Below are 71263 nucleotides of genomic sequence, written 5' to 3' on the forward strand. Positions count from 1 at the left end.
CTCTGTGAATGCTGAAAGGTATATAAAGGTTTTAGAGCAACATATGCTTCCCTCCAAACAACGTCTATTTCAGGGAAGGCCTTGTTTATTTCAGCAGGACAATGCAAAACCACATACTGCAGCTATAACAACAGCATGGCTTCGTCGTAGAAGAGTCCGGGTGCTAACCTGGCCTGCCTGCAGTCCAGATCTTTCACCTATAGAGAACATTTGGCGCATCATTAAACGAAAAATACGTCAAAGACGACCACGAACTCTTCAGCAGCTGGAAATCTATATAAGGCAAGAATGGGACCAAATTCCAACAGCAAAACTCCAGCAACTCATAGCCTCAATGCCCAGACGTCTTCAAACTGTTTTGAAAAGAAAAGGAGATGCTACACCATGGTAAACATGCCCCGTCCCAACTATTTTGAGACCTGTAGCAGAAATCAAAATTGAAATGAGCTCATTTTGTGCATAAAATTGTAAACTTTCTCAGTTTAAACATTTGCTATGTTATCTATGTTCTATTGTGAATAAAATATTGGCTCATGTGATTTGAAAGTCATTTAGTTTTAATTTTATTAAAATTAAAAAAACGTCCAAACTTTTCCGGAATTCGGGTTGTAATTTAGATATATTTTTGAGATGGAAAAATGCAGTTTTACAAATGCTAGAAACGTGGCTTTCTAAGGAAAGATTGCGATCAAATAGCACACCTAGGTTCCTAACTGATGACGAAGAATTGACAGAGCAACCATCAAGTCTTAGACAGTGTTCTAGGTTATTACAAGTGGTGTTTTTAGGTCCTATAATTAACACCTCTGCTTTTTCAGAATTTAGCTGTAAGAAATTACTCGCCATCCAGTTTTTTATATCGACTATGCAATCCATTAGTTTTTCAAATTGGTGTGTTTCACCGGGCTGCGAAGAAATATAGAGCTGGGTATCATCAGCATAACAGTGAAAGCTAACACCATGTTTCCTGATGATATCTCCCAAGGGTAACATATAAAGCGTGAAGAGTAGCGGCCCTAGTACTGAGCCTTGAGGTACTCCATACTGCACTTGTGATCGATAGGATACATCTTCATTCACTGCTACGAACTGATGGCGGTCATATAAGTATAATTTTAACCATGCTAATGCACTTCCACTGATGCCAACAAAGTGTTCAAGTCTATGCAAAAGAATTTTGTGGTCAATTGTGTCAAACGCATCACTAAGATCCAATAAAACTAATAGAGAGATACACCCACGATCAGATGATAAGAGCAGATCATTTGTAACTCTAAGGAGAGCAGTCTCAGTACTATGATACGGTCTAAATCCTGACTGGAAATCCTCACATATACCATTTTTCTCTAAGAAGGAATATAATTGTGAGGATACCACCTTTTCTAGTATCTTGGACAGAAAATGGAGATTCGAGATTGGTCTATAAGTTCTTTCTAGTCTAGTTCTTTGGGGTCAAGTTGTGGTTTTTTGATGAGAGGCTTAATAACAGCCAGTTTGAAGGTTTTGGGGACATATCCTAATGACAATGAGGAATTAATAATAGTCAGAAGAGGATCTATGACTTCTGGAAGCACCTCTTTTAGGAGCTTAGATGGTATAGGGTCTAACATACATGTTGTTGGTTTAGATGATTTAACAAGTTTATACAATTCTTCCTCTCCTATAGTAGAGAATGAGTGGAACTGTTCCTCAGGGGGTCTATAGTGCACTGTCTGATGTGATACTGTAGCTGACGGCTGAATGGTTGCAATTTTATCTCTAATAGTATCAATTTTAGAAGTAAAGTAGTTCATAAAGTCATTACTGCTGTGGTGTTGGGAAATGTCAACACTTGTTGAGGCTTTATTTTTCGTTAATTTAGCCACTGTATTGAATAAATACCTGGGGTTATGTTTGTTTTCTTCTAAAAGAGAAGAAAAGTAATCAGATCTAGCAGTTTTTAATGCTTTTCTGTAGGATATGTTACTTTCCCGCCAAGCAATACTAAATACCTCTAGTTTTGTTTTCCTCCAGCTGTGCTCCATTTTTTGGGCTGCTCTCTTTAGGGTGCGAGTATGCTCATTATACCATGGTGTCAAACTGTTTTCCTTAACCTTCCTTAAGCGTAAAGGAGCAACTTTATTTAAAGTGCTAGAAAAGAGAGACTTTTATGTTAGAAGTGATGGTTAGAAAATCACCAAACTCTTTAATAAAGTCTGTATGGTGCCCTGGTGGCCTGTATACAGTAGCCAGTACAAACATAACAGGGGATTTATCATTTACATTTGTTTCTCTGGATAATGTTATATGAAGCACCATTACTTCTAACGAGTTATACTTGAAGCCTGCCCTCTGAGAAATCCTGAAAACGTTGTTATAAATTGAAGCAACACCTCCACCTTTGCCTTTTAGACGTGGCTCATGTTTATAACGGTAATCTTGGGGGGTGGACTCATTTAAAATAATGTAATCATCAGGTTTTAGCCAGGTTTCTGTCAAACAGAGTACATCTATATTATGATCAGTGATCATATTATTTACAAAAAGTGTTTTCGTAAAAAGGTATCTGATATTCAATAAGCCAAGCTTTATCATTTGTTTATCCATATTGCTTCTGTTTTTTTATTTGTTGAACCTCAATTAATTTGTTAATCTTAACTTGGTTTGGACGTTTTTTGTTTTTTCTAGTTCGGGGAACAGACACAGTCTCTATAGTGTGATATCTAGGTGAAAAAGTCTCTATGTGCTGAGAATTAACTGACCTCTGTGACGGGAGGCAGCTAGCAGACGGTCGGTTTAGCCAGTCTGTCTGCTTCCTGACCTGGGCCCCAGTTAGTCAAGTATAAACACTAAGACTATTTGCCATATTTCTAGAGAGAAGAGTGGCGCCACCCCAGGAGGGATGAAGACCATCTCTTTTCAACAGGTCAGGTCTGCCCCAAAAGCTCGGCCAATTGTCTATGAAACCTATGTTATTCTGTGGGCACCACTTAGACATCCAGCCATTGAGTGATGACAATCTGCTATGCATCTCATCACCACAGTAAGCAGGGAGGGGACCAGAGCATATTACAGTGTCTGACATCGTGCTTGCAAGTTCACACACCTCTTTAATGTTATTTTTAGTGATCTCCGACTGGCGAAGTCGAACATCATTAGCGCCGGCATGAATAACAATCTTACTGTATTTACGTTTAGCATTAGCCAGCACTTTTAAATTTGCCAAGATGTCAGGCGCTCTGGCTCCCGGTAAACATTTGACTATGGTGGCTGGTGTCTCTATATTCACGTTCCGTACAATAGAATCACCAATAACTAGAGCACTTTCATCAGGTTTCTCAGTGGGTGCATCACTGAGTGGGGAGAACCTGTTTAATGTTTTGATCGGAACAGAGGAGCGGTGTTTTGACCCACGACTACGCTGCCTCACCGTCACCCAGTTGCCCTGCTGCAGGGGCTCTGTTTCCGGAACTGAACAATGTACAGGAATCCCTGAGATAGACGCATCCAAAGCCGTATCTAGAGCCCTAACATTCTTACTGTCCTCAATTAAAGTTTGGATGCGTGTCTCTAATTCTGAAATCTTCTCTGTCAGCCTAACTATTTCCCTGCATTTATCACATGTGAATCCCTCATCAGCGACAGAGATAGATAAGCTGTACATGTGGCAAGAGGTGCAAGAAACAATGATAGGAGAAGCCATTACTCACCGTGCTTGATGAAAATTCTTACTGCGGTTGTTTGATGAACTTGTGAAAAACTGGAGCGAGAGGAGAAAAGAAAACAGCGATAGGTTTGAATGAAAACGCTAATGACAAGCTAACGAGTGCTAACGCTTTGCAGGTGTACTGCACTCACGGATATAAAATAAAAGTGAACGAATAAGTTAATCTGATAAGATTGATCGATAATATCAGAAATATGGTGTGAATTAAGTTATATTTTACCACTTTAAAAAACAGAGAGTGATAGTAAGATAAAGATTCTAGAGAAAAAAATAAAATAAAAACAGCTACACGGAGCTACGATTTGCTACAGAAGGCCAACAGGAAGTAGAGAAAACACTGTCCAACCGCGACACCCGCAGGAAACCAGTAAGACCTCCGTTTATCTTCAGAACACAGATTAAGATATTTTAGATTTACTCCGAGAGCTTTCTGTCCCTCCATTGAAACTGTGTGTACGGTATACTTTCCATGTCCAGAAAGGTAAGAAAAACATCTTCAAAGTAGTCCATGTGACATCAGAGGGTCAGTTAGAATCTTTTGAAGCGTCGAAAATACATTTTCAATGTTTTGTTCGTTATCTGGCTCGGCTCGGTGTTCATCTTCAGTTCTCTCTTCACAGCAGTTCAGTCAGTGTACTGTTTGAGTAAATGAATTACTCCAGAATATTGGTTTGTTTTAACTCAGAGGGAGTGTTAGCCACATTAAAAAAGTTAAAAGCTTAAGTCATTTGTTGATTAATGCATATTGGAGACGCGAACTGTTTTAAACGATTCGGTTCAATTTGGTGAACTGGTTCAAGAAGATCCTGTTACATCGAATGATTGGTTCGCGAACTGGATATCCAGACTGCTTTGTTTTGAACTCTCTCACAACAGACACAGAAGAGAAGACAATGCTGAATAAAGTCATAGTTTTTGCTATTTTTGGACCAAAATGTATTTTCGATGCTTCAAAAAATTCTAACTGACCCTCTGATGTCACATGGACTACTTTGAAGATGTTTTTATTACCTTTCTGGACATGGACAGTATACCGTACACACAGTTTCAATGGAGGGACTGAGAGCTCTCGGACTAAATCTAAAATATCTTAAACTGTGTTCAGAAGATAAACGGAGGTCTTATGGGTTTGGAACGACATGAGGGTAAGTTATTAATGACATAATTTTCCTTTTTCGGTGCACTAACCCTTTAAAGCAATGTTTGTTTATAGTTCTGTTGATTTGAGTTTTCAGAAACTGCAGCCATGATAACTGTGTTGTTAGCATATGTCAGTGTGACTTTGCTCTAAAACTTGCATTAATTTCATATACTTCATCGGCTTCACAGCTTCATTTTTTATAAACCTGACCAAATAATATTTATAAATATTTACACTAAGTCTAACTATTCAGTGTAAAATGTCATTTAAACAATAATATTGGCGATGGAAAAAGCAAATGTTACTCATCAAGTCCTCAACAAGTTACCGTACTTACAGCGGCCAATCAGAAATGGGAGCTTGGAGGCGGGGACTGACGTGTGTGGAAAAGGATTGTAGGATATGAACTACATTAACATAATAGGCCAAATATGCAAGTCTTCCCTTAAAATGAACTGTTTCAGTAGGGTTACATTTTAAGATGTTTCACCGATTTAACGACACTATACTGTATACTGATGAAAAATACAACAGCATTGGATGTGCTGGTGTACAAAGATTCAGGACATCTTATCTGAACGAATGGACCAAAACATTAAAAAAAAAAAGTTTTGTTGTTATTGTTTGTATGATTATTTGTTTTTACAGCCTGTGATTCTCAGGAGGTTTTTCCGTTTAAATAATTTCTTCTCATTCGTTGTGACAAACTCTCCTGATAGTACACATACACCACGGAGGCGTCTATTTGACGTCTGCACTACATCTGCAAGACCTATTTTATAGTGTTTGCCCATCTGCAGTATGACTATAAAACATTTCCCATCAGATGTCAAATAGATGTTTAGAAGATGTCTTTAAGATGTTTATGACTTAGAATTTACAGTATGTAAAACTAACATATTAAAGACGTATATCAGATGTTTGTACACAGCCGATGCTTTTCAGTTGAAGCAATATTTAACAGATATCGTGCAGACGTATGTGTGCTATCTGGGTACTTTGTAGTCACAACGAACTTTTACTTTTCTCTGTTTATGGATCTGATCATGACACGTACGCACGAACCAATGTCCAAGATAGCACACATACACTGTTGTGTACAAACATCTGATAAACGTCTTTACGATTTGTCATAGTTATATATGTGTCAGAATAGGTGTCATGGTGACACAATGACTTAAATTATAAACCAAGTATGAAAAAATACCACAGTTTTCATGTTATTACATGTTTAACAAAAAGCATCACAGGTGGGTTAAATGCCCCTGTTCTTACAAAGCAATTTGCTTCATACATTTACAGCAAAGTCAGAGTACATGCAGTTTAAGCTTCAAATTAAAAGTAATATAATCATCAATTACAAAATTATAATAGCCTGTTTAAAAAATATTAGCTGATTCTAACTGGCTAGCTAACTAGCTACATGATGCTAACTTGAGGTCATTTTTAAATATAGATAGAGTACATTTAATTGAAAAACAAAGGATTTGATGTTCAGGACAGAGTAACTACAGTAATAAAGTCATGCCGCCTCACAGATTTATCTACAGGTCTTACTGCTCTTTCATAATACATAACTGTGATGTTCTGCCAAACAACAAGCTTTAAAAAACACTTTTATTTCTTACTGGTGAAAATTTGATCACTGAAATCCTCCAGTAAATCACCAGTGGCGCCTAAACTCTGGAATAACCTACCTAACATTGTTCGGGAGGCAGACACACTCTTGCAGTTTAAATTTAGATTAAAGACCCATCTCTTTAACCTGGCTTACACATAACATACTAATATGCTTTTAATATCCAAATCCGTTAAAGGGTGTTTAGGCTGCATTAATTAGGTAAACCGGAACCGGAACCGGAAACACTTCCCATAACACCCTATGTACTTGCTACATCATTAGAAGAATGGCATCTACGCTAATATTTGTCTGTTTCTCTCTTGTTCCGAGGTCACCGTAGCCACCAGATCCAGTCTGTGTCCAGATCAGAGGGTCACTGCAGTCACCCGGATCCAGTACGTATCCAGACCAGATGGTGGATCAGCACCTAGAAAGGACCTCTACATCCCTGAAAGACAGCGGAGACCAGGACAACTAGAGCCCCAGATACAGATCCCCTGTAAAGACCTTGTCTAAGAGGACCACCAGGACAAGACCACAGGAAACAGATGATTCTTCTGCACAATCTGACTTTGCTGCAGCCTGGAATTGAACTACTGGTTTCGTCTGGTCAGAGGAGAACTGGCCCCCCAACTGAGCCTGGTTTCTCCCAAGGTTTTTTTCTCCATTCTGTCACCGATGGAGTTTCGGTTCCTTGCCGCTGTCGCCTCTGGCTTGCTTAGTTGGGGTCACTACATCTACAGCGATATCGTTGACTTGATTGCAAATAAATGCTATTTAACTGAACAGAGATGACATCACTGAATTCAATGATGAACTGCCTTTAAATATCATTTTGCATTATTGACACACTGTTTTCCTAATAAATGTTGTTCAGTTGCTTTTACGCAATGTATTTTGTTTAAAGCGCTATATAAATTAAGGTGACTTGACTTGACCAGTGCAAGCTTCTTGATCAATACTTCTACGTCACTCTTGTCAGAACAAAAAAAAGTACTTATATCTTTACTTTATCTAGTGGTTATTTAGGGATAACAGGAGGGAGCATTTTACCCCAAGAGGGCTTTCCCCCCAATCTACCTTACCATTGAAAAAGCATTGACAAAGAAGCAAGTTGTTATACTCTATGCAGTTCAGGATTTTTTCCCCATGGCAAGTGTTTCATAGTCACATGTAAAACTTGCACTTATCATAATCATTCCCTTGAATGTACATATCTTGTCAAGACCCAAAACTTCCATACTATAAATGATAACTTATGCATTACAATGAACACAATATCTAAGGTATGTCATGTCAGCCATATTTTAATTGTTTACTGAGATTTTAACTGTAAAGCATTATCCACACAATGTAAAACACACAATTAAATCTCTTGATTCATCTTCACAATGCACATGTATAGTCTCAGAGTTGTTCGTAACCTCGGCCACGGCGTTCTCGGACAAGCACATACGTCAGAATGGCAATGAGGCAAACTCCCGCAGCTACACCACCGAGAATAATGGGGATCATGCGCTTGCTGTAGTCCTCCCAGCACTCCACCTCTGAAATCAAGACATGAGAAATCATGTTATTCTGGGATAAACTGGTTGACAGAATATATATGTGTTCACATTTATATAGATAATGAAAAATAGCATGTCTACGGTGTACAATGTGAGATATATGTACCTTTTCCAAACGCTCCATTATCCAGATCAAAGGCTTGAATCTGCAGTGGCACCAGTTTGACTCTGAAGGAACTCGCCAGTATTAGAGTCATCTGAGACTTGCATTGGAAGCTTAGGCCATTTTTTGCTTTGAATAGCTTGTCGTTATTTATAACTCCTACGTAGGTTTTATCTGTGGATTAAATTTGAAAAAAAAAAAAAAAAAATACTTAGAGGGGAAGTTTTGTCAAATTACATTCTCTAAACCCAATTGTTCGTTAACTACTATACTGTAAGTATGACATCCATGGGTTAATCTCCTCCAAAAGTGTAAACAGTGAGCCTCTCAGTCATCATTTACATGTCAACTAAAAACAGTAGACTTTTTATGTATTTTGGACTTTTTATTTAAATGTCAGAATCATTTTGATGACCTGAAAATGCAACCCCTTTGAAAACTATGGAAGGCACACGGTGCCAAAACTTTATAAACTGAATGAATGAAATCTGACCGCATCAACACACACCGTCAATTTTGAATGTGTTTCTTTTGTATGTGTCACATGTTAATATTTTCTTTATTTCATTGCAGCATTGCTTTACTGATATCTACTGAGCTAGAGTAAATTAATTAAAGTTACAATATAAATTAAGACTTTTCTACCTGTGAAAGAATGTTGAACGAAATAACTAAATTTACAAATCTCAAACGTTCCTTTTAACGACTTTTGGACCCATCCAGTTGTGAAAATTAGGGATGCACCGATACCGATCGGTATCAGCCCCGATACTGAGCTCCTATACTCCTACTTGTTAAAATGCCCCAATAACAAATGCCGACATCACACAGCATATGATAAGTGCCATTTTCAGACAAAGAAACGCCACAACAGAACAACAGACAGCAGAATGGAGTTATTAGAGATTAAGGTCGTCTACATAGGCTATCTATGGGTGGCAGATTGGGTAAATTCCTGCCCCTGCATTTAAAATGACAGCCAATCAGAGCCAGGTATGTGTCACTGCTAGCTCCGCCCCTTGGGGCATGTTGGCTTCTGCTTAAAAGGTATGTTTTTAGCTGTTTGGCAAATGTGACCATGAACTCGTGCATATCAAATGTTATTTACTTATTGTAGTTGGAATCGGATCTTGTTCACGACTTTGCGATGGTGTGTAGGCTGTTATTATCCTCCCAGTCATTGAGTAAACTGCTAAGATTCATTCTGTGATCAGCCAAACAACTTGCTGACCAATTGTCGTTATGTATGATTCATTTATTTTCCAAATAAGTGATTCTATTTAAGTAAATTTTAATAGTTTGTTTTTAGCAGGACAAACAATGTTTATTGGGAGTGCTCCATCTTGTGGGGGTTGGGACGATCCTTTCCTACATGAAGCGGGATTAAGACAGTGCTGCTGTTTTGTTGCTTTGTTTTGTTGCTATTATGTGACAATTGTTTAGTTTTTTCAAAGGTCCCATTTTTTGCGCTTTTTTGAAGCTTTGATTGTGTTTACAGTGTGCAATATAACGTGTTCATGTTTCGCGTGTAAAAAACACTGTATTTTTCACACAATTCACCTATCTGTATACCGCTGTTTTCACTGTCATAAAAACGGGCTGATGACTTCTTTGTTCTATTAAGTCCCTACTTCAGAAATACGTAACGAGTTTTGATTGGGCCAGCTGTTCCTGTGTTGTGATTCGACACGAGCTTAGCTCACCCTGCCCTCCTGGAAACGCGATTGGGCTAGAATGCACATGCTGATGTACTTATAATCACAGGAGCGTTTTTACTGACGAGATGCGCATGAAAATCGCATTCGATTTTTTTGCACAGCCCTAACATCTAGTTAACAAAGCTAAACAGCGTTGCCCTTTGTGTAATAAGTTACAGAAACTGTTAAACGCACCAACTTAAATATTAAAATACACTTACCGGTTGTGGTCCATAAACAACGCCTTCTCCAGACAAAAGAGGGAACTGCTCCATTTTTCAAGAATAATCTTTGTAATAAAATATCTCGCTTGGCATTTAACTTTGAGCTTTAGAATTTTACAGATATTATTTATACTCTAACAAAAACATTACACACTAAATAAAGTTTAAAACATGGGATCACGAAGAAGGGGACCTTTAAGCATTGTGCATGTTTTATAAATTTGGTGTTTTGTGTGTTAGGCCCTGTGTCAGGAGGCTGGCTGTACTAGAACCTTGGTGGTGGTATTTGGAGCACTGAGATTGGATTGCCGCTTGTGATCACTTGCCTCGTGTGTGTGTGTGTGTGTGTGTGTGCGTGTGTGTGTGTGTGTGGTTTTAAGAATAATCACTTTACAGCTAGCCTACCTGGCCATGGGTAAGTTTTAGTCATTTTGTTTTGTGTGTGTGTTGTATTGAGTCGTAGTTGTTTAGCTCCATTGAGCTATATTTTCAGTCTTAAGTGTTCTGATTATTGTAAACCTAAATATTTGTACATTAATACCTTCTAGTCTCTGCCCTACCTGGTAACGAACCTGTGTGTCTAAAATCTGTTAAGTGGTTAGTTCCCCTCACTTTAAAGGGGTGGCGTAGTCAACATTAATGCATCACCTTAGGGTTTTGGTACTCCTAGGGTGCTATAATATTCTCCTCCCGCGCAGTGGCACAGATGTACGAGCTTGTCGGGTGAATATACATTTCATCACAGGAAAATTTGAAGTTCGCTTGGCTTTTGTCAAAAACAAGTAAGTAAAACAATACACAAGCTACTTAACAGGAGAGAGAGAGAGCACGCTCACGCACTCGCACTTCTGTTGTGTGATCTTTGATGTTCACTCACTTAGCACACGCATTTGGATGAAAACTAAATCATTAAAAAAGACAATTTATAAGGGCATCCACTATAAACATCATTTATTTTCAACCTTAGGCATACATGACTTTCTGGTGAAAGTGAATCTAGCAGCCTTTGTGTAATGCACTCAGCAGTACGTTACTACCGTCCCTCTCGTTCTGCAACAGTACAAACACATGCACGCATTACGTGTGTTTTGCTGGCTTGAGTGTTTCTGCATTATATGAGTGGCTTTGGAATATAAATCACAGCACTTTTTTTAGATAAAAATAAATAAAAAAGACTTCTATTAGTGAAAAATATCACAGGAGATTTATAATGAGTGGTTCCCTGCATTATTACAGCAAAGCGCGTCATTACAGTACAAAGTCATTGCAATGGAGCAGTTCTTATGCTATTAAATAACAAATGAACCATAGAGCCAAAAAATTAACAAAGAAAGTTACAAAATCTTGTACAACCCGAATTCCGGAAAAGTTGGGCCGTTTTTTAAATTGTAATAAAATGAAAACTAAAGGAATTTCAAATCACATGAGCCAATATTTTATTCACAGTAGAACATAGATAACGTAGCAAATGTTTAAACTGAGCAATTTTACACTTTTATCCACTTAATTAGCTCATTTAAAATTTAATGCCTGCTACAGGTCTCAAAAAAGTTGGCACGGGGGCAACAAATGGCTAAAAAAGCAAGCAGTTTTGAAAAGATTCAGCTGGTAGAACATCTAGTGATTAATTAAGTTAATTGATATCAGGTCTGTAACATGATTAGCTATAAAAGCTTTGTCTTAGAGAAGCAGAGTCTCTCAGAAGTAAAGATGGGCAGAGGCTCTCCAATCTGTGAAAGACTGCGTAAAAAAATTGTGGAAAACTTTAAAAACAATGTTCCTCAACGTCAAATTGCAAAGGCATTGCAAATCTCATCATCTACAGTGCATAACATCATCAAAAGATTCAGAGAAACTGGAGAAATCTCTGTGCGTAAGGGACAAGGCCGGAGACCTTTATTGGATGCCCGTGGTCTTCGGGCTCTCAGACGACACTGCATCACTCATCGGCATGATTGTGTCAATGACATTACTAAGTGGGCCCAGGAATACTTTCAGAAACCACTGTCGGTAAACACAATCCGCCGCGCCATCAGCAGATGCCAACTAAAGCTCTATCATGCAAAAAGGAAGCCATATGTGAACATGGTCCAGAAGCGCCGTCGTGTCCTGTGGGCCAAGGCTCATTTAAAATGGACTATTTCAAAGTGGAATAGTGTTTTATGGTCAGACGAGTCCAAATATGACATTCTTGTTGGAAATCATGGACGCCGTGTCCTCCGGGCTAAAGAGGAGGGAGACCTTCCAGCATGTTATCAGCGTTCAGTTCAAAAGCCAGCATCTCTGATGGTATGGGGGTGCATAAGTGCATACGGTATGGGCAGCTTGCATGTTTTGGAAGACTCTGTGAATGCTGAAAGGTATATAAAGGTTTTAGAGCAACATATGCTTCCCTCCAAACAACGTCTATTTCAGGGAAGGCCTTGTTTATTTCAGCAGGACAATGCAAAACCACATACTGCAGCTATAACAACAGCATGGCTTCGTCGTAGAAGAGTCCGGGTGCTAACCTGGCCTGCCTGCAGTCCAGATCTTTCACCTATAGAGAACATTTGGCGCATCATTAAACGAAAAATACGTCAAAGACGACCACGAACTCTTCAGCAGCTGGAAATCTATATAAGGCAAGAATGGGACCAAATTCCAACAGCAAAACTTCAGCAACTCATAGCCTCAATGCCCAGACGTCTTCAAACTGTTTTGAAAAGAAAAGGAGATGCTACACCATGGTAAACATGCCCCGTCCCAACTATTTTGAGACCTGTAGCAGAAATCAAAATTAAAATGAGCTCATTTTGTGCATAAAATTGTAAACTTTCTCAGTTTAAACATTTGCTATGTTATCTATGTTCTATTGTGAATAAAATATTGGCTCATGTGATTTGAAAGTCTTTTAGTTTTAATTTTATTAAAATTAAAAAAACGTCCCAACTTTTCCGGAATTCGGGTTGTAAAATATATTTTAATGGGCATTATTAAGTGTGAAAACCGAAGGATATAACAAAATTATTCAGAGACCAGATGAATAGTGGGTGCAGGACACTATAGTTAATTTATGTAAGTGAGGATAGCAAAATAAAATACACTTTGACAAAAGATACCCATAAATTCTTCAAACAGAGGACTACCAGTAAAATGATACAAATTTGGGACCAACATTTTTTCAGACCAAGTCTGTGGGAAAAAAAAAGTTTAGGTTTGCATGAACCTGGATGACAGCATGCCCAGGAGACTACAGGCAAAAAAAATTTTTTTTTTTTTTAAAAACTGTAAAAAAAAAAAAAAAAAAAAAAAAAGTTGCGTCAAGTTAAAAAAATAAGGCAACTCATCGCAAGTGCTTTTTTGAATAAACTTAACAAATGGGGACTAAAGTCCACCCAACTTAAAATAATAACTTAATATCACAAGTTGTCACAACATAAATAGTCATGTTAACCTAAAAAATATCAGAATAAAATATTTTTTGTTTACTGAACACAAGGCCTATTATCTATAAGCTTACACAATTTTAAAGTGAAAAGTGACATGGTGACCCATACTCAGAATTCGTGCTCTGCATTTAACCCATCCAAAGTGCACACACACAGAGCAGTGAACACACACACACACACCGTGAACACACAGCCAGAGCAGTGTTCATCATTTATGCTGTGTTGCCCAGGGAGCAGTTGGGGGTTCGGTGCCTTGCTCAAGGGCACCTAAGTCGTGGTATTGCCGAACCCACAACCCTAGGGTTAGGAGTCAAACTCTCTAACCACTAGGCCACGAATTTATATTATTCAAATAGTCTAAATAAATAAAAGACCATAACACGGGTCAAATAACTTTTTTTATTATTGAAAGTTTGTGTCTAAAGCACAAGGACATACCAAGTCTTGTATATTAACTTTTTTACTCAATGCATTTTACACTGAACTCAACACATGGTACATAATGCATGTTAAATAAATCTAGTGTTAATTATACATTAATACGTTAGCAGTCTTGTGGCATGAAGTAACATGTATTTAACATTTTTTTTTTTTTTTTAAAGGAACTATTACGTGAAAATGACTATATTGCGTATTTTAACATCAGCCTAATCCACTGGGCAAAGTTACATCCAGTGGACGTCTTTTTATGTCTTTGCAGGCGTTGAAAAGACGTCCACTGAGGAGACAGACTGTTTTTATGACGTCTTTTTTTTTAAATGTTTTTTATGTCTTCTGTACGTCCGATATAGACGTTCACAGATCCTCCTTACAAGGTTCTGTGACTTTATTTCTGTCAGACATCTAGAGAAGCTCTTATTGAGAAGTAACAGAGGTTTAAATGTTGATATTTTATTCATTTGAAGTCACCGTTGTGGTGATCAGTGTTTGATTTAGTTGGGATCTTGGTCCAGATACTTCTCATGTTGGCTTGTCTCTAGATGCTGTAATAGTGTATTTTAAAACGCTGTTTTTGTGGCGAAGAAAGACTAAATTTAAGAGAGCTCAGTTGTTATCAGCTCTTTGTTGTTGATGAAAAAGTCATCACATAAGAAGTATTTGAGATCATAAAATAAGTTTTTTTATATTTTTAACAGGCACCAGGAGCAAAATACTTATTTTGAAGATGGACAAAATGAATACGTTTGAGTAAAAGGATCAAATACTCACACACACAGACTTCTAGATTTAGCATATGCATCACAACAACGGTGACAAACAAAAGAGCTCCATAGCACAAACTCATCTTTATTTTCCAGCCTTTTTTGTTCTGATTGTCCCATTGATGTGATGCATATCCAAAATCTTGATGTCTGTTTGTGACGACATGATCAGTTTTCTAAAAGTAAGTACATTATTTTTTTCTACAAGGTTTCTATCCATAAAAATAAATCCATAGTCACTATTACACAATTACACAAGCCTCGTTGGCGCAGTTAGGCAGCATGGAAGTCGTGGCCTAATGGTTTAAGAGTCGGACTCCCAATCGAAAGGTTGTGAGTTCGAGTCCCGGGCCGGCAGGAATTGTGGGTGGGGGGAGTGCATGTACAGTTCTCTCTCCACCTTCAATACCACGACTTAGGTGCCCTTGAGCAAGGCATCGAACCCCCAACTGCTCCCCGGGCGCCGCAGCATAAATGGCTGCCCACTGCTCCGGGTGTGTGTTCACAGTGTGTGTGTGTGTTCACTGCTCTGTGTGTGTGCATTTTGGATGGGTTAAATGCAGAGCACAAATTCTGAGTATGGGTCACCATACTTGGCTGAATGTCACTTCACTTTCACAATTAACATCTATTATACATTAACATCTTATTTTGCTATAATTCGTCACCATTACAAGCAAGATGTGTAGTGTACGCTTGATCTCAACTCTCTCTGCCATAATAAGAGTATTTTATAACACACAGTTTCAGCAGCAAGAGACAAGCTAACAAAAGAAGTAACTGGATCAAGATCCCAACTAAGCAAAACACTTTCCACCACAACGGTGACTTCAAATGAATAAAATATCAACATTTAAACCTCTGTTAATTCTCAATAAGAGCTTCTCTAGATGTCTGACAGAAATAAAGTCACAGAACCTTGTAAGGAGGATCTGTGAACGTCTATATCGGACGTACAGAAGACACAAAAAACATTTTTAAAAAGACGTCTTAAAAACATTCTGTCTCCTCAGTGGGCGTCTTTTCAACATCTGCAAAGACATAAAAAGACGTCCACTGGACGTAACTTTGCCCAGTGGATTAGGCTGATGTTAAAATACGCAATATAGTAATTTTCACGTAATAGTTCCTTTAAAAAAAAAAAATGTTAAATACATGTGACTTCATGCCACAAGACTGCTAACGTATTAATGTATAATTAACAATAGATTTATTTAACATGCATTATGTACCATGTGTTGAGTTCAGTGTAAAATGCATTGAGTAAAGAAGTTAATATATAAGACTTGGTATGTCCTTGTGCTTTGGACACAAACTTTCAATAATAAAAAAAAAGTTATTTGACCCGTGTTGTGGTCTTTTTTATTTATTTATACTATTTAAATAATAAGTCATGGCCCAGTGGTTAGAGAGTTTGACTCCTAATCCAAGGGAGTTTGGGTTCGAAACTCTGGCTGGCAACACCACGACTTTTTGTTCTGATATTTTTTAGGTTAACATGACTATTTATGTTGTGACAACTTTTGATATTAAGTTATTATTTTAAGTTGGGTGGACTTTAGTCCCCATTTGTTAAGTTTACTCAAAAAAGCGCTTGCGATAAGTTGCCTTATTTTTTTTTAAGTTGACGGCACTTTTTTTTTTTTTTTACAGTGCAGTCATTAAGGCTAAGAGTTGCCCTAAGTATTGATAGTTGTGTAAATACTGTCATACAGCTGTCTGAATAATTTTTGGTTGATTGTAATTCATTACATACCTTTCTATCAAAGTTATCTAACATTATCAAGATGAATTTGTTCTGACACAGTTTAATTATGAGTTCTTGTCATATTTTTATTACCATCTTCTAAACTATAGAGAATAAACTGATAATGTGAAATGTTGAAGGTGTCTGAATGGTTTGACTGTATCTATTTAAGAAATTAAGTTAACCAGCTAACATTATAAATACTGTTTTGGTTTCTGTAACCAATATTTTTAAAATGTATAAATGCAATAAAAATATTGTTATCTGTACTTGGTATCGGCAAGTACCAAAAATAAAAGTATCGGTGCATCCCTAGTGAAAATGGTGATGTCATGAACATGCATATTACATATTCTGTTTATAGCTATGTGCGCAGACAAGTAGTGTTTCTTTACAAAGTGACATCGCCACCTATTGGCCTGGCATGAAAAATAAAGCATCTTTGTCATATTTGTGGATCCTATAAATGGGAATTGTTTTTGACAACGTTGTCATCTCCATGTAAAAACTTCAGTTTTTAGTACATTGTTGTCATATTAATGTACCATTAGAGCATTATTCTCAAATCTGTCAATCTCTTTTCAGCTCAGCCAATAGTGAGAGATTGGGGCGTGGCTACTGTAGCAGGCTGAGCCAGAAACTGTTTTTTGCAAATGTGGCTGATGTTATACATGGGAAAAATACATCTGAAGACTTGCCAAAATACACAGAAGCAGACAACGGTGTATAACAAGGACAAACACTGGCTGTGTTGAAGGAACTTGAGGGAATATTTGGGTTTCAATCGAGATGCAGATTTTATGAAGTTTTTTCTCGACAGGTAGGTGAAAATCATGATTTTCCATATTTTAACTTTTTATTGTCAAGCCCTAGATAAAATAGTAAGATAATTTAAGGATAAGAATAATCGTGACAGCGTGATGAGTGTATTTGCAAAGTTGTAGTGTAATTTATACTTACCCTGGCAATTTTTACAAAGAGGAGCAGGTCTCAGAAGACCTTTGATAGTGCTCACATAGGAGAGATTGCCTTCCTGTGAGTGTAAAGAAATATTGCATAGTATGTTAGACTGCTTGTTTTATACATGTTTAACCCCAGAGAGAAAACTTATCATAGAGATAAAAACTACTGTAGGTACCTTGACGAAAGTGAACTCCAGATGACCACCATCAAAGTCCAGGGAGAGATTAGCCTTTTGGTTCCCACAGAATCCCGTGGCTCGTGTTGAGCTGGGATTCATGTTGAAATAATAGTTCTTCTGGAATACAAGTTAAGCAGTGTGATTACTGGACCAACATCATATTATATGGAAATCCTGTCAAATTGACAATATAAAACCCATCGTTGATCTAAGCTGCACAGAATTTGTAGGCGTAGCCTATGACATTGTACCCTTTGAGTGTACTGAATGAATGCACACAGTGAAAGAAGATACAGTAATCATAGAAAACTGGGGGCGTTTTGATGCACTGGCTGTGCTAGAGATTATGAGAGGACAGTTTTGACAAACACCACATGAACATTAAGGTGTCTATATTATGAAAAAGACATATAGCATACTTTTTAAATATGCATATTATATAAATAAACTTTATATTTAAGTGCAACTTAATGTAATGTTTTCAGATACTTAAGTGCATGTTAATTGCAATTAAATGAACATTTGTTATAGTTTAATTTATATTAAATTAGTTTAGCCAAACATGTAGGTGTTTTTGTCTTACCCACTTAAGTATGACTTAAGTGCATTTTATGTAATAAACTTCACTGTCAGTTCTATTGAAACTTGCATGTAATGTAGTTAAATATCCATAAAGATACAAGTTCCAAAGGTGTTTTTCTGACTGTGCAGTGAGTCGCTGGCAATGTTGGTGGTAAACCAAGTGAGTTCTCACCCCCTGCTAGAACATGCTGAGAAGTTGAAGAAAAATGCTGAGAAAATAATAAGCTTACATTGTTCTCTCTCACCACATACTCAACTCCTAGATTGGCCCGCACACACACTTTGCCCTGAGGGTTTCTCAAGGTGCACGGAAACTGAAGTGGTGCGGTTTCTTTGGGCTGAAGAACAGGTCTCTGAGACAGATTAGTAATAGGAGGATCACTTTTGATGATGGCAGGAACTTCATCTGCTGAAGCTGAAAGGTGAAGAGGCTTTGAGGCTAGAGAGCTTCCTGTAAGCACAAAACAGTGGGGGGCTTTAGCACCATTTCCTGAAGTGTTAAACAATACAGAGCTACCAGGACCAATTATGGATGTTGTTAAATCGACGCAGTGTTGCATTGTTCTGGGTTCTCAGAAATTACGCCTACTAGAACTTTCTAAGTTATTAAAAACACATTTATAAATCTACATTTCTAATTATAAAACTCATTATCAATCATCATATTAGAATATGTGCGAAGTTTGTAGGATTTTTTACCATTAAAATCACTATTTTGACTTATATAAAAAGGCAAATCAGCTCACCTAGCGAATGCATGGAGGACAGCAAGAGAAGCAGAGCAATGTGGCGACTTGTGCGAGTCATTTTAAGAAAGTGGCTCTTGTGTTTCAATTCAGTTGCTCTTATGGTATCAGCTCTGAAGCTGTGGTAAAATAATGCACATGTGGTTGTGAAGGAGGACAGTTATGCTTTGATCTTGTCAGCAGTTGTCTTACATCAGGAAGCATCTTTAGCCAAGCCCATGATTAGCAAACCAAGTAATGATACAAGTATGATAACTATACAATGGTATAGATCATATTTCAGATCAAGAGTTGTATTTCTAAATTGAATTTCTAAGCAATCTAGACAGCTCTTCAATTAAAAAGAAGTTGCATGATGGTAGACTTGGGTCTGGACATTCATGGTGCCAGGTTGGGCTCTTGCCCAAAATGTAGTGTCACCAACAGGTCAGTTGTCACTAATAATTTCACCCTTTTTCGTTAGAGCAAAATGAATTCAATGCCTCAAAGGGTTCGATGTCACAGCAAGCACCGCTCATGTTAGATAATTAAAAACTATTAACTATAACTTGAATAAATTACATTTTCGTATAGATTCGGTATGTGCGCATTTCAAATCTTCCACATTCATCACAATTATCAGCAACTTTAGTCACTGTTTCATCATGTGTCTTGAAAAAAACAAAAAATGTAAGATAATTGATTAAAAACAGCACTTTAGGACACAATGGCATAAAAACTTTTGTTTTCATTTGTTACACACTTTTTCGCTTTGTGTGTGTAATTATTATTATTATTTTTTTTTGCATTTTGAAAGGTGTGAACATTACAGATCACCAAAAACACGTCTGTTCACACTTTGTGTGCTCTGTCCACTTTCTTTCTTTCTTACTTGGATCTTCACTCTGCCAAAGGACAGTATCACCACTCTTTCACTTATCATTCACGGTTGCCACTTCAGTTTGACTCACCTGTGTTCACTATTCCCTCTGCTTGTGTCAATAAACAACCTTACCTGTGATCTCCCGTCTCCGACCAGTTTGTATTGTAACAAAAGATGGGACCAAAACCAGCTGACACAAGTATGAGCCATCTACTGAAGTGGCCCGGTGAAACACACCAATTTGAAAAACTAATGGAATGCATAGTCGATATAAAAAAACTGGATGACAAATAATTTCTTACTGATAAATTCTGAAAAAACAGAGGTGTTAATTATAGGACCTAAAAACTTTGCATGTAATAACCTAGAACAAGGTCTAAGACTTGATGGTTGCTCTGTCAATTATTCATCATCAGTTAGGAACCTAGGTGTGCTATTTGATAGCAATCTTTCCTTAGAAAGCCACGTTTCTAGCATTTGTAAAACTGCATTTTTCCATCTCAAAAATATATCTAAATTACAGCCTATGCTCTACAAGTCAAATGCAGAAATGTTAATCCATGCATTTATGACCTCAAGGTTAGATTATTGTAATGCTTTATTGGGTGGTTGTTCTGCACACTTAGTAAACAAACTACAGCTAGTCCAAAATGCAGCAGCAAGAGTTCTTACTAGAACCAGGAAGTATGACCATATTAGCCTGGTCCTGTCAACACTGCACTGGCTCCCTATCAAACATAGTATAGATTTTAAAATATTGCATATTACTTATAAAGCCCTGAATGGCTTAGCACCTCAGTATTTGAATGAGCTCTTATTACATTATAATCCTCCACATCCGCTACGTTTTCAAAAATCAGGCAATTTGATAATACCTAGAATGTCAAAATCAACTGCGGGCGGCAGATCCTTTTCCTATTTGGTGCCTAAACTCTGGAATAACCTACCTAACATTGTTCGGGAGGCAGACACAATCTTGCCGTTTAAATCTAGATTAAAGACCCATCTCTTTAACCTGGCATACACATAACATACTAATATACTTTTAATATCCAAATCCGTTAAAGGATTTTTAGGCTGCATTAATTAGGTAAACCGGAACCGGAAACACTTCCCATAACACCCTATGTACTTGCTACATCATTAGAAGAATGGCATCTACGCTAATATTAATCTGTTTCTCTCTCTTATTCCGAGGTCACCGTAGCCACCAGATCCAGTCTGTATCCAGATCAGAGGGTCACTGCAGTCACCCGGATCCAGTACGTATCCAGACCAGATGGTGGATCAGCACCTAGAAAGGACCTTTACAGTCCTGAAAGACAGCGGAGACCAGGACAACTAGAGCCCCAGATACAGATCCCCTGTAAAGACCTTGTCTCAGACGACCAACAGGACGAGAACTCAGGAAACAGATGATTCTTCTGCACAATCTGAGTTTGTTGCAGCCTGGAATTGAACTACTGGTTTCGTCTGGTGAGAGGAGAACTGGCCCCCTAACTGAGCCTGGTTTTTTTCACCATTCTGTCACCGATGGAGTTTTGGTTCCTTGGCGCTGTCGCCTCTGGCTTGCTAAATAGGGGTCACTTAATCTACAGCGATATCGTTGACTTGATTGCAAATGAATGCACAGACACTATTTAAACTGAACAGAGATGACATCACTGAATTCAATGATGAACTGCCTTTAACTGTCATTTTGCATTATTGACACACTGTTTCCCTAATGAATGTTGTTCAGTTGCTTTGACGCAATGCATTTTGTTTAAAGCGCTATATAAATAAAGGTGACTTGACTTGACTTGACTGACCACATAAACCTGGAGTATCTGTGAGTGGCTAAGAGACTTAATCCCAGACAAGCCCATTGGGCTTTATTCTTTACCCGCTTTAATTTCACGATTTCCTATCGACCCGGATCCAAAAATGTCAAGGCAGACACGTGATCACATTGTTACACACCTGAGGAAAAGCTCTGGAGAGCCTGAAGCTGTACTCCCAGAGAAACTCAACATCAGCCCAATCACCTGGTCAACGGAGACCATACTCTTCACCAATAACTCCACCAATACACCAGGACACAACGCTCTCCATTCATTCACTCTGCTCACACCTCATTAGGCACTGGCCACCCGGGGGTCAATGAAACCCTCTCAATGCTAAAGGAACGCTTCTGGTGGCCCAACATGGCATCTGATGTCAGAAAGTACGTGCAAGGATGTAAGGAATGCGCAAACTTGAAGAGTCCACATCATCTACCATCTGGTAAACTCCTTCCCCTGCCCCAACCGACCATTGTCACACCTAGGGGTGGATTTCATCACAGACCTACCAGCTTCGAAAGACTGAATCTTTGTGGTTGTTGATAGATTTTCTAAATCCTGTCATTTGATTCCTTAAAAGGGACTGCCTACAGTCATGGAGACTGCGGAGCTCATGTTCAACCACATATTCCGGTACTTTGGCATCCCAGGGGACATCGTATCAGACAGAGGACCGCAATTTATCTCTCGAGAGCCTTGCTCTCAATCCTAAGTGTGACTGTCAGCCTATCATCGGGATACCAGCTGCAGTTGAACGCGCAGATGGAGAGGAAGATCCAAGAGATCGGTTGCTTCCTCAATACCTTCTGTCATGGCCACCAGGACTCTTGGAACCAGTACCTGGGGTGGGCCGAGTATGCACAAAACTCCCTGCACCAACCATCTACCGGACTCACTCCATTCCAGTGCGTACTCGGTTACCAACCTCCACTATCCTTGGTCAGGGGAACCCTCGGACGTACCATCTGTCGACTACTAGTTCCAAGAGAGCGAGAGGGTCTGGGACTCAGCCCACCACCAACTACAATGTGCTCTATGTAGATGCAGGATAACAGAAGACCTTCACCACTCTGAAGCTCCAGCCTATCAACCAGGACAGAAAGTCGTGCTATCAACCAGAGACATCTGACTGCGTCTACAATGTCGTAAGCTGAGTCCCAGGTTCATTGGCCCATTCACCATCACGGAGCAGATCAACCCAGTCACTTACAAGCCTCAACTCCCTCCTGAGTATCGCATTCAGCCTACATTCCATGTGTCACTCCTGAAACCTCACCATCCTTCTGTTCCTCTCTCCACTGAGCCTGACATAGCTGCAGCCGAAACCTCCCTTCCACTCATCCTGGACAACAGTGCTGCCTACGAGGTTCATGAAATTTTGGATTCCCTGTGCCGTGGTGGGCAGCTCGAGTACCTTGTGGACTGGGAAGGTTATGGCCCCGTGGAAGGCTCATGGGTTTCACGCAATGACATACTCGACATGAACCTGCTGGACACCTTCTATGCTGCTCATACCAACAGACCTGCCCCCCAGGGAAGAGGAAGACCACCACGACGTCGGGAGCGGGATGGGGAGAGGGGTACTGTCACAGACACGCCAGGCTCCAACACTATCCAATCACAGCGCACTGACCTGAATACTGAGCTTACAAACCTGCACCTCATCAGCACCTTAATTAACTGGCACATAAAAGACACTCACACACACACAGCCACTGTCCGGTCTTGTTCGCAACTAGGACTTACCTACATGCTTACTTCAAGGACTACCAGTGTTATACTTAACTCTCTCCAGCGATCCCAAGTTACCTCCTGTGTTCTTTGTGTGTGTGTATGTGTTGTCATCCTCCTACATCTCAACTTCTCCACTGCCACTTGGATCTTCACTCTGCCAAAAGACAAAGGACATCACCACTCTTTCACTAACCCTTCATGATTGCCACTTCATTTTGACTCACCTGTATTTGACCAGTCTGTATTGTAATAATATGCTAATGTAAAGTTTACTGTAGCATTTTCCATAGTTTTTCTTTAAAATTACAAAATTTTCAAAATGAACTGTTTATAAGTAAATTTGTAAAATCAGTATGTTTAAATACTAACTCTGTATTTGGTGTGAGATAGTGTTTTTAATTCTATGAGTGGAAAACACACAGCACAGGTCAAAGGTAGAGGGGACAAAGTATGGCCTTAAATACACACTGCTGTTTTTGTCAACTTACCCAATTTTTCAACTTCTATTCTAACACTGATGAATGCTGTGTGTTTGTCTCTGTTTTGAAGCACTGGACTGCTCTTAAAAAAAAAACTTTAACTTCAATAATATGAAAAGTTGAGATAAAACAGTAAAATAAATCCAAAAACCAATTAACACCATAATCAATAATCTATTTGTAGATAAACAGACTTGCAAACACATTTCTTTTTTTTTTTGGCCTGATAGCCAGTGTTTGTCAGAAACGCTTTGGACTGATCTTTTGGAACCGATTTTCTTCCAAAATTAAAAAAATGTCTCTCAATGTCAGTTTGTGCACCATCATCTAAAGGTCTCAGTGAGGGTCTCTTATCATTGTTTTGCAGCGGTGATTCAGAGAACTGTGTGTTGTGGAGAGCATCTCAGATGAGTAAACATTTGCATTACATCTGCTGAATACCGCCGCACCATATTTGGACAGCTGGAGATAGAGACACAGAACAGAGCTTTCTAACAGTGAGTAAATCATTACAGGGGCGGATAGAGTCCAGCGCGGACACTTCTGAACCCTCTCACTCCACTGTTGGGTTTTCAGAATGATGCGGGACAAGATATTGGCACTTTTTGCGCTAGCTTGGCTTTATTCTTCTGGAGGACATGGGCAAACTGACATTAAAATTCCCTGTGATGATAAACGTGTGGAGGATGTTGTGAATTTAACTCTTTCCACACATAATAAGATATTAACTGAAGGTGCTCAACTTGCTCTCTATGAAATCCTGGAGGCTATAAAGGTAGGATGTAGTTTTGCTCTTTGCATTATACAATATTTCAGCTCTAAGCGACTGTAGGTTCTCCTCCACTCTTAAAAATAAAGACTCTTTATTGGAAATGGTGGTTCATGGTTGAATTTTAACATCAGTGGAACATTATCAATGCACAAAAGGTTCTTTAGATTGTGCAAATGTTCTTCATGGTAAGACAAAATGGCTCTTTTAAGAACTGAAAGGGTTCTTTAGGGAAACAAAAATAGTTCTTCTTTGGCATCACTGTGGAAACCTTGATTTTTTAGAAAGTGTAGAGTGTAGCAATGCAACAGAAGAGTCATTTCTGGTTCCCCAAAGAACCTTTCAGTGACCAGCTCTTAAAATAACCATTTTCTTCTTAGTATGAGGAATATTTTAATAATTAAAATAACCTTTTCCCACTATTAACTTTACTGGTTACATGGATGTTAAAGGTTCTTCATGGAACCATCAATGCCAATAAAGAGCCTTTATTGTTTAGAGTGTAGCATAATACGGCAGTTTTTACAGGCTCAGAATGAATCGGCAGAAGTTGTGTTCGTACGGTTCACAAGCAGAGAGACAGATTGTCCAGCAGGAGGAGACAAGGTTTGGCAAGAATGTGACTATCTGCAACAAGCAGATAAGGTAAGATCTTTTTTAGATCTTTTTTTTTGTTGTTGTTTTCTAATAACAAAAAAATCCATAAGTTACCACATATTTGGCACCTGTCAAGCTTTTCATACCAAAAGTGAAATAATTAAGTCTCTGGCAGCAGGAAGCGCCTCTACTTTTGCACTCATGCTGATTTATCTCAACACGGGTACAGGAGCGAAGTCAGTCAATTTGAACACAAAATAATGTGCATTACTCTCTCTCTCTATATATATATACTCAATATTTTCTTGTAAATTTAAAAGTAATGCGCAACTTTACTAGTTACTTGAAAAAGTAATCTGATTACATTGCTTGAGTTATTTGTAATGCATTACCCCAACACAAGTAATTAGTGTCTAACAGCAGCCTTTGGCCATGATTGTAGTCCATGTATATTTTGTGGTTCCTCAGGCACTCAGAAACTGTCATGCGAAAGTCCTGTTCACAGAAGCAGATCAAGAGTTACTGTCACATGACTGTTCAGGTATGTCGCATGTTATATTATGACTGTTTAATCCCTTTTATACTTTACCGTTATAGGTGCACTTAGCCATTTTTTCCATAGTAAAAGTTCTTAAAAAGAAAGTAATGGCACTTTTCTGCCTATAGAAATTCAAACCGCTGTAACTACGAAATATATTGATCAGTGACAGGATTCAGATTCCCTCAGATTCAGGATAACCTTGAACCCCTTTTTTCATTTCTAGTATTGCCGTCATTACATGAAACATAGTTTAAATTTGTGATTTCCATCTCCAACACTGACTACTACGATTGGTGGATCTCCCTTTTGAACTGTTCTTCACCAGGAATTTGTCAGTTATTTGTTTTGAAAGCTAAAGGCTGGCCTCTATCGAAGTATATATCAGATTTGACTCACTCTCTTTCCTAAACGTTCTCCAACAGCTGAGCCACCTGTTTCCTCTGAAGTCGCCCCTTGTCTGGGCTGCCCTGAAAAGATCGATTTACATCTCGAGGAACTGAGGGGACCGCTCATTCATTCTTTGTCGAAAGCCAACGGCCTGATCAATCACATGCATTTCTTCATCTTTAAGGACTTGACGTCAGCAACAAAACAGGTAAATGATTCCTTTTCATGATCCTGCCGCTCAGCTGAATGATTCCCAGGGAACGTGTTCACTGGTAAAACCAGGCGTTTTCCAAATGGACAAAAATTATGTAAAATCACCTCATTTAATCCACTGGGCTGATTTTTTGTCGGATTGGGCTGTTGGCTGTGGCTGGTTGACCTCAGGACCATCGAGGGTAATGTTGTGGTGTTGTGAATCTTCTCTGTGTGTAGGTCGTTGCTGGATTCAGGTATAAATTGCAGTTTGAGGTTGAGAAGAGCAACTGCACCAGACCAGAAATCAAAGTAGTAACTGAGGAGTGCCACCCAATGCAGGAAAATACGGTACTGTCCAAAAGCAGTAAAAAAATGTTTTCTCTATTAGCAAATGAACTGATTTGATTAAAGGTGCTGTGTGTAGGATTGACACCGAGTGGTTAAACTAGGTATTGCAGTCTAAATTCAAAATATTGGCGAGGGTTTTTCACCCGGCCCCTCCTCATCAGACTTGACACACAGGCAGGTTGCCAGATTGACGACACCAACAGGAATGAGTGAACTTGATGATGATTGAATTGAAATATGCTTTGTTTTCCACCAACTGGCAACCTGGGGTGCTGAAATACAATTGGGTAAACTGACCAAACCAAAACAAACACGACATTCTGGGCCAGAACACACGTTTTCAAAGAAGAATAACTGACTGTAGCATTGTTTTTCAGATAAACAAGTGTTTACTTACCATGTTTCTTAAATATCTGCAAACATATTATGGTATTTTTATGCTTTAGGAGAGTCAAAAATGTACATACAGCACCTTGAATTAAAATATTAATTACAAATATACATGTGCAATTTTATAATTCCTCGTGCTGTTCTAAAGGCTTGGCTGTATCCCAAAATATACTATCATTCAAAACGTTAGAGTTTCTGAATGATATTTTTAAATGTTTTTGGAAGAAGTCTCTTCTGCTCACCGAGACTGCATTTATTTGGTCAAAAATACAGTTAAAACAGTAATATTAGGAAATAGTATTACAATTTAAATAGCTGTAATATTATAATATACTGATTTACTGCTCAAGGAACATTTCTGATTATTATCAATGTTGAAAACAGTTTGCTTCTTCATATTTTTTTGAAATCGTAATACATTCTTATATAGAAAGATACAAATATATACTGTATATATTTGTGTAAAAAAGTGGATGTGTACTTGTAGCCTCTCACATCAGGCTGTTGTTTAGGAGGTCTTGCAGTGTAACTCGACTGTGGATGTGGCTCCTTGGAGGCACGAGGACCCAGAAGTGCATGTTGAATGTCAGGCAGCGTTTGTTAAGGTGAACCACCCCATCAATTATTTTACATCTCGCTTATTTTTATTGAACGATATTGATCATTTTCACATCATTGCTAGAGATTTTCAGTAAACCCATTCATGCCCTTCATCCTGTCTTCAGAGTGTCGCTAGATTTAAACGTCCCCCAGGCTGGTCTCCTCTTAGGATCAAGCCTGACGAACAACCGAGTCCACAGAAGCAAGTCAAAGAATCCTCCAAGGAATCCAAGGAGAGCATCGGCATGAGCAAAAACTCAACCATCAACTGTCCCACCAAACCCTGGAAAGAGTTCAAGCCTCTCGCTGTCAGCATCGCTCCTCCCAACACTACAGAGTCTCCACAGCCGGACACGACTGCAGCAGTGAGCTGAGCGCGTGTGTGAGTGTTTAAACCATCACCTGAAGAAGAACCAAAGGAAAATCAACTTTTGTTTTTCATTCATTTGTTTGTGTATTCTACAATAATTCACAGTACACTGTCTCATATTAAACAATAAAGACCAAGATACTGGTGGAACTGTGTTGCTTGTCTATATACAGTAAATGGAGGATTTGGCCCTCTGGTGGTCAAGACATAAACTGTGAGTTGTAGATCGATCACATTGTTGACTGAATTCCTGCTGAAATTTCCTTCGGCTCAGATCTGGCCCAAATCAACAGCTAAAGTGTCTTTAGCCAGAACTGAACCCAAACCTGAAGTGAGCCAAATCATAAAACAGGCTGATTTATGAACCTTATATTGTATTATATTCTTGTATCATCTTAAACACAAAGATGTAATCACATAATTTATTTTAGTAACAGAAGTACAATACAGAAGAGTGCTGTGTTGTCAATGTCAGATGAGTGAATGAATGTACAATAATTGATACTATTAGTAAATCTCGCCAGTCTTTCTCACTCACAGGCTGCCAGGAAATGAAGAGAGAAATTAGTTACATTAATATATCATAATTAGTAAGTATCATGTATTATTTGAATACTAAGACAAGCACATATAATTAATGACTGCACACATTCTCTTCTTCTGACATGAGTGCTGCTCTCTAGCTCTTTTTAATTGAGGAAAACTAGCTACTCTAATAACAAGACATAATACTTAATAATATACAGAATATTAATGAAAACATAAGATGCATAAGATGATAGTTCAGTGCCTCCATTTTGAAATTGGATACATGTTTGGTACAGCAGGGCGAACAAACATAAAATTGCTACTTTTTATATTTTTACTGAACAATGGCTTACAGAACGATTTTCTGGCTCTGGCTTTAAATAAATTCAATTATAATTACAATCTTCCTAAGGATAAAAAATCTACCTCAGCTAATGCTATAAAAGAGGAAGCCCTATTACACTAAAAAAATAAATAAATAAACTAACAAATAAATAAATATATTATGACGAATATCGGTTAATAATGTTTTTTGAGCAGTGTCTTTGACTGGAATTTTTATTTATTAAAATAATTGCTTTAATATAATTATAAACTATAATTATAAATTCTTTCACCTTTAAATGTTGTTGTTGGAGGCCTTTAATGCAGAAATAAGTGGTTTTCTACATTTTTGACTGTTTAGTCTGTTTTTAGGGAAATGTTGTAATACGTTGGGCTTTTGGGGAGCAGATTTCCAGTGTTTTTATTCACTGTCAGGGTTCACCTGCAGTCCCATAACAGTGACATATATGGATATATACACTAATAATCACATATGATCAATTAAATCATATTTTTATGAACAAATATTTATTATAAAAATACGTCCAGATTATATTTAGAAAACCTGATGAACTACGTTAAACGTGAATCGTTTTAACAGGTGTGGAACCATCAGAGAAATGTATTAAAGTCACGGTGATCTAATTGTTCACTTATTATAGTTATTTGTTCATGCTGAGGTGTTTACATCATTTAGTCTTTAGCACTGTGACATGCATGTTTCATTTTCACTCTTAACCCACATGACACACAAAACCCAAATAGATTTGCTAAAGGAATCGTTTGCAGCTGGTTCTCTTGTGATGAAATGATCTTCTCCGGAAATCGAGAAGACTGGTGATTGTAGTCAAAGATGAGGTTAGGTGTACATCAGTGGTGTGATGTTTGAGGTTCATGGGTCAGGCGTATGAATCATCATGCTGACGCTCTCAGCTGGACGGTGGGGTCATGACCCTGTGACATCTACAGCATCTCCTTCTGATGCATCTAGAATGGATTTGTGTCATTGCACAGTGAGCTTATAAGAGCTTGAGATGGTCCTTCTTCTGTTACTCGAGAAGACGTCTGTCTCAGATCAAGTCCTGTTCCTCGACACGATGGTCAGTGATCGGATCTTTCTTCTAACCCTAACCTGCTCCGTCTTAATGCTACTAGTTAGTTGTGATGACTTCCTACAGATCCGCTCCCCAGACGATGACATGAAGGCTCAGGAGGAGAAAGAGCTGGTAAGAATTGGCTTCAGATACTAGAAATCAGTCCAAAATTACAGCACTGACAGATGAATTCATTAGGAACAAACCATATTTTATAGATTGAAGCTCTTCAGGAAGTTCTCATAAAACTGAGGAACAAACAGATTCCCACTGCAGAGAAGAGGTTTGGCTGGGTCTCCTCGGTAAGTCACAGATTTTACACATAAATATAATACACTTGTAACTAGGTCACTGATATTCTGCAGGACGTTTTGAACTCTGGATATGAACTTTGTATCAGCGAAATCATGCTTTGGTTGAAATACTTTGTTCAGAGAAAGGACAAAAGGATACTGTGATTATATGTCAAAAAATATTGCTTAATAGATACATTTATAACCATTTGTCACATATTTCTGCAGTGTTTAGCAAATACACAGCAAAATCCCCTCAAAATAAAACTGGACTAAATCAAATTTAGCTATATGTTAACTTAATACTAATATGTATTCCATTTTTTAAAGATGCAAGTGTAATATTTTATCCAATATTAAAGAGTTAGGTCACCCGAAGATGCTAAATCTGTCATCAGTTACTCAGCCTCATGTTTTTCCAAACCTATACGTCTTTCATTCATCTCCGGCACACAGATTTAGATATTTGTAATATTCTTTCATCATTTGTGTCCATCTTTTGAAAGTCTAGTGACTCGACATGATCGTTTGAGTTTCCGTTCACTATATTTAATGAGCTCTACGTATGTGTTGATCAGTGTGAATACAAGTCTCTATTATAATCAGTTCATGATCTTTAGAAGACTTGGATTAAATTGCTCGATTACTTGTATGATCATGTCCTTTCTGATGTTTGTTGATTGCCTTTCAACGGATGGACAAAAATGATGAGTGAATCTTAAGAATATCCTCATTCTAGTTCCAGAGATAAACAGTTTTTGGGGGGGTTTGGGTGAGTAAACGAAGACAGGGTTTAATTTTGGGATGAAGAATGACCCAGTGTGCTCCACAGACTACTGACACATTGAGTTGTTGGGGTTGTGCTTCCTAATGTAATTATGTGAGATGAAAACTGTCCATTAAAGAAGCGATGCACTGGTGTGTTTAGTGTGGTGCGGGTGAGCAGTGTGCGGTTCGTAAAGGCGCTCGCTTCGGGAAGCTGTGCAGCTGTCCAGGAGGAACCAGCTGCAGCTTCTCCATCCTCCAGTGTCTGTGAAAACATGCCTCAGTGTCACAGTGCTGCCTTTTACTCTACCTACTGATGCTTGTTGTTTCCTCATCACTGCTGTAACATGTTTTATGAATGCAAACTGACACATCAAATAAATGCATGCATTTTTCTACACATCTCTATTTTTTATTCAAAGCCTGATTGCACTATGAAACGATGTGGTACAAATATGTTTCATGTTATTCTAAACTGACTGTTAAAATCTTGTAATGTCGTGTTCATGCACTAGGAGGTGCAAAGCTTATTCAATCAATAACAGCCCCTGAAAATGAAACTTTAATGAACAAGGGACTGCTGTCATATCAGAGCTATCCGATTAGTCTAACTAGACTAGTAAAAGTTAAACTGATGGATTAGTTTATTCAAATATATTCAAATGTATTTTCATAAAAAGACAGGACTCATGTGTTTGACATGACAGTGGAATGCTATCAGTATCATTTTTCATTATTTGGCATGCACCCTGTACCTCATAATAACTAGTTAGGAGTCTACATGAAATATCTGTACTTTCTAAAATTATTTGCCACACTGCAGCAAACTACCATTCATTAAAAGCAAACATTAAAAAAAGAAAGAAAGAAATTGTGACCAGCAATAAAACATTCATCACATATTCCTTGAATTTTGCATGTAGAGCACATTTAGTACATTTTTTCATATGTCAGCTCCTTTTTCTTTTTAGTTCCAAAATGTTTGTGCATAAAAAGTCATTTATTAAATGTAGAAGCTTTGTTTGTGAAGAGCCGACTTCTCTAGCATTTCCCTAATAAAATAGACGTCATTGTGAAAACAAAAAAACACATCCAACACACCAATTTCTATCCTAGACCCAGTTTTCTGTTTCTAAAATCTTTTCAAAATGCCAATTTGCGATCTCTTTATCAACTGATTGGACGCAGATGACGTCACCCACCATTCCCCGCCCCTTGTATATAAACTGTGGGTGTTTCCCTGAGCTGGGATGTCCAGTTCATTTGAGGTGGTCGGTTCGTTCGAACGATACATTTCAGTGAACCGAATCGAGTCTAAATTGTTTGCCAGAAGTCCACGAGCAGCATTTTGCGTTTCATTGTTTTTGGACCTACATTTAATGTTTGGCTGTTATCACCATGTTTTCGATTTAATTATTATCGATATGGATACGCTAATATATTCGCTCGTATTCTGTACCCTGAAATGTACGCGTACAAGATTAATTCGCTCTATCAATGTTTAACATCCCTACATCTTTAATAATAATAATAATGTGTCAAATATTTATGTTGTTCACTGAGATCAGTGATGTTGCTCCATTTTCTCCCTCACGTCACTTCATGCTCTCTGTAAAAGATCCATAGAGAATCGGTTCGACCGAATCGTCACAGAGAACCGAGTCAAACGAACCATCCGCCTGCGACTCGGTGTAAACTTTGCATCATGGCGTCGGAGCACAGCGGCGAGTTGGCAAGCATGAGGAGCTCAAGCCGAGGCGCTCGAGCCGGCTTCTGCAGCGACAAGTACTCTCTGCTGGTCGTTGTGGGACAGCCCGGTCCGGCCGGGTTTGTGGATTTACTGGTGTCAGAGATTGACAGAGGTAAAGTCTTATTGTAGGACGATGATTGAGCGCGCTCTCGCCCATCACGCTCCGAGCTGACGTCACGAAGAGAATAACCGCGTGAAACAATGTAACAAAGTCATTCGATAAATGACGACAGTCTCTTTTGGTCGCTCATGTGGCTAGAGCTTTATTATTATTGTTGTTGTTATTATTAATAGTGTTTTTATTGTTTGTACAGATATGTTTAAATATAAAGAATAAGAGCCATAGTTTTCTAGTTTAAAGTGTAGGCTAAATTTACTAGTTTAGACGTATTTTAACTTTAAGGAGTGTATTGCTTATTGTCAGACATTAAAGCCTGAGTGATGTTGATGAGTAGATGAGTTGTCGAATTACCATTGAAAGTCTCTTGAAAGCTGTCACATGGCACGAATGTAACCAAATATCAACTCCAGGGAGTCACTTTTTTGTTCATGTGACCTTGACCTCGTTTTCATTTTGTGAGCTGAGTAGGAACTAGAATGAGATGAATGCTCACAGAGGGCTCATGCACATATTAACTGTTGAGCAGGGCTCTCAGCTTCCAGGCAAGGCATTAAACCAGAGTAGGCTCATAAATCAGCACGAGAAGTTTGACTCTGAAGGTAGTCAGTGCCAGAGAGACGACAGAGTCTACCGTCCGTGTCCGTTCAGAGCTTCTGTTTACAAAGAGAGATGTTTCCTGTAATCTCTGAGGTGCAAATGATGTTATTGTTTTTCAGTGTTTCATGGTTTTTGTGTGAATTGTTTCTGTAAAAAGTGTTCCTGTAGCTCAAGTGGTAGAGCATTGCGCAAGGTTGGGGGTTGCATTCCCCGGGAACACATGATAGGTAAAAATTGATAGCCTAAATGCACTGTAAGTCGCTTTGGATAAAAGCGTCTGCTAAATGCATAAATTTAATTACAATTCTGTGAGAGATTCTTGGCCCCTGGATCCCAAAGCACACAAACAGACCCAGCCTGCTCAGCAGATCATCAATAATGCAGCTCATTTACTTCAGCATGGTTGAGCCAACGTGACTTCCCTGTTCAGACGGTCTGCTCGCAATCCTCCAATCTGAACACTCCCTCTTATGAAAGAAAGATAAGCACATTCATATAGCAGCTGGTGTGCGTCACTGGCTTGTTTTCTCTGTTGAATGTCCCTGAAAAGTGAAGCAGCTCTTTTGCAGTTATATATAGCCAGTCTTGTGTTTGCAGACTGTCCTTCCTCATTGTGCTGGATGGTTCAAAGTGCATCTTTAAAATGTGTGTGGTACATCTAATTGCCTGGTCTTCCACCCCTGTTGGCTTTTAGAGGGGGTTTATAGACTTTTAGACCGTCAGACTTGAGACCAGGCTGGATAGAGATGATTGTTTGTGTGCTGCTGGGATTACTGTAGTTATTTTTCTCTTATCATCCGCTTTATCATCAGTCTCTTTCTCTGTGGTTATAGACAAGTGTCGTGTGACTGACACACACACACACACACACATCCTCTTTGTGACTGTGGCCAGTGTTTCCTTCTCTTCCAGGTCAGACGCTGCAGCTTCCACATCACTAGTTTGAGAGGAAGAAGCTTTCTTCTTTAAATGTTGTCAGCAACTTTAAATAGGAAGGAATTCTTGTTGTTTTTCATCATTTCGGCCCTTGTTGAGCCCTACTGAAAGTGTGACCACAATTGGTTTGTAAATCACGAAAACTGTCTGCACCACATTCCTTAAAACGCGATCAGCTCCCACACTTCTTTATCCTTCTAAAACACACCACAGTGTGCAAACTTAAGTGTGCAACGCTTGTTCAGCAGGCATGAATGACGAAGTGTGTTGTGTGGCTTCTTGAGAAGCACCCTACCAATATGCTAGCAACCACAGAAAAAAAAGCTACTTAGAAACAGGCTACTTTGTAATTTGAAGTTGTTAAGATGCGCTCACGTTCACCATTGTTTGGCATATTTTCACAGCGAATTCCAGTTATTTCAGTAGGAATCCATGCGATTGGGAATTTCACATTGATTGCGAAATATTTACCCACACGGGGTTGAGTTGGTCAAATGAATTCACCATGTTGACCAACAGAAAGCTGTTTGGTTTGAAAGTGCATGAGAACAGACAATGGACCTTTTTTGGAAAAAGTACTTGTCTATCCAAGTAGCTACTAAGGGTACGTTTACTCGACAACAATTGTACTAGAAACAGAAATGGGTTTTATTCAAATTTATCTCAAAATTTGTGTACAGATGAGAACATTGTTAAAGCGATTCCCTTTCGCATGGATCTGTGAAAACAACTAAAAACGCTGTATTATTCATGTCAGACCAGTAGGTGGCGATGTCACTATAGAGTAACACTATGCGCCTGCACACAAAGCTACAGAGTGAACACGAAATATGCATGGTTCACGTGTTTAACAAATTCACGTTTTTATAGTTTACATGGAGACGATAATGGTATAATTTTCAAAAACTCGCACTTTGAAACCCATTTAAACCCGTTAGCTAATTTACAGGGCAGTATATTTTAGCATATATTGGACTATACATTTTTTTTTTTAAATAAAAGGACTTGAGGCTGACATCATTACGCTTGAACAGATAACTTAAATAAATACTAAATACAACAATTCAACTAGAAAACACACAAAGTAAAAAAATCACAAAAAAATTTATAAATATTTCAATGGGGAAATCATGTCATGATCAAATCATGAATTCATGTGATCTTCTAAAATAAACTGAACTTCTGATTGCAACACCTGAGAGAGACATTCCATGAGACTGTGATCATTTCCTGAGCTTCCGTGGTTCACGTGTGTGTTTTGTCACACTATATCATTAGTCAGAGGCTTGTTAGTCAGCTGCACTACTGGAAAATACAAAGGCTACTGTCAAAGCATACTACTGCCATCCACTACTGCTGAGTATCTGGCTTAAAAGCTCAGTTTGGGCAGTCTACGAGGAAAAAATGCTTCCATTGCAGTAGTAGGGTTCTTTTAAAGTGAGTCAGAGGTAGAAAGAGGTCATCTTATTTTGGCTCAGGGGGAAAAAAAGCTTTTTCCAGTTTGCTGTTGAATTGAGTATAACTTCTCCTGCTCGCTCTCTTTTTATTTCTGTCCAGAGAGCAACAACTCAAACCAAGTTTGACTCTGACCTCTTGTTTGGTTGTAAAATATGTATCTAAAGAAAAACTGTTTTTGATCTCATATTTTCACAAAAACCCTGAAAGCTTCAGTTCACCTACGCATTTCTTTAACCAAAGACACAGCATAATAATCTGACCAGGTGGTTTATAAATGCAGTCAGTGTGTCTTGAAAGTGCACAAAGTCAGTATGTTCAGTGGACAGTGAATGTGCTCCATGTATAATTGAGTTTTGCTTGTCATGACTGCAGTCTGACTGGAGCGGATTCATTTTTGTGTAGGTATTCGCTCCTGGGACATCGACTTGACCGCCTGCAATATAGACCAACAGCTGAAACTCTTTATTTCAAGACACTCGGCTTCCTTCTCTGAAGACCTCAAAGGTAAGAATCAATCTATGAATCCTTTACCCTTGTCTGTTTTTTGCATTTTCTTTTAGGAGGGAGATCTGTGAAATTGTATGGGATTCATTAAAACTATTAGCCCAGAGTCTTATATGGAGCCCCTGAAGGGACATAGTGATGGGGAAGAATATGATATAAAATTATAGTTCAAGTTTTGTTTCATTAATGGTGAGTTTCCTAGCAAAACGTTTGCATTCTTTGAGAGTGAACACAAAGTTACTTGAGTTAATGCAAAGGTTTTGCAAGCAGGCGCAAAGTTTTTAAGAGGAACCTAAGGAAAGTTGTGCAAATTAATGCAAGTTGTTTTTTTTTTGGGTGGAAATGCAAAGTTTTTTGGTGGAACACACAAGTTTTTGCGAGTGAACAAACAACGTTTTTTGGGGAGAATGCAAAGTCTTGCAGGGAAATGCAAAAGTTTAAAGTTAAAGCCTAAGTTTTGCAAGAGTGATTTATAGAAATAATTCTAAATCTGAATTTAATGAATGTAATTGTTCCTCACATAGTACTTTACTCTTGGTCAACAGTCAAGGAGTTAATAAAGTTTGTGAAGAGTGATTCCATGTGTGCAGACTATATGCTGGCCTGAAACTTTATATCATGAATCAGCAAAAAATGGGAAAACAAACATGTCCTTCATGCCCAAAGGGAAAGTCCCTTCGGGTCAGGCTGCAGGCTGGAGTGGGGCAGAAAAGACCAACAGCTGATGGCCTAAATCATCTTTACCACTTTATATTAAACCTGTGCTGTCCAAAGGAATCATTGGAATCATTTTATATTCTTCTTTGGCCCTGAATCTGTTCTCTCAAAGGCGTCGAGATGTGATTGTGCATCAGTGATGTATTGATGCTGTGTGTGAGTGATCATTGGCTGACTTCACCAATGGAGACACCATTGAAATCTATATTCTTATTTATTAATAGATATACAAATCCTCTGTCCTGTAGGATTTCAGCACTGGATTAATAGACCCTGTCATGACTGGTCTCTTGTATTAGAGAAGTGTGGTTTACACAGATAACACAGTCAAGCTGTATTTTGCGGTTCACCTGTCACGTTCGTCAAATTTGTCAACTTTGCAGAAGTAAGTCAGGATAGACAGTATTTGTCTGGTAAGTATGCTAATATTGCAATGAGGGTTAAATCAGCAGTGGCTTTTTTTTATTTGTATTTTTTTTTTTAGCAACCATCCTGGCTGTGAGTAATTAACTGCTGATTATTGTTTCAAAGTGGCTCTGTACATAGATACTGTGTTGAGCTGGTTACAGCTCATCATGTTCACTTCAGATCAGTCTTGAAGGTTTGGAGTCGACTGAGCGGTGTGATAGTTTATATTTCATAACCAGAGAGATGTATGTAAACTGCTAGAGATTTTGCTTTACTCTTTTATTACACAGTAGATGGACAATATCCACAAGGCTGCTTTTTTTGAGCCCCATTTCTGTTGTTTTTATTTATATATATAATATCAATTTCAGCTTTATTTTAAAGGGGTCATATAATGTTGCTAAAAAGAACATTATTTGGTGTAATAAAATGTGTTTATGCGGTTTAAGGTTCAAAAACTTATTATTTTCCACATAACGTACATTATTGTTTCTCATCTATACACCCCTTTCTGAAACACATCGATTTTTTTAATATTTGGGTTGAAGTGTTCTGGATATAAAAGTATAAATAATATTTAGTTAGTCTAAATTGAATGAAGGCCCAAATAAAGGCAAGAAGTCACGGTTTTTCTGTGAAATTGTGAAATCTCTAGGCTGACCTGATTCAGAACAAATGAATTCAAATAGAAAAACATTTGTTTTCAAAAGACTTTCGAGCTAAAAAATGACTGGATTTAATAATGATGATTGAATAATGATTCTTTCATCAAGTGAACTCACTTTGTTCATGTGACAAAATGTAGTTCAAGGTGAAGATATTTTAGGAACACTGTACAATAAGATTCACTTTGTTGATGTTAGTAGATGTTAACTATTTTAATAAATATGTTATTTTATAAGTATAGTGTTGTTCATTGTTAATGCGTTCATAATACAGTGCATTAACAAATGTTAATGTATCATTTAAAATCATAGAAATAAATTACTGTTTTATAACATGCAGAAAATAACATTAAACTAAGATTGATAATACAGTTCATTATAACTAATGCATTAACTAATGTCAGATATTTTAATTCCAAATGGTAGGGAAAAAGTAGTTTTTAACCATGTTTCATTGTATATTACTATTTCATTGTATATTACTATTACTATATACAAGGTGTGCATTTAATTCGATAGGCAATAAATAAATAGGCATTACAGAATGATAGTAAATATAATTCTAGCAAAATCGACCACAAAATGATAAAGTTTGATGTAAAATAAGACTGAGAAGAGATTAGTTCATATCTTGTACCCTGTAACAGTGCTTGTGAAAGAGTCTTCCCCTCGAGCTCAAACTGTTCTCTTCATGAGCGTCCCGTCAGAGAGGAGTCCACCCAAAGACCAGGACAACACTGCCTTTCACTGCTGCACTCATGTTTCTGTGTGATGTTTAAGAATTGATGTGTGTGCTTTTTCAATCACAGGGAGCTCCAACTTTCAGCGTTTGATTTGCTGTGTACAATGAAGGCACTGTGCTGAAGCAGCAGGATCAGTGATGATTGGGAAAAAGTTCAAAAAGCTATAAGCTTTGCACACAGGGAAACATGGAAATCAACCATAGAATTTACATCCATTTACATTTATAAATTTGCATTTCATATTCTGTATGTAACGGTGTATGTGACAAATTTACAATATAACGCAGAATGTCATGACATTTTGACAGTTTTTGAATTTATAAATCAAAAGGTCTGTACATTTGCGAGTCATATGGATTAGTTGAATATTGAAAAATGCTTAAAAGACTTCAAAACTTCATATATATAAAGAAACTCAATGGTCTTCACGACAACACGTCAAAATAAAAGTTTGGTTTAACTTGAAGAAATCATGACAGATATATTACTACTTCAAAGCAGAATGTACTTTTCAAAATAATAGTAATGCAATTATTCATTTTTTTTTTTATAGAATACCATAAAACTTTTCTTCCATGTTTTAATTTCAACATAATCTCTGTTGTTCGGCACTTTGTTAAATAATAAAAGGAATTGTTCATTTTTCAGTTGGTTACATTTTAAAATATTAATTAAATTGATAATGTTTTAAACCTTAATTTAATTACCATACGTTTTTGATAATGTAAAAGTTTATAAATCAAAAAAAAAATCATAGGGCCTTATCATTGTAAAAAAAATAATTATTAAACTGATATTTTATGCATTTAACTGATAAGACATGATTTTTGGTTTACTACATTTTTTACTAAAATTGTAAAATTAAACCATTAGAACGTAATCTAGAAAAATTGTAATTAAAAAAAAATGCAATTTGGTTGAGGAAAATCAAATTAATAATAATAATAAAAAAAAAAAAAGATTCAAAGGGCCCTAACACCCATCACGACCGTATCTAGTCTTTACCCCGTCACTGTGCCTGTCTTTAACCTCAGCTCTCTTGGCATCTGTGGATGCCTGGACACACTGGCAGCATCTGTTACTCCGTGTTTTCATGTAGGCTTGTTTTCTGCTGAATGTGACAGGTATAGTGACCCCGTCCTTTCCAGGCTGACTAATCCTGACTAATCTTTGAGCAGCTGTTCAGGAATGTCAGGGGCAGATCGCTCTGATCACACTGATGCTGTCCGTTTGACAGATGATGGAGTCTGTGTACGTTTTGTGAGTAGTGAGCTTTTTTTGCTCAAGGCCAAAGATGCTAAATGTATCCATCTTAAACTAGAGAAAAGATCCATCTCTGTTCCAGCACACCTGAAGCAGCCTTTAACTGAACTCTTGTCCAGTTTGAAAAGGCTGCCATTATATAATTCCATTTGGTGTAGTTTGACAACATTCAGGGCCTTGTGATTTCCATTATGTGGAAAATCTGACAAATAAAAATGGAATTAATTGTAGAATGTTGCATTTCACAGGTATTTTAAATCAATTTGAAGTGAGATGCTTATTTAACCCGTCAAATACACACAAACTCACAAGGATTTACTCCCTTCAAAATAAAAGGTCAAATTGAATAACAATATAATATAATAGTAATATAATAATATGTATTTTTGGTTAAATTGATGTTATTCATTCACTTAATTTGACACACTTTTTGACTATAAGCATAAATATACAATAACCGGAAATCTTAATGGAACTTGTGAAAAATTAAACTGATTTCTTATCTTTATTTATTTAGCAAATTTGTTTGTTTGGACAGTCCATTAAAAGAGCACTATTAAGGGATGACTTTTTCAAACGGCAGTGCTGCTCTGTATGAGGCAATTCATAATTTTTGTGTTGTTGTTGTTTAGTTGATATTTGCTAAAAAAAAAATATATATATATATATATATATATATATATCAGAATAATAGAAAATAGTTTCTTAGTATGTTGATTCTGTGTGTAGTTTTAGTTTTATTGATATACATGTTTAAGTGTAATGCTGTCACGCAAATTGAGATCTGCTTTTGTGCAAGAAAGAAGCATAAATTCTAAGAATTTTTAAAAACATATCAATATCCCTCTTAATATAGTTGCAGTGTAGTTAGCTAGTTTTTGCTAGTAACCCATAGTTTTAGTTGAATTACTGCCAAGGTAGAGATTCAGCTGAATATCCCAGCGCTTCACAGAGCAGGCTGTGATCTGTTTGTCAGAGCAGCTGGTCCCAGCAGAATGTCCTGAACGCAGCAGATACTGTAGATCAGATTAAACCCCTCGCCCCTATTTACACAAATGGCAGAGAACAGGACCAGCTGGGTGCGTGTTTGTACAAGGGCCTGCAATACATTTGACAGTGTCCCATACACAACATGAATAGTGCACTGTTATTCCCATATGTTTCTTTAATGGTTCTCATGTATCTGTTCTGAAGAGCTGCTGCTGGTCCAGATGTGATGGTCTGTGCTTCAGTTGTCTGTAAAGGCTGGTAGAGGAAGGGCTTCCACACACATAATTACTGCTCGATAAGATCAGAGTCATGGTGGAGGCGCGCAGGAAAGCTTCATTGGAGTGGTATTATGCTGGTGGTACACAACAACAGTGCTGAGATTCGATTTTTTTGCAGATTCTGTTTTCATGGCATTGTTTTCTAGCTGAATTGTTTTTGCATTAGCACTATGCACTAGTGGTGCTCACTAAGGTTTTAAAAAAACACATTATTTACCTTATAATGTACATTATAGTTTCTCCTCTATGCCCTACCTTTCTGAATCTCACCAATTTTTACAAAGCTCATTATTTTAAAAAAGTGAGGCGTGCTCTGACCGGCCAGCTGTCCAGTGCTGTTACGCCCCTTAACATAAAGTCATGCCATCTCCCAGCAGGACGAGGCTCAGTTCAGCTGCTCTGCTCGTGCACATCCCATCATCGGTTCAGTTCAGTCAATGTACTGTTAGGAGTAACTGAATAACTTGGGAGATTGATTTATTTTGCGTCAGAGGAGTGTAAGGCACATTTATAAACCGAATAACTGAAATAATCTGTGGATTAGTGCATATTGGAGACACAAAGTATTTCAAACGATTCAGTTTGATTTGGTGAACTGGTTCGACCGGTTCATGAAGAAGATAGGGTTAAATAGAAAGATTAATTTGCTATCCAGACATCACTAGATGAGACAAAACCAATAAAACCCATTACAAAAAGGCAGTCCCCTCAATAACGAGCCGTGTTGCACCTGCTCACCCTGAGCCAGAAAACCTCTGCATACCACTCCTCCCGACTGCCCAAACCCAACCACCCTAGTAGCCTCACAAGCTCAGCTAGCTCCCTCAGCCCGTCAATGCCGCAGCCAGTGGTGATGTCAAGGCCACCGCTTTCAGCAATGCTAGTGCCGCCATCCATGATCCTGCCCTCTCCTCCCGATCACCCTCCATCACCAGCCCCCAGCTATAGTAACATGGATATGGCAGTACCTCCAGATTTCTCTGCTCCCATTCTCCCCAGATTTCCCTCTAGAGCACTTCCCTGAACCTCCTTCACCCCTAAGTCTCCTGGGTCTCCGCTGGTTCCGCCCAGCCTTGTATCTTCTGCGTCTCCATTCATCCCTTCCTCATCTCCTAAGCACCCGATCCCCAACTTAGCCCAAGATGGGCTCCCGATCCCCAGTTCAGCCCAGAAGGGGCTCCCGATCCCCAGTTCAGCCCAGGAGGGGCTCCCAATCCCCCGACCTCTGAACCCCAGCTCGCTCCAGTGTCGGCTCCAGCCCCAGAGCTCGCTCCAGTGTTGGTTCCAGCCCCAGAGCTCGCTCCTGTGTCTGCTCCAGGCCCAGAGTCCAGCCCCGTAAGTTTCCCCAAGTAATTTGGGGGGGGGGCAGTTGAGATCCAGCCGTAGAGGCTGAAGCAGGGGTTGGGTCCACGGCCTCGGAGGCAACTCCGCCATAGCCTCCCAAGTGTCCAGATCTGCCATGTCCTCCCAAGTGTCCAGATTCGCCATGGCCCCCCGAGTTTCCAGATCCGCCATGCCCCTCCGAGTCTCCAGATCCACCCTGGAGGTCCTCCTCAACTCCACCCTGTTCCTGTCCTGCACCAACCTCCAGGGCGCCCACCCCCACTCCCCGGTGTTACAGCTCAGGACGAGCCTTCCGGGAGGGGGCAGTAATGTCACAGTCATGGACCCCCGTTCTCTTGTTCCTTTAGTTTTCCTTATTTGGTCATTTAACTTTTCTTTTTTAGTTAATTGATTACTACCCACCTGTTTCTGTTCTTCTAATTACTTTCCTTGTGTTTATAAACACTGTCTGTTAAGTTTTTGTTGTCGTTCCTTAAAGTATCATAGTGTAAAGTGTTGTAGCGTAAAGTAAAGCTAAGTTCTGTATGTGTTTGTTCTTCGCCCTTGTTATCATTAAAACCTACTTCTTTTGGATTTTCGTCTGGCACCCTTCATTTGACAACACGAGCTGTTATACTTAGTTTGTGGAGAGTTTCTCCACATGATATTTTACCACCGTAAATCTTGTCTTTTCATGGAAAATGTAATCAAAATATGTAAAATTTTAGAAGTCCTAAAGACTCTGGTACTATATACGATATAATTTTCTGTGCTGCTTTGTGTTTCTTTGAATCTTAAAATAGTTAGTGTCATATCCTGTATGAACAGATGCATATATGTTGTCTGGTTAATGTGACTATTATTGCTATTTGTGTCCTTTAACGTTTAATTTAAAGGTCCCACTGCCATAATCTGTACAGCTTCGCTCTAATATGTTAGTCTGTAGCCCTACATATTGTTTCTCAACTTATCTGTGACTACTAGAGACTGTAAAGATGTTGTCATAGAGCTGCGCCTGCATACAGGAAGGAAAGCGATGCTTCCTACCATGTGTTTTCAACTAGTCATGGTGCAGAGAAGAGCTAGAATTACCCGCAGTTCACGTTTGCTCATTGTTTGTGGAAAAGACAGGAACAATGTCATGCAGCCAAAAATCCATTTTGTGACCTCTGTACTTCCTAATCAACTGCATATAAATAATATTGTTTTCATCATTGATGATTGTTTGAGGAAGTAAAATAAAACCTTTTTACTATAGCAATATACCATTACCCACATGATGCAGAATACTGCGATTCATAAATGCTTGCTGGCGTTGTGGTCCTTGCACCATTCGGGCCATTAACTCCAGGTTCTACAGTATGCTCCATATATCCAGTAAATGGCACATAACTTCACAGCAGGCATCATTGTGAACACAAACTCTGTCCTTGCTGCATGTGTATGTTGAATTTCTATGTTTGCATCTTTTGTTTGATTTGTTGCATTTTGCACCTTTAATTGAAAGGCACATTAGAAAGTGAGCATGAAAATCAAATGTGGGGGGGGGGGGGTGTTTCCTGTTTGCTGCCATGTTTGTTCTCTACCCACTGTGTGCATCTTTTACATACTAAAACTTAAAATAATAACGGTTTAAGGTCATACACACACTTTTTAATAGACCACACTCTATGTCCCTATCCACAGGCCTGAAGACCCTGCAGCACAGTGGGGATCTGCTTGAAACCAAAGTGATAGTCAACCCATCTCATGATTTGGTTTGTTCAGAGGTGAGTGTTGAAGTGCTTTGTGTAGATTGCAGTTTACATTTACATTTATGCATTGAGCAGACAACTTTTTGACCCTCACATGAATTCCTATTATGAATGGATTTTGCCCGTGAAATTTCACAGAGCAACGGTAAATGTTTCTCTGCACCTTTAGATTAGTTTTGCAAATTGGAAGACTAGAAAGGATTCACAACTATTCTAGTTTTATGTTAAGAAATTAAGCCTTAACAGAGCTTAAAATATTTGTAAACTTAATTAAAAAATGTTTTTTGTTTTCACATTTTCTATAGTCTTGCCCCGTTTTAGTTTGCACTCTTCTAAACGATGTTTGAAACTATGTATTGCTTAGCTTTTCTTGTACCCAACCCTAAATCAAAGTGAAATAAACATTTGCTTTTATGATGTAATTTCTATACCTTGATTCCCTTTTGTTTAAACTGTTAAATATTGGTTTTGCTGTATGATTACACACACATGCAGTTCCTTCACTGTTCTCTGCCCACTGCAGTTCTTCTCTAATAAATGTATGAAAGCTATTTGACTGGTATTTACTCAGCGTTAGACCGTGTAAATACAGCAAAATGTTGACACATTCCTTGAAGTACCTTGCTCGGTTATATTTGCTCCTTATATTTATTCGCTGTCCAGAGCAGCAACCAAGTGTTCTCTTTTAAATGTTGTTTTGTGTCTCAATTTGTGTTCTAAATTCTGTTTGTAAAGTTTATTATGAGCTATCTTACAAAATTTAACTGAAAAAGTCAATAAACATTTCAATGCTCATCTTTATTTTCATAGGTTCGTCGGCTCATTTCCGATACGTCTCTTCACAAGCTGCTAATTGTTGCTGGCAGATGTGTTGAAGACATTGGAGACCTTGTGTTACAAATAGGGTCTTTTTCATTAAATGACTTTATCCACATATTTACAGATGAAGAGGTCAGTCAAACATGTCAAACAAGTTGGTTATTTTGTAATTTTACTATTTAAATAGTCAAAAACAACTAATATAATAATTAACTGTAATTTATATTATTATTCTAATGTAATTTTTTTTGTTCTCAAAACAGATTGGAGATCTTCTGACCTCTGCAGACCCTTCTCAGAAAGCCAGCCTAACTCTGATCTGTCCCGAATCTGGGATGTGGAAAAGTTCTCAGTTAGAAAAACATAATTTGCAAGATTATATTGAAATTAAAACCAACCCTCCATTAGTGCTCCCAGAAATGGAGGGCCTTCAGGAGTTTACAGAGTATTTGTCAGAGTCTCTTGAACCTCAGCTGCCTTTTGACTTGCTTGAGGCACCTAGTACAGTTGGCTTCCTAAAACTGTCCCGTCCCTGCTGCTATGTGTTTCCTGGAGGAAGAGGTGACTGTGCCTTCTTTGCTGTGAATGGTTTCAATGTCTTAGTCAATGGGGGGTCTGATACTCGGTCTTGTTTTTGGAAACTGGTGAGACATCTAGACCGAGTTGACTCAGTATTGCTCACCCATGTCGGTGTGGATAATCTACCTGGTATAAACAGCCTACTTCACAGAAAAGTGGCTGAACAACAAGAAGAGGAGTCCGCTGGATCACAGAGCAATGAAGACTGGCAGAGGAATCTGATATCTCCTGAAATAGGGGTTGTATTTTTCAATGCTTCACAAAGACTCAAAACATTACAGAGTGACTCCAGGGTCCTTCGAAATTGTGATCAGGCTTCCCTAACATTACAACATTTAGAAAGCTTGTCAATTTTTCCAAAACAGCTCAGTCGCTCTGCTGGGCCAGCTGTCGAGCCGGTAATTCTTTTCCAGAAGATGGGTGTAGGTCGACTAGATCTTTATGTACTCAATCCAGTCAAAGGTAGCAAAGAAGTAGAGGCTTTCCTGCAGACTTGGCCTGCCGGCACTCAGAATATAAAGACCTCAGAAATCCCTCTAGAGTGCATGGTGTCCATATGTGCACTGTTGGTATGGCATCCAGCTAATCCTAAAGAAAAGATCATTCGTGTTCTGTTTCCTGGGTGCACTCCAGAATCCAAGATCTTCGAAGGTTTAGGGACACTAAAGCATCTAGAGTTCCTCAAACACCCGGTAGTTAGTTTGAAAGGCCTAGAGGCCTCAAAATTGGATAAACAGCCAAAGCGTGCTGAGAGCAAGGAAAGCCTTAAGAGTATTTCCAAAGAGTCTCGACCTGGTAGTGCTTCACTCAAAGACAAGGTAAGCAAAGTAGATTTGAAAAGGCAAGACACTAAAACAAAGATTAAACCCACTAATGACACTGTTTCAAAAGAAGGGAAAGAGGTTGAGGAAAAAGTGACGCCAAAAGATGATATGAAACAAAGAACTTCTAAGCCTGAAAAGCAAGTGGCTAAGAAAGAACCTGCTAAAGATGAGAAAAAGGAAGTTAGGAAGAAAGAGGAAAGGCCACCGTCAAGTATAGCAAAGAAAGATGAGAATGTAGAGAAAAAGAAAGAACCCTTGAAAAAAGATCTTGGTGCTAAGCCCAAGAAAGATATTAAACCTGATTTGAAAAAGGAGATTAAGAAAGAGGTCAAAACAGAAGACAAAAAAACTACCAAAACTCTTGGCAAAGATGTTAAGAAAGCCACTGGAAATTTGCCAGGCAATGCAGAGGCTAGAAAGACAGTTGGCAAGAATGGCTCACTAAAGAAAGATTTGATGCTCCCTAAAAAGGATCCTTTAACCAAAGGGAAGCCAAAGCCAGACAAAAAGGACAATCTGAAACCCTCAAGTGCAGTCCAGTCAAAGACATCTACACCTGAGGACATTACTGCCCAGTTGGAAAAGTTGGGGGTGGAGAATGAACATGGGCCATTGGATGATGTTGAAGGCAACCATGTGAGGTCAAGAACAGAATGTACCTCTGAGAACAATGACAAGCAGATGAATGACTCTACAACAGGTACTGATGAAAGTCCAGAGAAGTTTCGCAGTATGGATGAGGCTCCTGGCTCAAACAGTGGTATTGGACTTCCCTCCCCACTTGCAAAGACTCTAAAGAGTGAGAAAAGTGTTAATTTTGATATGACACCAACAGAGCTTGATGGATGCCTCAAAGAGGATGTCTGTACAAGCTCAGATGAAAAAACCCTTGAGTTATTTTCCCCCACAGACTCTGGGAAGAACATTTCAGGCCATTACCCACAATCCCCTGACAATTCTTCTCAAGTCTCTGGAGAAAATTGCAAGTTAGGTCTCAGGAACTGCAAGAACTCAATGGCAATTTGTTCAAGAAGCAATATAGAAAACAGCTCAATATCGTCACAAGATAGACAATCAAGCTTTCTCTCCTCAACTTCTCTTAAAGACACTCTAACTGATGCCTCTCCCAGCATCACTTCCTTTCCTGCAGAAGTTGGCTCTCCACACTCAACTGAATTAGATGATTCATTATCGGTTTCCTTCGAACAAGTGCCTGTTTGTCCTTCACAGGATGTGTTGGGCAGCTTGGCATACACTAATGGACATTTAGCAGACCGTGACCCCAAAACAGATATGTCTTTACCTTTAAAAACATCTCATAATAGTCACCACGCATATGATGGATCAGAGAATCACCTCTTAGGACCACAGATTGACATCCTTCCACATGATGTTGATCTATGTCTGGTTTCACCTTGTGAGTTTAAACATTCCAAATCTCCAGAGAACCAACAGGGGCTCTCTTCGGAGGTTGCTGCCCCAAGTCCTGACCACTCTCTGGAGTCAGTTAGACAGCCCTACCAGTGCAGTAGTAGCGGTCATCAGTCTCTGGAAGGTCAGGAGACGACATCCTCTGTCAGCGTCGCTCTCATCTCAGTTTCTGATTCTGATGTGCCACCAGCCACTGAAGAGTGTCGCTCCATTACTGAGGACTTGGACTCTGATGAAGACTCTAGTGACATCTTTCCACCACACCATCCTCATGACCATCCTAGCAGTAATTCGGTACACCACAATTCCCAGCATGTCTCTGAAGATCCTCCACCTGCCCCAATGAAGGATTTACCACCACTGCCACCACAGCCCGGTGCCTGCATGGCTGACCCAGAAGCTGATGGTCAGGGTAGATCTTCCAAGAATGTAACATCTAAGACCAAAAAGACAGCACCTGTGTCCACAAAGACTGCATCTGCAAACATTGTAACACAGGGTGGAAAGACAAAGAGTGGTGCTCAGGTGTCCGCCAGTGGAACTATTCGACCAACATCCAGTCTGGACACCAGACCTGCATCCCGCAATGCTGTTAGCGGATCTAGACTAGTGCCTTCAAAGTCCTCATCCAGTAAGTGCTCATTGTTTTGTTTTTGTTTTTTCAGAAAAATAAAAATTTTACATTTGTCGGGGATTGGTCAGGATATTCGATAGGCTTTATCAGTGACGATAAATCAAAGGGCGTGAATTTAAAGGCGTGACTTCTCTTAGAGGATTTTAGAATGCTAACTGTAATATTTGTGTTTTCTAATAAGTTGCATCTCTAAAGCTACGTCAATTCTCATCCGACTATTTGTGTATCCACTTGGATTCTAATCTAAATGACTGGCTGTGCTCACCGTGTATCACAACTGTTCAGATTAGATTTTTTGTGTCTTGTGATGCTCTTTTGTTTAACAAAATATCTGCATTGGTTTCAATGGCAATGATTGTGCATTGGTATGCCTATGGTAAAAAAATAAAACAACAGCAACAGGGCTTGCGATACAGATGTTGTCTTACATTATCACGTCACTGCGCTGGATTTTTATGTCTTGAGGCATCGGGAGAAATGTACATACTGTAGGTGGAATTTGCAGCTTTATTCAAATAAGTGTGTAGACCAGAATTAGTAATTTTTCCAAACAACAAAACCTTATTGCTGCAAGGAAATTCTGCATGTTTTAAAAAAAAATGGCATGTGAAAAAGTGACATAGCCAAAAAAAGCTATGCAAACTTCGATGAGCGCAAGTCTGACTGAATTGGATTTCCAGAAATGTGATTTGAATAGTATTTCAAACCACATAGGAATGAAGCTTGAAATTGATTTGTAAAAATGGGAATTTCATGTTGTTGTTGTTTTTTTCTTTGCCATTCACATTTGCTTAATATGATTGGATTCTAATTGCATATGCACAAAAATTGGAGCTGGGCTTACAGTCTGTACAAGTCTTAAAGCCCTTAAAGGTGCTTCTGCTGCAACTATCAGTTGTTACATCTTGGGTAACACATCAATGACTGCCTTCAGGAATTATTTTCAAGAAAATCAGTCTGGTCAATTTAAACCAGTGCCCTGAGGCCCGGGAATATATTGTCCATTTGTAACTCTGGTGTTTATTGAATCTTTAAAGTTCTAAACCTTGAATCAAATAAACCAGCTCCACATAAATAACAGCGTTACATTTCATGAAGTGTTTAAAAACAGAAAAAACTGAGGTCCAAAGCTTTCCATTTAAATAGAAATATATGAAGTATAGAGGGAGGGAGACCAGTGAATGTGCTTTTGAAGTCCAAATCTGCATAATGTTATTGCTTCCCTTTGCAGGTTCTGTCAGTGCAAATTCAAGTTCAGTACCCATCTTTCTGGACTTGGCATATTTGCCCTCTGGCTCAGCAGCTTCCACTGTCGATGTGGAGTTTTTCCGGCGCCTCCGTTCGTCCTGCTATATAATTAGTGGAGATGAGCCGCACAAGGAAACAGTCATGAGATCTATTCTCAACTCTCTTCTAGAGGGCAAAGCATCCTGGCCAGATGTGCAGGTAAACAGATGTTTTATTTAAACATCACCTTTCCCAATCTCAGGGTGCTTTACATAAGGTGTACAACAGCAGAACATAACAGTAGTACGTGCCCAATGCAGAACCTTCTGAGAAAGTTTTAAAGGAATAGTTCACACCTAAATGAAAGTTCTGGTCAAAGTTTACTCACCCTCATCATGTAAGCTCCCTGCACAGCTTGACCATTGTTTAATAGCTTTTCTGTTCACCTGCAGGTGACTTTGATCCCCACCTTTGATTCGCTGACTATGCACAGCTGGTACCAGGAGACCCACGAGCGACAGAGAGATCTAGCGATCACGGTACTTGGGAGCAACAGCACCGTAGCCATGCAGGACGAGACCTTCCCAGCATGCAAAGTGGAGTTTTAAAGACACCTGAAGAACTACACCCCTGCCTGTCACTAGAGCACTTCTGTTCACTCTCACAACATTGTCTCTCATTTCTTCTTGAGCAGCAGAATGAAGCATTTGAGATGAATTGATCAGGACCATCTGTAATGTTAACTTCTTCGCTAGCAGCTTATTAAAATGTTGTGGATTCTGTGTGAACAGGGTTGACAGTGTTGCCATTTCTTTTTTTTATGGCTATTTTTAGCAGTTTTACATTGGTCCATGTTATTTTATTCATTGCATTTTTGTTGATTATCTAGCATGTCTCAACTGAACTATTTACCATATTTCATGGTCCTACATACACATTTTGCACAGTTTAGATGCCCAATAGAAAACCTTGGCAGAATAAAGATAGACATCTGGGTTACACTTGATGTTTGTATTCCAGTGTTTCACTGTACAGATCCTGCACAAAATCATGAAGTGTTTTTCTTTTCTTTCCTTTCACCTTCAGCAAGTTTGTTTTCTTTTAGGGAGAAAATGAAGGCATTTAAAATGTCATGTTTTGTTTACCAGAACTGAACCACCTTTGTCAATAAATGAGCAGAAACTGAGCTATAGCAGCTAGATAAACACTTCTCTAGTACAGACATTTAGACCAATTAGATTTTCAGATTAAAACATACAGCGGAAAGTGTGGTTTCAAAATGTAAGCATGATCAAATTATTTTAGTGCATCAAATGACTTCTGTAAACACAATGTAGCAAAGTGAGTACTTTTGTGAAAATATATATAGTAAAAGCTAAGAAACATTTTGATTTTGCATTTATTGAGAGTGGAGAATATTTTACTCTTTGCCTTTTTGTGTGTGTGTGTGTGTCTCATTTACTTGGCCTATATGTGTACAAAGCTGAATGCCTTATTGTTCTTGCCATCATTGACAAACACTAAAGCAGAATGTCGTTCATGACTCTTAATTTGAGTTATGAATACTTTTTGTTGATCACCTTGCTTTTCAGATTTTTATTGAATGTCATAAGACAAGCTCAACCAATGTGTACATTGTCACAGCAATAGCTGCTATACTTTCTGAGAAATAAACTGTTTAATTGTGATCAGGTGGAGACATTTCCATAAAACCATTTTCTTATTTGGACGGACAGTTAAAAAAAAAACGTTAATGGAACAGTTAAAGCTTTACCTTTTCATAATTGCACTTTTATTTTATATATATATATATATATTTTTTTTTTTTTCTTTTTTTTTTCCTGAGCTGATCATTTTATTTTTTATTTTTTCTGAGGTACAAGTACTGTTTAAGATTTCTTTTTTTTCTAATGTTCAATAAAATTGATAAATTAAGAATGAAAGTACAGTTGTGTTGTTGTCTTTCTGCAGTGATGCAAGTACTCTGAAAATACTCAAGAAAACTGCACATTTCAAGGTCTGTGTTAATTTGTAAAAAAAAATGAATCATTTGGTTAGAATCTTGTTTTAAACCCAGATAAAGACCTAAGTGCGAAGATGTTTATCAAAGACCAGAAATGTATTTGTGCAAGTTGAGGTTTCAAGGTCGTGCGAAACTGAATGAAATCTGCTCAATACAGTTGTGTTTAAATATATTATTCAGCACCAAACATATAATTTCGCGCAGTAGAATCATCTTCTGGAACAATATGTGTCTTTAGCGAAATTAGTAATACAATAAAGTCTTAAAGACATGCTATATTTTTTCCTTAGTATTTTATTGTGTTGCTGACTAATACTGGCTTTTCCTTTTTCATTAATTATGAAATGACAGCCCTCTACTGGCCAGATATCAAACACACACAACACAATACTTTCGCTTTCTCAGTAATGAAACACTTTATTTGGTTGCTCGGCTCTCTTTCACTTTGTTCTTGTGAGTATGTTTTCATTTCATTTGTAGCCACCTAACGTTACCCGAGTCCCTATGTTCCTCAAAATACAGTAATACCACGGTAACCCTAGCTATAACTCTGGTAATGCACTACTGAACGGTTCTCGACTCCCTAAAAACAACTTTAAGTTATGTTAATGATCAAAAAAAAGTTCAATGTTATTTTGTTTTAATTTAAGTAACGCCTAGCCTACTTAAGTTCCTCACAAAACATCAGCTCAAACTCTGAACTATAAAAGATAAATATATATGATATATGCTTTTAATTTAATATGTCAGTAGTGATATCTTATTGTCAAAAGTCTGTCAGTTTCCGCTTTTTTCTACTCCTTCAACGCTTGACTGGAACGCGCTATAATAATAATCATGTGAACAGTAACATTTCTGAACATTTATAAGATAAGGCAGGTGTACTGTATGTGTATACTCACTATCTTTTGTTCTGTTTGTTGCACTGACTGTGATTCCATGCAGGCACATCTGCAGACATCCCCTTCTCTGATCAAGGATGTTACATTTTGGTACACCCATATCTTCGGACACCAAATCCAGCACCACAGCTGCTGTACCCTTTGGTTCTCCAGTCCCAGCTTCAGGCACCAAATCCAGCACCACAGCTGCTGTACCCACGTTTACTATTCTAGCCACCAAATCTGATCGCATAAGCAAAAAAAAACTGACAGAACCCAAGTTCTCTCTTGGAGGTATGATATAGAATTATTTAAACAACCACTACTTTAAATAAACACTGCCCACTTCATAACTATTGGTTTTTATACTTTAGCAGAATTTCTACTCTTGCTGGAAAATGACTGGAGAAAAATGAAGTGGGGTGCAGAGTAAGTAGAGTCCGCACTATGAAACGGTATTTATAACATCCAGGTATCAGTGGCTTTGACTTCAGCTGTGTGTTCAGAGTGAGAGAGACACTGATGGAGAGCGTCAGGTCATTTCAACCCGCCGCTGAGACTGTTACCACGGCCAGGGTTCTGCTGATCGGTCCAGTCGGTGCGGGCAAGTCCAGCTTCATCAGCTCTGTCCAGTCCGTCTTCTCCGGTCGGGTCATCAACAGGGCCATGGTGGGCTCCTCATCCTCCACCAGCTTCACCAAAAAGGTAAACCTGACTAGAACTTGCAAAAGCTTTGTGATCAAGCTGAATCTGAGGCTGACAATCAGCATTTTTGGAAGGTCATTTCGCCTTCATGTTTTGAGAGGTTCAAGCTATATTTTGCAGTCTATTTATGGGAAGAAGTAGTTAGTTTTGTTCTGTTCTGGTCGGTGTTTCTCAGCTTCGCTCTTACAACATCAGAGGAGCGGGAGAGAAAGCAGACGAGCCCACAGCTCTAGTCTTGTGTGACGTGATGGGTGTAGGTGAAGGAGAAGGCACTGGACTCACTCTTCACGATGCACTGTCTGTCATTAAAGGACACGCACCAGAGGGACACCAGGTACACTTCAGCAGGATAACAGGGCATCCATGCATTCAAATACACAGTAAAAACAGTGTCAAAACTTCAGGATTTATAGGATAGCATTAAAACAACGGCTAAGTTTGAATTATTCTGATTGTATGACGTTGAAGTCTACACCAACTATAACAATAAGGACACAGATGAACGATATTGTTGCAAACACTTTCAGAAAGACATTTTTCCAGCTGATCAGAATCCACCAACTTCTATAGAGTTTGGGGATTTAAAGTGACAGACGACGATATATAGCTGTCATTGTAAATCTTGTCTTCGGTGTGAATTTTACAGTTCATGAATGTATATATTATTAAACTGTATAATATTAATATTCCAATCTACTTTACATATTTAAATCTGCTCTGTACACAGATGGCACAAATAAAAGAGCTCATTATGACTATGACATTTAAATTATATAAGAAATATAAACTAAATTAGGGTTTTTAAACTTTTTGATGTTAGGGACCTCAAAATATGTTGATTGCTTTGGCAAGGACTCTCTTATTAAAATGTAAAGTCAGCTGGGAGAAAAATATAAAATGTAATAATATTAAGACAATAAAAATAATAATAATAATAAATGTTCTACATTTAAATCATTGTCTTTTATATGATCAATTGTTAAAATAGTATCTGGAAAATATTTAGGTTTTGTTAAGTTAAAAGCTTATCTGAGAAGAACACTTATTTTTTATTAATATTTAGAAAAAAAATTAAGAGAAAACAAAACTGCAGTGAATCTCTTGACTTCTGAGCAAGAAAGCAAAGGCTTTTAAATTCTGTCAATGTGAACAGAAAACACGCTCAACCCAATCTGAAAACACATGAACTACATGAATTAAATGTAACATAGCACATTTCAGTGCCCATAGCTAATAATAATACTAATAAATAATAACAAGTAACCAGTTAATTCCTGTTTCTACATAATAAACATTAGTGTTACAAATTCTAAAGAGTAGAAATTGCATTAAATTAATACGGTAATACTACATTTACAAATACACATTTTTACCTTAAAATTTCATTTTTGAAGTTTTGAAATGTGATTAGATTTTTCGCATAATATAGTTATCAGTTAACATGTTTTTACTGTACCGTAGAACATGACATTCTTTTTATATTAAAATGACAAGTATTTTTACACTGAACTCGTCTCATAACTCAGTGTTGACAGAGTGTGTAGTTAACCGTACCGTTATTACTGTAAAACATCGTCTTTACACAGTTCAGTCCTGAGCAGCCGGTTGGAGCAGAGACTGCGGGCTTCGTAAGGAAACCGAGCACAAATGAGAAAGTGCACTGTGTGGTGTTCGTGATAGACGGCTCGAGGGTCGGTTCATACGCCAAAAGCTTTGGCGCAACCTTCCAGCAGTTAAGAGAGCACATCAGCAACTTAGGTAAGCTGTGTTTGAGGAATGATTCATGCGTGCAACATTAGCTTCCAAAGAAAGCCTTCTCACAGTGGAAACGGGCTCATAATAAACACAATGCTGTTGTTGTGGGTTACAGTTGTTGTTTTTGGCGTGAACGGTCTTCTGTGCTTCTTTAGTCATGGTTCATATCTTCTGAATTGCAGGGGTACACCAGGTGGCCGTACTGACCCATGTGGACCAGGTGTGCAGCGCCAGCAGAAGTGACATCACCAAGGTTTACAGGAGCCAGGCTATTCAGCAGGCGGTATGTGATGTGTGATGATTGGCCCTGTTCTGCTGTCTGCCGTGAGCGTCACCTGATTCATGGTGTCTCTCCTGACCCGTCTAGATGGTGAAGGCCGGAGAGCTGCTGGGAATGGCCACATCCTACATCGTCCCGGTGAAGAACTACTGCTCCGCGCTGGATCTGGACCAAAACACTGACATTCTCCTGCTCAAAGCCGTTGATCATATCTTACAGTATGTGAATCTGTACTTTCAGGACAACAGCGATTAAAGGATTACAGTAAAAACTCACATTTAAAAAAATGCCCAAAAAAGAGTTCACCCCAGTTCTGTTCCAGTGACATGTTGAGGCCAAAGCTTGTATTTCTTTGCTAAAATATTGCTGGTGATTTGAATTTTTATAAAACAGCTTTTACTATTTATAACAGTATTTGTGATGTTAAACTCTCTCCATTAATTAACACTGAAGTTTGACTAAAGCTTTGCTTTTAATAAAGTTCGCTATTTCTTTGCTCAAACCCACAGGAATAACGTTGTAATAATGTAATACTTTATTATATATGGCATGGCCATGATCATATTTTTTTATAGTTGTATATTCTTATATTTTACACGTTCTCACCAAGAAATACAGATAGACTCACTATACTCGCATCCATATCAATGCAACGCTTTATTCCGCATCTGTTTATTTCTCGTTCAGAAAAAAAAAATAATTAAAATAAAGTTGCTCTGAAAGAACGGTATTGTTTTTCTCTGTCGTTGTCCTTATAGCTATAGTGTGAAATGTCCTATTGACATAGAATTAGGACGATTATTAAAACGTTAAAATGATCGTCCTTGGCGTGACGGATTTTTTTCACAAAGTTGCTTAGAACATAAAAATGTTTCTGCGTTGGCCGGGAATCGAACCCGGGTCAACTGCTTGGAAGGCAGCTATGCTCACCACTATACCACCAACGCGTGCTTATTGTACGTCGTACTAGCGTAATATGATCATTTTCAGACGCCATATGAACTGGAATAAATATGAATCGTAAAAGAAACACACAATTGTTGAATTAAAAATATGTGTTTTTGCGTGCGGGTGTTTGGGGTGTTCGTCCAATGTTTTACAAGGGGTTTATTTGTTGATCAGTGAAAACTATCAGTTTCAATGACTGATGCCTCGTCTAACGTTACACACAACTCCGCTGCAGCAGTGTGTACAACATTGGCAGAATAATCCAAACTTTAACCATTTACAAATTTCTCCAGTAAAGCGATGACGACAGACACAAGTACCATGTAATAAATCTGCGTAGTATGCGAGTCTGATCATTCACTGAACCGACTCCTTCAAACACGGTGATTCATTATGGGAATAAAAAAAAACTAGTAGTTTCGAGCTGCCAATCTGAAGTGTGTTAAATAAAGAAGTCATAGGAATAAAAATCACTTATCTAAAAAAAAAATAGAGGCAAATATTTCTTACATAACTATTAATTGAAGGAACAATTCCCTTACAAAAATAACCTACAGGAATCCTGCAGGATTTTTATTTTTTCTGCAGGTCTCCTGCAGGATTTTTCACTTGTACTGCACAGCAGTCCTGCAGGAATTATAAAATCCTGCAAGATTTTTTTGTTAAATCTGCAGGAATTATAAAATCCTGCAGGATTTTTCACCTGTACTGCACAGCAGTCCTGCAGGAATTATAAAATCCTGCAGGATTTTTCACCTGTACTGCACAGCAGTCCTGCAGGAATTATAAAATCCTGCAGGATTTTTTGTAAATCTGCAGGAATTATAAAATCCTGCAGGATTTTTCACTTGTACTGCACAGCAGTCCTGCAGGAATTATAAAATCCTGCAAGATTTTTTTTTTTTTAAATCTGCAGGAATTATAAAATCCTGCATGATTTTTCACCTGCACTGCACAGCAGTCCTGCAGGAATTATAAAATCCTGCAGGATTATTCACTTGTACTGCACAGCAGTCCTGCAGGAATTATACAGTCCTGCAGGATTTTTCACTTGTGTTGCATGTTTCTGTTGTACTGAAGGGTTCATTCTAGAACATGTAGGAATGTCCTACACATACTGCTGCACATACTGCGCTGTACAGCACAAGTGAAAAATCATACAGGAATTTAAAAAAAAATTCTGCAGGACTGCCGTGCACCTCACGCAGAAACAAAATGTTTGCTTACAGGAGTTTTCCCTGTAAATGAAAAATAAGTCAAAAAATAAATATAAAAAAACCCTACAGGTTTTGGATTCAGGATAGGTTATGTCTACACTAGAGAATAAAACTCTGATAGTTGCTGTAGTTTTATTCATACAATTTTTATTTAATTAGATTCAAGTACATTTCATGGAACTATATATTATGCTCTGGCTGTTGGCAGCAATGAGACAAAACAATGAGTCTTAACAAGTAAATAAAAAAAATTAAGAGTAAGAATAAATAGGCAATTATATAAAAAAAAAACATTTCTCTAAATCATTTCAAAATTATACATTTCTGCAAACATCAATGACATGTCAACATTCAAGAGATATGAGTCTGTATACTGATACTGTACATTTTTACCTTTTATAACATGAAGATGCAGCTATTTTGTTTTTAATCCAACTCCCATCTATTTGGTTGGATGCAAAAAAAATTATTTGCAAGACCTGGTAGGTCCTTGAGGTAGACACAGGTTGAATGTATGTCTGTGCATTTGATAAGTTCAACTGAGTCAATCCCTCTTTCTTTTAAAATGCTTGTTGCTGTTATCCCTGATTCTCTGTCTTTGCTGATGTCATTACTTGTTGTTTTCATAACATCAATGAAGGCATGACCCTCTCCTTGCGCATTGCCTACGTCTATAAATGATCTTACTAATGCTATAGACCCATGTTTGGTTTGAACTACATGGTTGATTCTTTTAGATAAAGATTTAGCTCCTTTTGAATGAATTCGCTTGCCATTAACCACAGCCCTAGAATAAAAAAGCTTTATTTGCACTAAAACCTGACTCTTGAAGGATATGAGACTCTCTTGGGGTTGGCTGTCGTACATGTGGGCATCCAAGAAACATCACGTTAGAACTACCAATACACTTTGTCACAATATTAGTGCCTCCCAACATTTTTTCAACAAAGCTTTTGCTTTGCTGTGTTTGTTCATCATTGAATACAGCAGCAATGAGTCGTGGAACATGTTGGTAAAGGTTAAACATGTTAACAATTTGTTCTGCTACAGCTTGTGTGCCATGAAAGAGTTTCTGAAGGTGTCCATTCTGGGACTCATATAAGAATGCACTGTGACTGCATAAAGGACCCCAATTTTTCACAGATGCTGCTGCATGTACAAGTATGTGGACATTATAAGACACATGACACTTTCCATACTGAGACTCAAAACGGCCCACAAATACTTTTAAAAGGCCATCAGCTTTGTCAATGTCGTGGGGGGAAATTGAATCTTGAAGGAGAATGTATGTAGCCTGTACTAGAAGTAGTAAATGGTCAAGATATTGTCTGGGTAAAGTGCCGAACAAACAAGGAAGGCTGTAAAATAAGAGAAAGTGTCTGTATTCCGAAGCTTTCCAATATTTACGCAAAGAAATTGAACGGGGTGGTCTTGTTATACTTGTAGGTGGTTTAATGGCAAGTAAACTTCTTTCAATCTGCTCGATATCTCTTCCAATGTACCAATGCTCTGTATGGTATTTGGAGTCAAACCATAGGGTAGTCAGCTGGCGACAAACACCAAGTAATATGCCATGCATGTAATCATATGCAAATCCAGAAACCATATTAAAAAACATCAGCAGCATTAGAGGAGATGGACCTTTTACACCATTTATGCATGTTCCAGAACCAACAGCTTGCTGAGCATCTTTAGTGTGTTTTCTGTGTGATCTCAGCTCTGGCCCTGTTGACTGCAAAGGATACACCCCTGTAAACCCATTACCCTTTTCTACAACTTCACCCTTTTGATAACACCAGTTACAACCATGCTCTCCATTAAATTGCTTGACATTCTGTACAGCACAACGAGCCACTGAATCACAAATGCAAAGCAAACTGTATACATGGACTACTGCTTTTTCACCTTTCCACTGACAAGGTAACCCTTGGTTTTCAAGACTACGCAATTCATCAACAAATGATTGCAGAAACGAGTTCATTTCTGGCTTTTTTGGCCCAAACCACCAAGAATGACATGCTTTGCCCTCAGATTAGGGGGGAGCTCGTTGATTGTGACTTGAAGAGGCCAGATATGAAAAGGAGAAGATTGGAAAATTGGAACACCATCAACATTCCAGGACACTGAAATATTCGCCAATTTTGGGTCATTTAGTGCATCAATCGATTTGTGCATAGTGCCATCAAATATGTCTTCAACATTTTGTGAGTTGCGCTTTGTCCTTGACCATTTGTAATTCAAAGACTGACAAAAACCTGTATCTTGAAATTTACCTCTTAATTGATCTGATATAGATAACTTGATAAAGACAGAGCCAGATTTGATTAAGTTTTCCATGTCCCCTGGGGTACCATTGCATGAAGCATAATGGGTGGGGATTTCACTACCAAAGAAATATTGGCAGGATGGGCAAATATACTGGACTTCAAAAGTGTCACAGTGAAAGGATTTCATGAACTTGTATAAGCTATCTGGAACACCATTGGTTGAATCAGGACAATGGAGATTGATAAGATCTAACAAGTCACTCAAAGCCACTTTGGATGTTGTATGCCTGAGGCTGTAGGCAAGTATGCACAGCAGAGATTCTTCATTAGTGATTTTGGCATTTGGATATATTTTTTCCTCACTGGCACACTCCTCTCTTTCTTCTGTGCTTCCCTCACAAACTGCACTGTGGTTTCTGACAATCTAGAAAGTAAATATTGCACTAATTACAAGCTGACACATAAAGAAGTGTGAGCTTTGAAAAAAAGCATGAGACTATAGACTAGATACATATTCTAAACTTTATTCTTACATGAGTCTGTGGAAAGTTCTCATCAGTTGTGCTAAAAACATCACCCTCGTAATCAGCAGAAAAGCCTTCCTGTCAGAAATCGTGCATTTATTGCACATTAAAACAAAATCCATATGAACACCGATATTTACAAATGTATGCAAAAAGCATTGGATTAAAAAAAATATCAGAAATTCATTCTCACATCAGCATCTGAAAAGTTTCCATCAGCATCACTGACGACCTCATTCTCTTCATCAGTAGAAAAGTTTCCCTGTGAGACATGTACAGGTACTTGGACCACTAGTTTTATGCATGTTCTTAAATTTTGTAAATGTTCTGGCTGATAAAGGATCAAAGAATTGCCAACATTACAACAAGGAAGCACAATTCTAAAGAAGATTAACTTTGAAAAATAAAAATAAAAAAGCCTATTCTCACATGAGCATCAGGGCAGTTCCTGTCAGATTTGCTGATATTGTCACCACTGTCATCATTGGAAATGTTTTCCTTTAAGTATGAAATTATCAACATACAGGAGCATGTTAGACATGGTTTCTTGAATACAACAAATGGCCATGAATTTATCACTGAAAATGTTTTTTAGGCCAACATTAAAACCTGAATTACTTCAACTATATCGGGAATAAGCCATGTCTTGTATGATCTTCTCTTTTTTGCTCCTTAAGAAGAAAAAAGAGCAGATTTCTTGCTTATTTGATTAATGTAAGTCAATATGTAATTGTACAATAATAAACAAATTGCCTAAAATACAGTTATTTGCATTCAGCAACCTATTATATTCTGTGTCCATCGCCTTTTTGTAGCTGCGGGAACAGGTGCCTCTTCATTTAAGTACACTTTATACTCCATATCCTTCAAAAAGAAACACGTTAGTGTTATTTCTTTGTAAATATAATAAAGAATATATGTTTTGCATTACCCGAATAGCTTAATCCAAATGAGAACATTTCCTAAAAATGACTACAATAAAAAGAATCTGGGTAACGTTATTTGACAAAATTGACTTATTTTATTTTAGAAGACTATTTTTTTAAAAGAAAAGAAAAGTGTGGTCGTAAAAGTCTTAGTGTTGTCTTTCACCCTGAAAAAGAAGCTTGTGTAATATACAAAAAAACCCGGTAAATTAATCTTTTCACTGAGGTGACGTGTTTCATTGACGCCCACTTGCTTCGCGTAGCCGATTCACGTGACATCATTGCACGTCATTCATCAACTGTCACTTTGTATCCTGAAGGTAAGTCCGCCTTTTATTTTATAATTATATCGTTATAATGCTTTAAATTACTGTTTTTTTATAAATTTCTAAAATAATGTGTATTTGTAACACTAAAACATATGAAGATGTTTTTCTTTTCTTTCTTTTTTTTTTGCTGTCGATGATACATTATTCTCTTGGTCGGCGTTACGTCACAAATCATGTGACCTGCATAGCAACAAGCCGCCGCCGTGTTTGAAGGGTAAAACAAACCGAAGGCAATCAAGGCAAAGCCCGAGGAAAATCAAAAAGGTATCTATTCACAGAAGTTTTGTTGTGGATTATGTCAGTTATGGATACTAACGGACTACTTTGTATTAATGATGAATGATATCTGTGTATGCGAATGTATGTCGGTGGTGAGAAGTGAAGTGAATGTAATAAAACACTCACTCATGTAAAGCGCTTTGCGACTAACGTTAGCTAACGTTACATGTATGTGAAAGGCGCTAGCAGCTATACAAATACAGATCTTCTTTCTTCTATTACAGAATGTCTTATCAATATATAGAAAGTCTACTTGCGCCTGCATTGACCAGGTACCACAGAAAGCTGTCGCTTGTAGGTTTAACGTTACAATCTTGTCCCTATCGACATCCAGCTGAGTCCTGGGAGAACAACCCAAAGGCATGGCCCAGGCTCGAGTATCCAGACAATTACCTCATCAAATCCCCTGGTATGAACACCATGTGTACATACCATGTGTCCTACACTTGCAGTCATGTTTAAATACCCATCAAGCGTCGATTACATTAACTGTTCATTTAGAAAAAAAAATGTTTATTCAAAAGCACTGTGTTACACAATGGCTGTAATGAGCTCAGTCTGTCAGTGGCACAGCTTGTACAGTGTCAGTGAGGGACACAGTTTTTTCAAAAAAGCAAAAATAGACTAACTGCAGAAACGTATCTTATTCCCCACACAACTAGTGCATTTCATTGTTGCTTATCAGTGTAGAGCTGCCGACCATTATGCATAGCAATGTCATAACAGCAACAGAAAATTAAGTGGCCATCTCTGCAGTGGTATTATTTTGTTATTCTTTGATTTGCTGAATCATTGCTAATTTTTTAGGCATGATTCTCGGCAGTTTTCTCGACAGCTCTGCGCTCGTTTGTCTTCCGCTTCGTGTTGCTTAATGGCGAGCGCTTGTTTGTTTTACCCTTCGCCGCGGTTGCTATGCGCGCGCAGTGCATTATGGGAGTAAAAGTCCCGGATGTCCGACCTCGAGAATAGGACAATGTATTATATTATAGCCTATAACTACCATATACCGCCTATATCAAAACTTTTTTTAATAAATGTAAAAAAAGTAAGCCTTAACTATTGCTAACAAAAAACATTACTTTTTTTGCTAATACTTGATATCACTGTACCTTTTTGTTACCTTAGATTAGAAATAAATTATCTGCAGCGGACGAGACCGTGAGTCGCTGGCTGGCCTGGTTGCGTTAAAGGTAACACTGTTGTCATGGATACAATCAGCTGAAGGCAACAGATGGATGTGAATGATGAGACTTTAGAGTTTTGTACACCTTTGAATTAATAATTATATATATATATATATATATATATATATATATATTATTCATGAATAAATGTATTCATGTTCGTTCAATTGTATGTATGTAAATATGTATGCATGTAATTATTTATTTATTTATTTAGACAATGGGCAAAACATGGGTTCTGGTGGAATGGAGGGAGGAGCCTTCCACCTATGATATTGTCCCTAAAAAGGACATACTAAAAAAAAGTTTGAACCTGGAGATGTTGTGGATGTGGCTTATGAAGAGGAAAGTTCCCCAGCCACAGTTATAGATATTGATGGTAAAAGTTCAGCAAACAAGACTTAATCATGATATAGAAGATATGTATTTCCTACTTTAATTTTGTCCCTTCAAAAAGCAAAGATACCCTCAGGAGGAGGATGTTTAGGCTAGAGGGGAAAAGAAAAAATCAGCCATGTTTGCAAAATGATGCAAAAAGAGTAGCAAAGAAAAAAAAAACGTACTCCAAAACGTCCTCATCATCTGATCAAGAGCCTCCAGTCAAACATCAAGTAATACCTACATCTTTTAAATGGCTACTCTTATTTTTCATTATGCTTATTTAAATCACAAATATTAATGACACCTATATGACACTAATGACACTAATATTGTGTGTCCATCTTTAGGTCATCCACCGAAAGGACAGTATGTTAATGCAAGAGATTAACAGCATGGAGAGTCAAGCTGGAGGGCATTCAGGCCGAGAAACTCAACTTGAGAGAGAAATTCTCAAATTAAAAAAAGAAAATGAGAATCTAAGAGCACTTAATATAGCTCTGCAACAAGGTATTCTTTTTTTCTTCATGTATTTCTGTCTATCCATCTATATATTAATTTATCAGTCAGTGTGGTTGTCTGTTAGTAATCATTTATTTTGTATTTTTTTAAGAAATTCTTCCAATGCTCAAGTGCAGCATGAACCAGGACACTCTTGTTGCCCAACAACCACAAGTTGCTCAACAACCACAAGATTCAAGTCAGAAGAATCCCCCTGAAAAGGTGAATACAAATATATTAGTTTGTTTATATAGCCTATATTCACGTAAAGTGTTGTGCAGAAGTCGTAGAAGGCATGTTAACTTCTTCATGTTTCATTTTACTTTTGTAACAAAATACACATTTGGTATGATCACCCCCTTGACTATAAAACAGCTGGCACACTAAACCAAAATATATCACTTTTTTGTTGAAGAATCTAACAAGCCTAACACTTTTGCACAGTATGTAGTCAAAGTTATATGCTTTTAGATACAGTGTCCCTAACTTTTTTTCTTGACAGACACAGGGGCTAGGAATTAGTTCAGCTGTCCTGACAATTTGTTGACGGGGGGGGCACATCATGTTCTGCCATGGTGAAAGATCTGGCAGTGGCAATGTTTGGGAGAGAGACACTGGCCACACATGGGCTGTCTGGAAGGGCTGGCAATGCTAACACAGGCTCTATGGCAAAGCCAGCTCTTGACCAGGACAAAGTTGTGCTGATCCTAGGTGAGAAAAATGTCCTGCTTTTTTTCTTTACGCAAACATGATGTTGCAGTTATAGTGCAAAATTGTAATAATGTTATCACATATGATAAGTGGAATTGCATTTACAGACACAGTACAAAAAAAGTTCCCTGAGGTTCCAAAAAAGTTAATCAGGGCAGCACTAAGAGAAAAGTTAAATGATGAGCACAAGTTACGAGTAAGGTAATAATTTGTCATACACACAAGCACATACTCATGCTCTCCCTCCCTCTCTCTCTCTCTCTCTCTCTCTCTCTCTCACACACGCTCATGCTCTTTCTCTCTCTCTCTCTCTCTCACACACACACACGTTAATGATCTCTCTTTCTCTATCTCTCACACACACACACACACACACACACACACACACAAACATGCTCATGCTCTCTCTCACACACACACAAACACACAAACATGCTCATGCTCTCTCTCTCTCTCTCACACACACACAGACACACGCTCATGCTCTCTCTCTCTCTCTCTCTCTTACACACACACACACAAATTTAAAAATTTCTGTTTTTTTCTTGTTTTTCAGGAAAACAGTGTAGAGGCTTCATTTAACGGATCAGAGTAACATTTGGCTGTGAATTGGTCTCTGCTTCGCTCTGCTCTTACAGTTTCAATAAATACAATAAATAATTTGTGAAAATACATTATTTGTTGTGAAGTTATTCCCCCTGCATTAATCCTACAGAAGACATAAGAAGACCTGTATAATTGCATATATATCCACAACAGTCCTGCAGGAACTTTGAATATTATATTTTAAAACCCAGCAGGGATATAATTCCTGCAGGTATTCTTTCATAAAATTCCTGCAGGTATTCCTTCAGGAAAATGAGCTGAAAATCCTGTAGGAAATCTGCATAATATTCCTGCAGGATTCCTGTAGGTTATTTTTGTAAGGGAATACTGGGCAATTTGTTAATTGTTTAACTGTATATCAAAAACGAAAATGCCACCAATCTTCTTATAAAAGAGTGTGTTGCAAATTCGAATTGCGTCCTTACAGTTCATCTCGAAATTCGTTGGCTCAAGGCTTAAAAGTCTCTGGATATGTGTGTGTTTTTTTGTCTCTATGGAGAAAATGAATGTGGATTTCATTTCAGAAATTCATTATCGTACACCCCTAGTTCAGCATAAATTCAATGTCAAGTACGTAACGAGGATTCACGACGTCATGACGCTGCCGCGAGAGGGTGTTTGGCATCATAGTTCCCTCTCTAGGCGGTAACTCAACATTACGTCAGCTAAGACTTATATGGGAACTCCTCCCTTCTCCACTTTCGCTGAAATCTTATTGGCTAACGCCAGCTGGGGGCAGCTGGCCAATTGACGTGAAGCATGCAGATACTGACAGGTTCGCGGGCAGTATAAATTGCATGGGCGCGAAAATTACGTCAGAATCTCTTTCTTCACGCTAGAAGTTATCTTCACGTTGAAGTTATCTCACGCTTCTAACCTTAAATCTTAACCATCGTAGAAGTTGCATTTGAGGATTACTCACCGTTTCCTCTCCGCATCCGATGGCTGCTACCTGCCAGATTTGTGCGGGTCCCCTTGACCCAAGACGAGTTCGACGCTGTCAGCTTCGCAGACGATAGCTTCCGCCCCCCCCCCCCCCCCCCAGGCTGTCGCGAACTTCGTCTCCTTCGGAGCTGGCGAGGACGACGACTCCATGTCGCTCTCTGCGTCAGAGAAGGATTGGGCGACTCAGTCAGACCGCCCCGACCACGAGGGCCCTGCAGACCTCGAGGAGGAGCTCGTCAGGATCCTCGACAAGGCCGTCTCGGGGCTGGACCTCTCCTGGAATGCACCTGACGAGCCTGTGAGGAGTAAGCTAGACTCGTGGTTTCACCAGTCGAGCCGCCGCCAGGCTGCATCGAGGAGAAGAACCCCGTTCTTCCCAGACGTACATAAGCACGTGGTGAAATCGTGGGCAATCGGCGTGCACCCACTCTGCCACGCAGGCCATGTTCGCTCGCGTAGACGGGGCGGAGGCCCACGGATATGTGTGCATGCCCCCCCTCGAGGAGACCGTTGCCGCACACCTGTGCCCGTCTTCCCTAGCGCTGGGTTCTGACCGCAGCCTGCCCTCCAAGCCGTGCAGGTTCACAGCCCACCAGGCGGACAAAGCCTATGCTGCTGCAGGGGAGGCAGCTTCTGCCCTTCACGCCATGGCTATACTCCAGGTGTTCCAGGCGAAGCTACTTCAATCCATCGATGACGGCACGGTTGATGCTGACGTCATCAGAGATCTGCGCGCGGCAACTGATCTCACGCTGATGGCTACCAAGCGCTCCGCTCAAGCCATCGGCCGTTCCATGGGGTTCATGGTCGTCCTTAACAGGCACCTATGGCTTACCCTAGCTGACCTGAAGGACGCAGACCACAGGACGCTTCTAAACGCTCCAGTCACTCCCTCCGGCCTCTTTGGTGATGCCGTGGAGTTGGTCACGGAGCGTTTCTCCGAGACGCACGAGATTATAATGGCCTCTCGAGGGCGCGAGAGTGCCAACAGCACACAATGCCCGCCGTGGGCCGCCCTCCAGCCAGTGTTTCTAGCCTCGCGGGGGCGGGGCCCCAGTCAAAACAAGCCATCAGTGGCTACGGTGGCCGTAGAGCTAACGCGTCCGCTGTTTCATTTCCTGGACGCGTGGAGGGCTATCCCAGGCGTTTCACCGTGGGTACTGGGAATTATTCAGCACAGATATTCTCTCCAGTTCAAACGCAGACCTCCCCGATTCAACGGCGTGGTCCCGTCACTGACTTTGCCCCGAAACCTTTCATTTCTGAGACAGGAAGTTTTCAGTCTGCTCGAGAAAGGAGCAATAGAGCGTGTCCCTCCAAGCAAGCAGAAAAGCGGGTTTTACAGCCGCTACTTCATGGTGCCAAAGAAGGGTGGAGGACTCCGTCCGATTCTGGACCTGAGACCCATCAACCGAGCACTTCACAAACGCGCATTCAGAATGACAACACTGAAACAGATTTTGACTCAGATACGGCCCGGGGACTGGTTAGCCTCAGTGGATCTAAAAGACGCGTACTTTTATATTAAAATAGCGACGCACCACAGGCGCTTCCTCCGGTTTGCTTTCGAAGGCACGGTTTATCAGTATTCGGTGCTTCCGTTTGGCCTGGCCCTGGCCCCTCGCACGTTCTCGAAGTGTGTGGATGCGGCGCTTTCTCCCCTCAGATCAAGCGGAATGCATATCTTGAATTATCTGGACGATTGGCTGATTTTAGCCAACTCGAGAGATGTGCTAATCAGTCACGTGGAAACGCTGCTTCGCCATCTGGATACGCTGGGACTGCATGTGAATATGCAGAAGAGCGTGCTTTTACAGAGTCAGACTATAACATATCTGGGAGTATGTTTGGACTCGATGGCGATGCGAGCCCATCTTTCTCAGGAACACATGGAGACAATCTCATCGACTCTGCGCCGTTTCAGACCGGGCAGGTCGGTTCCACTGAGGGAATTTCAGAGGCTTCTGGGTCTTATGGCGGCGGCTTCTTCAGTGTGCCATCTGGGTCTGTTGCATATGCGACCGCTACAGCTTTGGATAAAAGCTCGAGTTCCGCCGAGGACGTGGTCGTCGGGCCACAAACGAATTAGTCACTCTGAGACCGTGGCACAGCACGGATATGTTCAGCCCAGGAGTTCCTTTGGGTTTAGTGACGCAGCGCACCGTGGTCTCGACGGACGCGTCAACTTCAGGCTGGGGATCAGTGTGCCTGGGCGTACCGGCCTCAGGCCTGTGGTCGGAGTCACAGAGAACGTGGCACATAAACCGTTTGGTATTAGAAGCGGTTTCCTTAGCCCTGCAAGCTTTTCGGTCGAAATTGGAGCGGCAACATGTACTGATTCGAACCGACAACACGTCTGTGGTCTCGTACATAAATCGCCAGGGAGGCGTGCGCTCCAGAGCTCTATTCAAACAGGCAGCGAGTCTCCTGTTGTGGGCGGACCGACACTTTCTCTCCATAAGAGCGGCGCACATCTCCGGTATCCTGAACCGCGGAGCGGACATGCTTTCGAGCAACAGGATTTCTCAAGGAGAGTGGAGGCTTCACCCAGGATCGGTTCATATGATTTGGGATCGATTTGGGAGGGCGGAAGTGGATTTGTTTGCCACAAGCGAGAACACACACTGTCAGACGTTTTTCTCGCTATCTCACTCCCCACTACAGGGAGATGCTCTGACTTCGCACTGGCCGACAGCCAAACTTTACGAGTTTCCTCCGGTGAAGATTCTGCCTATGGTTTTGTGCAAAATCAGGGAGGAGAGAGCGTCAGTTATACTCGTGGCCCCGAACTGGCCGAATCTGCCCTGGTTCGCGGACCTGAGAGAGTTAGTGGTGGCTCCCCTATGGCAAATCCCCCTCAGGAAGGACCTACTGTCTCAAGCGAACGGCACGATATGGCACCCCAGCCCCGAGCTCTGTGCTGCCGTGGGATTTAGCTCTAGTTTTGAGGGCTTTAGCTCTACTGCCGTTCGAGCCCTTGGCTTCGATTGGGATTAAGGAGCTTTCCCAGAAGACTGCCTTGCTTCTTGCTCTCGCCTCGGCGAAGCGCATTGGAGACCTACATGCGTTTTCGGTGAACGATGATTGCATCTGTTTCGGACCTGGCGACTGTAATGTCACTCTCCGGCCGAGACCAGGTTATGTCCCGAAGTCACTCTCTACACCATTTAGAGCACAGGTTGTTTCCCTGCCCGCCTTATCTGCTGAGCCGTCAGCCTCGCGCGATGCTGATGCTCAGAGCGCTGTTTGCCCTGTTAGGGCTTTGCGGATGTATGTGGATCGATCGGCCGCCTTTCGTCAGTCGGACCAGCTGTTCATGTGCTTTGGTGGATGTAATAAGGGACGTGCTGTTTCAAAACAGAGACTTTCTCACTGGATTGTGGATGCTATCGCATTGGCTTACGAATGCCAAGGTAAGGATTGTCCCCTCAACATCATAGCCCATTCTGGGAGGGCAATATCTTCCTCCTGAGCCTGGGCTAGAGGTATGTCTGTCCAGAATTTATGTCTTGCTGCTGGCTGGTCTTCCCAGAACACATTCGCCAGGTTTTACAAGCTGGATGTACCCTCTGTAGCGTCACATGTACTTTCGGTGAGTAAAGTTTGATTCATTCTGTTATAACCAGCTATACAGTAGTTACCATGGCTGCTAACTCTGTGTTATGGTTTATATGGTTTATGCAGTTGTCACCGCAAAGCTGTCGACTCTGTGTTTAACTCTCAAGCTTGAGTGCTTTTGTGTTGTGTCTGCCCTGTGTAGTACGGGCTTCACATTTATTGCATGAAGATATGCAAATTTCATTAGGGTCGGAGCTGATGTCTCATTGATCTCGTTCCGCCCATCAGATGCAAGCACTCTTAGCGACACGGCCATTGGCTAGAACTGTCCTGCTTATGTGTGGGGGTGATGTACTCCTTTCAGGGCTTATCTTCACTGCTCTCATGGCAGGATTTTATACAGTTCCCATATACGTCTTAGCTGACATAATGTTGAGTTACCGCCTCGAGAGGGAACGTCTCCGGTTACTATTGTAACCTCGGTTCCCTGAGAGACGGGAACGAGACATTACGTTAGCTGCCGTGATCGCTGTTCGATCAGCTGTGCTAGCGTTCAGTCGTGATTCTGACGTAATTTTCGCGCCCATGCAATTTATACTGCCCGCGAACCTGTCAGTATTTGCATGCTTCGCGCCAATTGGCCAGCTACCCCAGCTGGCGTTAGCCAATAAGATTTCAGCGAAAGTGGAGAAGGGAGGAGTTCCCATATACGTCTTAGCTGACGTAATGTCTCGTTCCCGCCTCTCAGGGAACCGAGGTTACGATAGTAACCGGAGACAGTCTATGTTTGGCATGATCGAGCATAATAAAGTGTTACGCCTGCCTGTTTACCCCTACTGGCTCTGCTACACAGTGCAGACGTTAGTTGGGCAAAAGGTGTATTCCATCCCTAATTAACCCACCATAGGTGTAAAGACCTGTGACTTGGAGTGAGAGGTCTGTTTTCTCTCACTTCTTATTTCCTTTGTGTCTTTGTTTTTCCATATTTATTTCTAGTGCCAGATATTGTTTATTTAGTAACCACACGTGTGTGTTTTTCCCCTAGACGTCGTTTTTTTTTGATTGTTTAATACTGGTTTTGCTTGATTTGTTAATAAATTGTTTTTTGTTAAAGCATTTGGTTGTTTGCCTCTTTTATGTTGCGGTATATGAGCCAGCCGTAACAAAAGTAACGAGCTGAGTTCACAGGAGGACCCTGGAGCGAAGGAGAGTTATAA

At 39.2% G+C, this 71263-nt stretch overlaps 5 protein-coding genes and 1 non-coding gene across 8 annotated transcripts; 4 read left to right on the forward strand and 2 right to left on the reverse strand.

The window, feature by feature from the left end:
• Positions 1-7410: 7410 nt before the first annotated feature.
• Positions 7411-23996, reverse strand: LOC132131465 (lysosome-associated membrane glycoprotein 3-like). Of its 3 annotated transcripts, none has more exons than XM_059543498.1 (6): positions 23553-23996; positions 18394-18614; positions 17579-17698; positions 17401-17473; positions 8143-8313; positions 7411-8015 (listed from the first exon to the last, which is right to left on the reverse strand). In XM_059543498.1, exons 1-6 carry the CDS (start codon positions 23614-23616, stop codon positions 7876-7878), a joined length of 789 nt encoding a protein of 262 aa, XP_059399481.1. In that variant the 5' UTR covers positions 23617-23996; the 3' UTR covers positions 7411-7875. The 3 variants fall into 3 exon arrangements, with proteins under 3 accessions (XP_059399481.1, XP_059399482.1, XP_059399480.1); XM_059543499.1 differs by lacking the exon at positions 23553-23996 and adding an exon at positions 18910-19437; XM_059543497.1 differs by lacking the exon at positions 23553-23996 and having other exon boundaries at positions 18394-18889.
• Positions 23997-24308: 312 nt separating this feature from the next.
• Positions 24309-28063, forward strand: LOC132131464 (kininogen-like). The gene is made up of 7 exons (XM_059543496.1): positions 24309-24582; positions 25105-25221; positions 25642-25714; positions 26137-26309; positions 26534-26644; positions 27547-27639; positions 27760-28063. Exons 1-7 carry the CDS (start codon positions 24385-24387, stop codon positions 28006-28008), a joined length of 1014 nt encoding a protein of 337 aa, XP_059399479.1. The 5' UTR covers positions 24309-24384; the 3' UTR covers positions 28009-28063.
• Positions 28064-29877: 1814 nt separating this feature from the next.
• On the forward strand, positions 29878-31387 carry LOC132131503 (cocaine- and amphetamine-regulated transcript protein-like). Its single transcript, XM_059543545.1, has 3 exons — positions 29878-30082; positions 30169-30252; positions 31172-31387. The coding sequence occupies exons 1-3, from the start codon at positions 29891-29893 to the stop codon at positions 31277-31279; spliced, it is 384 nt and encodes a 127-aa protein (XP_059399528.1). The 5' UTR covers positions 29878-29890; the 3' UTR covers positions 31280-31387.
• A 1293-nt stretch (positions 31388-32680) lies between these two features.
• Positions 32681-51179, forward strand: LOC132131948 (microtubule-associated protein 1B-like). The gene is made up of 7 exons (XM_059544138.1): positions 32681-32870; positions 36273-36374; positions 44448-44530; positions 45326-45466; positions 45598-48799; positions 50034-50248; positions 50482-51179. The coding sequence occupies exons 1-7, from the start codon at positions 32714-32716 to the stop codon at positions 50635-50637; spliced, it is 4056 nt and encodes a 1351-aa protein (XP_059400121.1). The 5' UTR covers positions 32681-32713; the 3' UTR covers positions 50638-51179.
• A 1852-nt stretch (positions 51180-53031) lies between these two features.
• On the forward strand, positions 53032-56214 carry LOC132131857 (interferon-induced protein 44-like). The gene is made up of 7 exons (XM_059543992.1): positions 53032-53227; positions 53308-53362; positions 53440-53638; positions 53814-53972; positions 55225-55396; positions 55576-55676; positions 55761-56214. The coding sequence occupies exons 1-7, from the start codon at positions 53032-53034 to the stop codon at positions 55926-55928; spliced, it is 1050 nt and encodes a 349-aa protein (XP_059399975.1). The 3' UTR covers positions 55929-56214.
• A 334-nt stretch (positions 56215-56548) lies between these two features.
• On the reverse strand, positions 56549-56620 carry trnag-ucc (transfer RNA glycine (anticodon UCC)). Its single transcript has one exon. It is a non-coding gene; the product is annotated as a tRNA-Gly (tRNA).
• Between the last annotated feature and the right edge of the window lie 14643 nt (positions 56621-71263).

This window comes from Carassius carassius, chromosome 48 (genome assembly GCF_963082965.1).
Source record: "Carassius carassius chromosome 48, fCarCar2.1, whole genome shotgun sequence".
NCBI classification, from domain to species: domain Eukaryota; kingdom Metazoa; phylum Chordata; class Actinopteri; order Cypriniformes; family Cyprinidae; genus Carassius; species Carassius carassius.

Bases quoted from the DNA above. Each gene is read 5' to 3' on its own strand.
- LOC132131465 (XM_059543497.1), bottom strand. From the start codon at position 18,723: ATGCAACACTGCGTCGATTTAACAACATCCATAATTGGTCCTGGTAGC. The intron at 17,474-17,578 runs GTACCTACAGTA...TTACACTCACAG, and splicing joins TGGAGTTCACTTTCGTCAAG to GAAGGCAATCTCTCCTATGT. The intron at 8,314-17,400 runs GTAAGTATAAAT...TTTAATCCACAG, and splicing joins TCTTTGTAAAAATTGCCAGG to ATAAAACCTACGTAGGAGTT.
- LOC132131503 (XM_059543545.1), top strand. From the start codon at position 29,891: ATGGTCCTTCTTCTGTTACTCGAGAAGACGTCTGTCTCAGATCAAGTC. The intron at 30,083-30,168 runs GTAAGAATTGGC...CATATTTTATAG, and splicing joins CTCAGGAGGAGAAAGAGCTG to ATTGAAGCTCTTCAGGAAGT. The intron at 30,253-31,171 runs GTAAGTCACAGA...TGGTGTGTTTAG, and splicing joins GGTTTGGCTGGGTCTCCTCG to TGTGGTGCGGGTGAGCAGTG.
- LOC132131464 (XM_059543496.1), top strand. From the start codon at position 24,385: ATGATGCGGGACAAGATATTGGCACTTTTTGCGCTAGCTTGGCTTTAT. The intron at 24,583-25,104 runs GTAGGATGTAGT...CAGTTTTTACAG, and splicing joins AAATCCTGGAGGCTATAAAG to GCTCAGAATGAATCGGCAGA. The intron at 26,310-26,533 runs GTAAATGATTCC...CTCTGTGTGTAG, and splicing joins TGACGTCAGCAACAAAACAG to GTCGTTGCTGGATTCAGGTA.
- LOC132131948 (XM_059544138.1), top strand. From the start codon at position 32,714: ATGGCGTCGGAGCACAGCGGCGAGTTGGCAAGCATGAGGAGCTCAAGC. The intron at 44,531-45,325 runs GTGAGTGTTGAA...TTATTTTCATAG, and splicing joins ATGATTTGGTTTGTTCAGAG to GTTCGTCGGCTCATTTCCGA. The intron at 48,800-50,033 runs GTAAGTGCTCAT...TTCCCTTTGCAG, and splicing joins GCCTTCAAAGTCCTCATCCA to GTTCTGTCAGTGCAAATTCA.
- LOC132131857 (XM_059543992.1), top strand. From the start codon at position 53,032: ATGTTACATTTTGGTACACCCATATCTTCGGACACCAAATCCAGCACC. The intron at 53,363-53,439 runs GTAAGTAGAGTC...CTGTGTGTTCAG, and splicing joins AAAATGAAGTGGGGTGCAGA to AGTGAGAGAGACACTGATGG. The intron at 55,397-55,575 runs GTAAGCTGTGTT...TCTGAATTGCAG, and splicing joins AGAGCACATCAGCAACTTAG to GGGTACACCAGGTGGCCGTA.